General features: G+C 47.2%; 4 protein-coding genes and 1 long non-coding RNA gene across 16 annotated transcripts; 1 reads left to right on the top strand and 4 right to left on the bottom strand.

Annotated features, from left to right (window-relative positions):
- Positions 1-3,719: 3,719 nt before the first annotated feature.
- RBM3 (RNA binding motif protein 3) lies at positions 3,720-7,298 on the bottom strand. Of its 8 annotated transcripts, none has more exons than XM_047844842.1 (7): positions 7,168-7,298; positions 6,458-6,577; positions 6,096-6,202; positions 5,347-5,452; positions 5,145-5,250; positions 4,633-4,711; positions 3,720-3,859 (listed from the first exon to the last, which is right to left on the bottom strand). In XM_047844842.1, exons 2-6 carry the CDS (start codon positions 6,558-6,560, stop codon positions 4,654-4,656), a joined length of 480 nt encoding a protein of 159 aa, XP_047700798.1. In that variant the 5' UTR covers positions 6,561-6,577; positions 7,168-7,298; the 3' UTR covers positions 3,720-3,859; positions 4,633-4,653. The 8 variants fall into 8 exon arrangements, with proteins under 8 accessions (XP_047700798.1, XP_047700796.1, XP_047700797.1 ...); XM_047844840.1 differs by having other exon boundaries at positions 3,720-4,297; XM_047844841.1 differs by having other exon boundaries at positions 4,629-4,711.
- A 5,657-nt stretch (positions 7,299-12,955) lies between these two features.
- On the bottom strand, positions 12,956-27,763 carry TBC1D25 (TBC1 domain family member 25). Of its 2 annotated transcripts, XM_047844664.1 has the most exons (6): positions 27,540-27,763; positions 25,648-25,757; positions 24,303-24,457; positions 15,128-15,255; positions 14,829-15,017; positions 12,956-14,553 (listed from the first exon to the last, which is right to left on the bottom strand). In XM_047844664.1, exons 1-6 carry the CDS (start codon positions 27,657-27,659, stop codon positions 13,192-13,194), a joined length of 2,064 nt encoding a protein of 687 aa, XP_047700620.1. In that variant the 5' UTR covers positions 27,660-27,763; the 3' UTR covers positions 12,956-13,191. The 2 variants fall into 2 exon arrangements, with proteins under 2 accessions (XP_047700620.1, XP_047700621.1); XM_047844665.1 differs by lacking the exons at positions 24,303-24,457; positions 25,648-25,757; positions 27,540-27,763 and adding an exon at positions 17,176-17,356.
- A 1,489-nt stretch (positions 27,764-29,252) lies between these two features.
- EBP (EBP cholestenol delta-isomerase) lies at positions 29,253-34,861 on the bottom strand. 2 transcript variants are annotated; one of them, XM_047844583.1, is made up of 5 exons: positions 34,727-34,861; positions 33,528-33,846; positions 31,901-31,937; positions 31,642-31,772; positions 29,253-31,024 (listed from the first exon to the last, which is right to left on the bottom strand). In XM_047844583.1, exons 2-5 carry the CDS (start codon positions 33,826-33,828, stop codon positions 30,801-30,803), a joined length of 693 nt encoding a protein of 230 aa, XP_047700539.1. In that variant the 5' UTR covers positions 33,829-33,846; positions 34,727-34,861; the 3' UTR covers positions 29,253-30,800. The 2 variants fall into 2 exon arrangements, with proteins under 2 accessions (XP_047700539.1, XP_047700540.1); XM_047844584.1 differs by lacking the exon at positions 34,727-34,861 and adding an exon at positions 34,431-34,537.
- Positions 34,862-34,900: 39 nt separating this feature from the next.
- On the top strand, positions 34,901-35,730 carry LOC125157654 (uncharacterized). The gene is made up of 2 exons (XR_007149033.1): positions 34,901-35,030; positions 35,156-35,730. It is a non-coding gene; the product is annotated as an uncharacterized LOC125157654 (long non-coding RNA).
- Positions 35,731-35,787: 57 nt separating this feature from the next.
- Positions 35,788-47,603, bottom strand: PORCN (porcupine O-acyltransferase). 3 transcript variants are annotated; one of them, XM_047844580.1, is made up of 14 exons: positions 47,475-47,603; positions 46,633-46,805; positions 44,247-44,439; positions 43,905-43,948; positions 43,326-43,507; positions 43,115-43,245; positions 42,982-42,999; positions 41,465-41,590; positions 41,204-41,304; positions 39,982-40,058; positions 39,826-39,889; positions 39,634-39,719; positions 38,532-38,642; positions 35,789-36,300 (listed from the first exon to the last, which is right to left on the bottom strand). In XM_047844580.1, the coding sequence occupies exons 2-14, from the start codon at positions 46,766-46,768 to the stop codon at positions 36,199-36,201; spliced, it is 1,371 nt and encodes a 456-aa protein (XP_047700536.1). In that variant the 5' UTR covers positions 46,769-46,805; positions 47,475-47,603; the 3' UTR covers positions 35,789-36,198. The 3 variants fall into 3 exon arrangements, with proteins under 3 accessions (XP_047700538.1, XP_047700536.1, XP_047700537.1); XM_047844582.1 differs by lacking the exon at positions 46,633-46,805 and having other exon boundaries at positions 35,788-36,300; XM_047844581.1 differs by lacking the exon at positions 42,982-42,999 and having other exon boundaries at positions 35,790-36,300.
- Positions 47,604-69,134: the final 21,531 nt, after the last annotated feature.

Consider the following 69,134-nt stretch of genomic DNA (forward strand, 5'->3'; position numbering starts at 1 on the left):
ACTCTGTGCTGACAGCTCAGAGCCTGGAGCCTGTTTCGGATCCTGTGTTTCCCTTTCTGTCCTTCCCCTGCTTGCACTGTCTCTCCCAAAAAAATGAATGTTAAATTTTTTTTTTTTTAAAAGTCAGAGTTTGGTTAGTGTTGCTGAGCTGTTGGGGGAAAGGAGGAGGGATGGGAAATAAGTTTAAGCTAGAACCTGAATGAAAAGGAGCCAGATACACACAGCTCTGGAGGCTGAATGTGCAGATAAGGCCGGTGAAGCTGGTGAATGACTGACTCAGAGAGGAGGCAGAAATCACTTCACAGGACTAGAAATGGGGTCCCTATGCTCTTAAGATCTCAATTCCATTTACTTGGTGAAGGATTTGTGGCCAGATCATGGGCTTGGGAGAGACTGGACCCTGGGTTTAGGTACCTCAGTCCTCGGCAATATAGGTAAATAGTCCCTGGCCTTGCTTCTTCTTGTTTGTTCTGTTAATACACTGAACTACATCTCATTGCTTTTCAAAATGTCAAGGCACCCCAGCCAGGTTTTGGGGACAGCCTGAACTTACCAGGCTCTGACTACATCCATCTTCTGTAACTGTCACAACCACCCCAATGAGAAAGGTGTGACATTTAGCGCCACTTTGAAGATGAGGGAAGTGCACCCTGGAGGGGTTTACCGTCTGTGGTTACAGAAGTTGAAGACATGAAAACTAGCATTTGGACTCAGGGAAGAAGTCGAACTGGATTAATTTTCTTATCCTGGATACTGGAGACCACCAACCCCTGGTAACCAGTCGGCAGTGTTGACGGAGTGCTCCATTCTTCTCCTTTCTCTGTACATCCCCAACAGCAAGTCTCAAGTCCATTTCCACTCCTGTCTCTTTGACCTCCTGCGCTGGTAGGTCCACACTGAAACCCACAATGGCTACTAGCTGCTTTCAGACTTCCTCTGCAACTTTGCCTCTTGTTGTTCTTCCTCTATCAGGTTAGGTTCCAGCCATTGTCTCTCTTGCACATCCTTCAATAACTGCTCAAACTGTAAAATTGCTACGTCCCTTCTATTACCTGTCACACTTAACAAATGCTAACATTTATTGACCACATCTAACTACCACTGTTCTAGGTGCTTCCTGTATCTTTACTCATTTAATGGGCTACCTTTATTATCTCCATTTTATAGGCCAGTTTTTTTTAAGTTGATTCATTTATTATTTCTGAGAGAGAGAAAGCAATCACAAGCAGGGGATGGGCAGACAGAGACAAAGAATCCAAAGCAGGCTCCAGGCTCTGAGCTGCCGGCACAGAGCCCGATGTGGGACTCGAACTCACAAACTGCGAGATCATGCCTTGAGCTGAAGTCGGACGCTTAACCGACTGAGCCCCCCAGGCGCCACGAGGCGAGGAGAGAGGTTTTAAGAGTTCATCGGTATGGGGCGCCTGGGTGGCTCAGTTGGTTAAGCAACTGACTTCAGCTCAGGTCATGATCTCATGGTTGGTGGGTTCGAGCCTCACATCGGGCTCTGTGCTGACAGCTCAGAGCTTGGAGCCTTCTTCAGATTCTGTGTCTCCCTCCCTCTCTGTCCCTCCCCTGCTCTCAAAATAAAAAATTTCCTACACCCCCAAATCCAGAGTGCATGGGGCATGGGTGTGGGTGTACTATCAGTAATTTGCCATGTTCTAAAAGTCCATGAAGTGGGCATTATCATTTCCCATTTTACACCTGTTGAACCTGAGGCAGAGAAATTTAAACTGTGAAGCAAGATCTGAAAACAGTTTTTAGCTCACATGGAGTGGGAAGAGCAGGGCCTTGGATTTATTCTTGGAAGGGGTAAGGAGGCAGGGTGTCTAAAGTAGAGGTTTGTATCAAAATTTGGGGTATAGGCAAGATCCAAGGCTTGAAATATTTGCAAGCCAAGGACTTACTTGGCCTTCACGGGCCTTAGGACAGAGGTTTCCAAGGCACCTCTGCATCGGAGTTTCTGGTCTCCATGGGTTCTTGAGGAACTTGCACACTAGAGAACACTAGGTAACTTCTGGTCAAACTGAAAGCAGAGGACTGACTGATAGGTCTGCATCCCATTACCTGGGAATTTGGATTGGCAATTACAAAGAAAACCAACAGGAGTCCTCTTAAGCCTTTTTCTTTAGAGCAAATAAACAGCAAGAGACTGGGCCTCCCTGGGCTTGATTACAAGGCACCTTCTGTTTTAAGTAAGCTCTACGCCCAATGTGGGGCTTGAACTCACAACCCCAAGATTGAGTCACATGCTGTACAGACTGGAGACAGCCAAGACACCCCTGTTAAGGTACCTTCTAACATCAGAACAGATCAGGTCAACCAAGTTTTTTAGGTGTAGGAAGCTATGGTCTTCATGGGCTTCACTTAGATCACTTTGTTGCAGTAACTTTGTGGTAGGTTATGGGATCCTGTCTTGGGACACGTCAAGGGTGAGGACGTTTTACTTCCTGACAGGCAGGGAGCAGAGGTGCCCCCTGCTGTAGCCTATCTACAAGGCAGTAGTGGTATTCTTCCTGCCAGCCTCCACTGCCTTAGCCCTCCAAAGACCCAGCACAGAATATCTCCTCAAATACCCAATATCCAAGTGGTGGTGGTAGCCATGCCTTTACCTGGTCCTGGCTCAGTGGGCCAGACAGCTCTGAGAAGTTCTCCACCTGCTAAAGAAGATTCACAACTGCTTGGGTGAAATGGTCCTTGAGGCCTGTCCCAACTAGCTGGGACCAGGAGGCTTCCACTACTGGGACTCTCACAATACAGGAACCCATAGTCTGTCAGGGTGCTGTAACAATACCAGACTGGGTGGTTTATAAACTCAGTTCTGGAGGCTGAAGTCTGAGTTCAGGGTACCAGCTCGGTTTAGCTATGGTGAAAGCCCTCTTCTTGTATCCTCACATGGCTGAGAACAGAAGAGGGAAGGCACCACCCTTTATGACCGCACCTAATCTTAACCACCCAAGGGCCTCAACTCGAAATACCATCATATTGGGGAGGGGAGAATTTTAACATAGGACTTTTGAGGGAACACACAGAGTTCATTAACACTCTGCATAAATGAGGGAATAAGGCCGTTCATGATGTTCTGGAACCTACAATCTGGTGGTACTTGGCTTTCTATCAGCCAGGTGGAAGCCACAGACTCACTGGAATCAGGACTGAGGAATGAAGACGAGCTAAGGTACAAAAGCAGACCAGACTGGGGTACCTGGGTGGCTCAGTGGGTTAGGCATCAACTCTGGATTTTGGCTCAGGTTATGATCTCCAGATTCATGAGTTTGAGCCCCGTGTCCGCCTCTTCGCTGACAGCAGAGCCTGCTTGGGATTCTCGCCCTCTCTGCCCACCCCTGTGCTCTCAAAATAAACTTTCAACATTTCAAAGAAACCGGAAATGCTGTTTATGCCAATGTGTAAATCCCATCTGATGCTTTAATTCTCAGAACAATCCTGTGATGGCACCCACCTGATGCTCAGAGAAACTAGGGAGATGCAAACCCAAGCAGTCTGATTCCCAAGCTGACAGTATTCAAAACAATGGGAAGAGGTCATCTCAGGGACCCACCCCCACACTTCATGTATATATATCCCAACCAAACTCAGAGACTCTTTTGGCAACCACTGCTTACCCCCCAACTAAATTCCTTCCTGAAAGCCTCCCCTCTTGATCTCCTATTTTAAGTTTGAAAACTAGGTTGAACAAAGAAAAAGCACTATCAGTATTCACATTTCAACTTTTTAATCAGCTCCGTGAAAGACATCCTAAATGCTAAGTGAAACACAACAGAGTATTTTTTCTTCCAGTATTAAAGAAAAGGACATTCACAAGTTCTAAGAAACTTCTGTGTATCAGGGTGGTGACCTTGAATAAAAACAAAAAAACCCCAAATCACCTCTAATCATGTTCTTGCAGCTGCATTTAGAAATTGCTTCCTAATCACGATAAACATTTATACAGGTTTTTTAAATGTTCCTAAATGCACATCATTTGAAAAAAAAAAAAGTGACCAAACATTTTTTGCCATAGCCCGTAATCCTGAGAGCCCAAACTAAAAAACTGGTAAAAAGAAAAATACTCAGACTCTACAAATGTCCCAGGACTTGTCTTTAAATGGGAGGAAAAACTTTAAAAGACATATGGAACTTTCTAAAAGGTCTTTGTAACAAGCTACCTTGGGAGCTCAATTCAAAAATAGAAGTTGATGTACTAAACAGATTTTTCAGTGCAGCTCCAAAAATCTTTATAAATACAGCCATTTGGAAGGATGATCCTGGATCAGAAGTTTTATTCCTTGTGTATCTGAGAACAGCAAGAAGGGGGAGAATTGTAATGTTGGGAAGGCACAGGCAAACATGCTCACCTCCCAGGGTTGACAAGGAGTGCTGAAGGCTGGACAACAGCAATACCGCTTCATCTCCTCCATGCCCAGCAAGTGTAGATTATAGGGGAGACAAGTTTTTAGACACGCCCCACCCCCAGCAGACTAGCCCTGACAAGGCACCTGAGAACAAAGAGGCCTAGGAATGGTGTCAGGTGGGACCGGTGAAGAATGTGCAGGCAGAAGGGGAGTGAATGAACAAGACAGGGCTGGTGGACAGAGGTCTGCTCAGTGGCAACATATAAGCCTCACCTACATTAGGTGCACATGCCTCATCTCAGTTGTCATAATTGTCTCTGTAATTTCCTCCTGAGTAGCGGTCATAACCGCCCTGGCTTCTGGGAAAAAACACACGTCAGCATTAACAAGAATGTATTATATACACCTTGATATTAACAATCATACTTATTTACATATCCTGTCATTTTTGACGTATTATAACATACGCTTCAGTGTGTAAAATGGGATATATTCAAGCACATGAATACTGTACAGAAATCACATAATTACGCGTAGGATACTTACAGCATAAATGCAATATACACAACTAACAAATGATACGTGTTATGTACATTATGTCTACGCCATCTTACAATTAATGCGCTATACGGAACCCAGAACGTGTTAAATTTCATATTTATACTTTCATTGCATTTTGTAGAAACAAATGCTAGTAACATTAAAATGGGCACGTATGAACTCCCAGGCAGCTGAGCTCTTAAGAAGGAAGCAGCGCCACCATAGTACCCCAGTCCCTTGGCTACCCACCTGCCACCATAGTCTCTGGACCTTCCATATCCATATCCATATCCATACCCATATCCTCCAGGTCGACTGTCGTATCTGCCACTCCCATAGCCCTGGTCCCCACCACCTACAGCAGATCAAGAAAAAGTTAAAAGGCAGTTGTCCAGACAAAGGTCACTAACAAGTGGCTCCCTCCCATACCCAAACTTACCACTGCACCTACCTCTAGAGTAGCCGCGACCACGCCCATGGGCCCCAAAGGCACCCCCTCTAGCTCCCCTGGCCGACTTGCCCGCGTGATCCACACGGATCTGGCGACCATCCAGAGACTAGGTGTGGGGAGACACAAGGAGGATGGATTGGTGGTCAGACAGGACAGTGGTAAGGGAAGAATGGGTAGGGCAGGTGGGCAAAAGAGCCCAGAAACTCCTGCTGGGCACCAGGTTCTGGGTGCCATGTTCCAGAACAAGCTCCTTTGACCACAATGGCTTTATCAGGAGCTATAGAACCCCACAAAATGACCTGAATCCACCGTGTTCCCCCTGCTACTACTTACATCTTGACTGAACTCAGGCCGAGTTCTCCTCCCCACTCCTATAAGCTGCCCCACTATTAGGGCTAGACAGACACCTCTCTTGGTTTGAGACTTCAGAGTCCATCCCAGAAGACTCACGAGGTCCTCTCCGGGCCAGGCCCGCAGGTCTGCAGACTCTACTACCTAAGCCCAGGGCAGGTCAACCATCCACAGGTGGCTTCTCGGCCTCATGCAGGACCAGTCGTCGCCTCCCAGGCAGCCCGGCTCTGTCTGCCGCTGCCCTCCACCCCCTAGAACAGAAGGCAGTCATGCTCCTGTGAGTGGGCACTGCGGGGTTTGGTGGCCGCGCTGCCCCTAGCAGACACAGAAGGAAAAACAGAAAGAATGCTGGAAGTGGCAGATGGGGGCAGGGCCCCTATGCAGGCAGGAGGCCTCACCTCTCCATTCATGGCTCTCATGGCATCTGAGGCATGCTCTGGGTTGGTGAAGGTGATGAAACCAAAACCCCGGGATCGCTGAGTCTCCCGGTCTTTAACAACGACCACTGGGGGAAAGGAGAGAGAATGTGGGTAAAAAGAAATGAAAGCGACAAAAGACCATCGGGTAGACAATGAACATCTCCCACCAATCCTCAATTGAAAACTATGGAATTCCTGTAAAACTACACCTTAGGCCTAGCAACAGGAAAAGCAAAAATGTAAAAGCCTAGGGTCCTGATTTTTCTTATATTTCTTGAAATGCAAGGCTCCCAAGACTTTCACAAATACCCCACTCATCACGCATCTGGCTCATGTCTCACCTTCAGAAATAGGACCGAAGCTGCTGAAGTGGTCTTCCAGAGCCTGCTCATCGGTGTTGAAATTGAGCCCTCCCACGAAAAGCTTCCCTTCTTCAGAAGACATGGCAGTCAATTCGGGTACTACGGGGAATATGAAAAAAAGGTGGGAGAAACCGTGGACATGGGAAGAAAAAAGCTGAAAATAAAAAAGAACGGGGAAAAAAAAGGGGGCAATAAAAAGTAGACAGTAAACAAGAGGCAACTAAAGAGAGAACACGAGCAGAAAAGGCGGGAATCCGCGGTATTGGACCAGGCAAGCGGCCATTTGCGGCCCGCCTTCGCGCATGCCCAGACCACCCTCCACCACCACGCCCGTCATTTTGTCCCGTTGCGCAGGCCCACAACATCCCCGCGTTCCCTCAGTGCCCGGAGAACAAGATGGCGCCGGTCACGTGGGGGAAGAGGAGCCCACAAACTTGACTGTCGCGCGGCCACTGCCGCCACAGACGTCGCCAACCCCTCCCAGCATTCCTCGCACTCGGATATAGCACACCAGCCTCCCACCAACAGCAAAGTTTCACTCCTGAGCACGGGACCCGCCCACTCGGGAGAAGCCCAAGCCTACGTGTCAGAAGCCGCTGCTCTCCCCACTGGTGCACCTCGCTCCTAGCCGGCACAGCAAACATCAGTGAGGCGAGGAGCAGCTAGCCCGCAAGACATGCACTGCTTACCTGCAAGTTAAGCAAAACGACCACAAGAACAGCTACCGCCGCTGAGAAGAGAGACTGGGAAGTCTGCCGCGCGGGAAGACGCTTGATAAAGCCTACGTAGCGAGTACGTCACGGAACGTCCCCCGCGCGCACGAGCGTGCATGTTCATTGGCTGAAGCCAGCAAGGGCGGTGCGAAGGGTAAGGGGGCGTGGAAAGGGGTGGGAGGAAGGTACGGCAGAGCAAACGGACCAATATCCTCAGCACGCTTCCGGGCTTGGAGGCAAGCTTCCTGTAATTGATGCGCCCTGCGGTCCACATCCCTTCACTGGCCCAGCGGTCTCCATCCCTTTTGCGCTCGGACCTTTCGCTTATACCCCTTTCCGTCCGTGACATCACCCTCGCTATCCTTGACCTGATTTTCCCCCTTGGTTCCGACGTGTCCCTCGCCATCTCAATCGTCTTCCTGAAGGGCCCTGACGACATAATTACCATCTTCAGATAACTTCCTTCACCTCTCAGTCCTCTGATATACCTGAAGGGCCCGATGTTTCATCCCTCACTGTCCCTGCCGTTCTAACCCTTCACAGTCCTTAACGTCAGACCCTGCGATTTCTCAGTGTCTAATCCTGATCCCTATTTTTACTTCTTTGTACCCAACAGCTAGCTGCCTGTCGTGGGATCCTTTTTCCTGGCGTCATTACTTCTCATTTCTGACTTGAGCCCTCCTCCTTATCTGACAGATTCCTGAAGCCAGTCTCTTGATTTCCCTGCCAGTAGACTGCCTGCGATACCTTCTACAAAACAGGATGCTCCAATCTTAAGAGGGAATAAATCCCAATCCACAGAACCATTTTTGCTATCACTCAGTGTTCCCGAGCCCTTGATCCACAGAAAGGACTTTCACAGTACACAGTGGAATTATCTAAAGCAGAGGCTGAGCTCACTGCTCATGTTTTGGTCTTTTCCAGCCTTCAGGGTGTCTGAGCTCTGCATCAAGGAGGACCGGGTTAGTCTGCTCTCAGAAACTAAATTTCTTATCCATAGAATGAACCCCTTCTGAGGGTCAGCCCTCCCAACACAGACTAGATTTGTTAACTTTCAGATTACGGTATGGTACACATCCACAAAATGGACTTGTCTGGCTTTTGCCATATCCAGACCTCCTATGCCCGGGATGGATATGAATAGATTTCACATTGTCCACATATATAATGGCCTTAGATAGCCCTCAGAGAATCTGAGCCCCCATGAAAAAAGAAGTACTTGTTTGCCTTTCAAAGTGTCTGATCTCTGATCATATTCTTACAGTTCATGACACATCCTCCTTGTTGTTCCATGCAAACCCCTCATTTTATTTATTCTTTTAATCCTGCACCCAACTGTTGTTCTCTTCCTCCCACAAGTAATCATTTTATTGGACTTAAAGTGTATATTTTTCAACTTCTCTTTCCTGATAAAAGTATTGAAAGCTATAGGTTTCTCTTATTAACTGATTTTGCTGTGTGCTACAATTTTTTTTTCGGGTAGTGTTATATTATTTAGCTGTAAATATTTCTTTTTTAACATTTTATTTATTTATATTTTTAAGTAAGCTTTATGCCCAACGTGGGGCTTGAACTCTCAATGCCAAGATCAAGAGTTTCATGCTCTACTGACTGAGCCAGCCAGGTGCCCCTAGTTGTATTTTTTTTTTTTTTGAGAGAAAGAGGTGTGGGCACGAGGGGGGGGTGGGGAGGGGCAGAGGGAGAGAGAGAATCTTAAGCAATCTCCATGCCCAGTTCAGAGCCCAACAAGGGTTCCATCTCACAACTGTGAGATCATGACATGATGAGCTGAAATCCAGACTCAGATGCTTAACTGACTAAGCCACTCCGGAGCCCCTGTAAACATTTCTAAGGTTTCTTTATGATTTCTTCTTTCATCCAAGGGTTATTTAATAATGTTTGTTTCCAAAACTGGGGGCTTTTTTTTTTTTTTTAGCTTTTTGATGTTTCTAACTTTATTGTATTATGGTCAGAGATAATGCTTAATATTGATACTTTTGAACTCATTGAACTTTTCTTTGTGCCCTATCGTGGTCTATTTTTGTAATTGTTAAGTATAAGCATAAAAGGAGTCTTCTCCATTTGTTAAGTGGTGGGTTATACAGGAATGTGTTTTTATAGGGGCACCTGGGTGGCTCAGTCGGTTGAGCATCCGACTTCAGCTCAGGTCATGATCTCAAGCCCCATATCGGGCTCACAGCCTGCTTCAGATCCTCTGTCCCCTTCTCTCTGCCCCTTCCCTGCTTGGGCTCTCCCAAAAATAAATGAATATTTTAAAAAAATAAAGAAAAGGAATATGTTTTATATATATGTAATGATTATATATCGAGCTTAAAAATGTATTGTTCAGCACTCCTTAGGAGTATATGTGTTTATGGTAGACGTATCTTCCTTGTCAACCAGTCTATGTCCTTCTCTTTTGTGATCTTAAATTGTATTGTTAGCTATTGGGATGGTTATCCCAGCTTTCTTTGGGTTATTAGTCTGCCGTATCCTTTCTTCATCCTTTCATTTTCAACATTTCTTAATCTTTGTGTATGTTGTTGGACCTTTTTTTTTTTTTAATCCAATGAGTGTCTGTGTTCTAAATATTTGTGTTATTGCTATTATATTAAAACTTCTGACATCCCATTTCATATTCTCCATTTACAGTATTTTTCTGTTCCTTTTTTCCTATCATACTCATACCTAATATTTTCTTTGGGTCCTTTTTATTTATTTTTTTTTTTAAATTTTTTTTTTTCAACGTTTATTTATTTTTGGGACAGAGAGAGACAGAGCATGAACGGGGGAGGGGCAGAGAGAGAGGGAGACACAGAATCGGAAACAGGCTCCAGGCTCTGAGCCATCAGCCCAGAGCCTGACGCGGGGCTCGAACTCACGGACCGCGAGATCGTGACCTGGCTGAAGTCGGACGCTTAACCGACTGCGCCACCCAGGCGCCCCTGGGTCCTTTTTATATCACTTGTTCTGGTTTTATTTTTTCTTTTAAAAAATTTAAAAAATTTGAGAGAGAGAGAGAGAGAGCGAGCGCATGAGCAGAGGAGGGGCAGAGAGAGATGGAAACACAGAATCCGAAGCAGGTTCCAGGCTCTGAGCTGTCAGCACAGAGCTGGACATGGGGCTTGAACCCATGAACCCAGAGATCATGACCTGAGCCTAAGGTCGAATGCTTAACCAACTGAGCCCCCCAGGCGCCCCACTTGTTCTGGTTTTATATTCTAATATTGTCTCTTATTTATTGTACTTAAAATTCTTCATGTCTGTCCCAGTACTTCTGCTTCAGATATTATATGTCATCCAGTATGGCAGCCAGCCTCTAATATAGCCCCCAGTGATCCCTGCCTGATGGTATTCACATCCTGTGTAGTTCCCTCCAATGTTGTACCAGGGTTGGTCTGAGTGACCAAGAAAATACAGCAGAAGTGATGGTATGTCATTTCTGAGGTTAGGTTATAATAGCCACTACAGTTCTGTCTTGGTCGTGGTCTCTTGCCTGCTTGTTGGGCCCACGTGTTGTGAGGAGCTGCATGGAGAAGCTCAGGTGGTGAAAGACCGAAGCCCCCAGCCAACAGCCTTGTGAGTGGGCTACATTGGAAGTGGGTCATTCAGCCATGTCACGCATTTGGCTGACTGCAGTTTGGGCTGACAATTTGACTGAAGCCTCAGATGAGACCCTGAGTCAAAACCACCCAGCTGAGTGGCTCCCAGATTCCGGACACTCAGAAAATGAGAAAATAAATGTTTGTTTTAAGCTGTGAAGTTTTGGGGGTAATTTGTTATATGTCAATGGCTAACAAATACATCCAGTTTATTGTTCTCTGGAGGCAGTTATGCTACCCTGGTGTCTAGTTGCTTTGGTGGTGAGCTCGCGTTCTCCTGATGTAAGTGGCTGTTCTGGCATATACAGCATATTGAGGGAAGGCTGACGGCCAGATTCAACTCTGCTCAGTCACCTGGAGTGAGTCAAGTGGTGTCCCTTCTAGCACACCACTTGACAATTCCTCTGAGAGGTTTCATCTTTAAACCCCAAGAGGAGCCCATCTCCCTAGGTGTCACCACCAGCCCTGGTGTCTGAAGGGGGGCGGGTGGAGGGGTGATTGCCTCTGGCTGCTCATTTCTTCCCCTCAACAGGGTTCTTGCTGCCCTGATGGTAGCTCCCCAGTCAACTGTAAGTGGTTTGGATGATGTCTGCAACGAGGGGCATATAAGAGCCTTCCCAACACAATATGGGGGAGAGGTAAGAGCCAGAATTTAAACCTATCCCATATTTGCTGCCTGCAGCCATCGCCACTCAAAACATAGTCCATTTAGAGACAGCCTTCCATTTTCCCATAGGTCTTCATAGCTGTGCTGTGGTTTCTGGAACTCATGTTTCCCTCTAGTTACTCCAGGGTTGCTTTCAGGCAAGGGAGTCAGTGGCTTGTGCTGTTTGCCACCTTGGCAGGGACGAGAAACCCCAAGTGTCCTCAGGGACTAATAGAGGTTTCTGCCCTTCAGGGTATCCGAGCTTCCTATTCACAGAAAGGACCCCTCTGACCCTCAGAGGTCCCAAGCTGCTATACACAAAATTGACTTGTCTGACCCCTCAAATATCTGAGCTCATTACTCACAGAATGCACCCAAAGGGTATCAGCTGGTGACTGACAAAGGGGACATTTCAGGTCCTCAGAGGGCCAGATGCTCAATCTTGGATAGCCCTTGGATGGCATATGTCTGAGCACCTTATCTGCACTTGGGAGTACCCTAGACACAGAATGGTCTTGTCCTGTTTTACTGGTGCCTGAGCCCTCATCAGAGTAATGGTCAGCTTCCCCTCCAAATACTGGGTCATGATGGGAACCTTTTAAGGGTGATCTCCAGCTTTATATGGCATTCTTGAGGGAGACAGATGAGAGAATGGCTGCCCCAATGCCTCTCATCTCAGCCTAGTGCAGCAACTTCTGGCCAGGACCTGAAGGAACCCAGTTGCCTAACCCATCATTTGCCATGTCCTTTGGGGAGGACAGCAACTGGCCTACAGAACAATCCACCTTCTGAGAAAGTAAGTGGGGAAAAGGGCCTTCTTTTGATCATTATCTTCTCAAATAAGTGGGTGACTTCTTTTAGGGCCTGAGTTTTATCAGTGCTTGATTTGTGTGCCAACAGAAGTGGGAGAGAGAAAGCTGAGGAGTGGTTTCTATTGCTAACTTGTTAAGACAGGCCCTCGTGAGCTGGAAACCCAATTTAGGGCTTAGAGCCCGAGGCATGGCAAGGCCACAGTCCCTCAGGCTGGTCCCAAAGCAAGTGACAAGAATAGCCTCAGCCCCCTGCCCAGGACTGCCAGCAGTAAGACTCACAGGGGAGGGTCTGGATCCTAGAGATGGTGACATGTGGAATGGCAGAAGTGGCTGGCCCAACATTTCTAAGTAGCCTATACCATCCAGTCTGTGTGATGAGTCTTGCCCTTTTGGAGTCAGGAACTAACTCTCTCATCCCTCATTTGGGGCCTGTCCTGAAAACATACATTCACAGCCATAATCCAGTCGCTCCCAGGCAGACAGATGTACCACAAAACAGCCTCAGGCCATCTCCAGGCAGTCCTTGACCTGGGCTCTCCTTTGAGAACCAAGCCTCAGCACCCACTCTCCTGCCACTGGGGGAGCAGGAACCACCCTCCACCAAGTGAAGTTATTTTAGCTCCATCAGGTTAAGAGCCCCTGGGGACTCCATCTATAACAAAAACCAGGGAGAGGGCGGAGAAATACACAAGACCACAGCAATGTTCATGTGTGCAAAGTATAGTTGTTAAAAATGAAACAACATAAATTGAGAAAAGAGGCCGTGGCCTCCACGGGGCAGTGCCAAAGCATAGTCCCATACTCTCAGACCTGGGGAGAGAGGACCCTGCACTCCAACAGGTCAAGGGCTGACAGGCAGGGAGGTGGCGTCTTATGTGTAGGCCCTCATGGCAAAGAACAGAGACCAGGTGGGGCTGATGGTAGGCTGCAAGCAACCTGATCAAGATGGGGCTGTGGCCTCGGCCCCCTCCTCTGAGTCCCACACCTCTGACTGCAGGTAATCAGCGAAGAGAGACTTGGCCCGGCGAAGGACACGCCCCAGGTGGTGTTTTCGCACGAGGCGGTCAAAGTGCATGGCCAGCTCATTGTAATCTAGCCCATTGCGCATGATGTGGTCGCGGTGCTCCAGCAGGATGGCGAGGCAGAGGAAGAGCATGAATGGGTTCCCCCGACCAAACTCCTGGGGTGGGGGCAGGCCCAGTGGGGGTGGGGGTGGCAGGGACTTCCCAGGTTCTTGTGGGGAGCCCAACTCTGGCATCAAGGGGGATCCTGCAGCCACATCACCAGCAGGAGAGGCCTCTTGGGTGGATGGTGGAGATGAGGAGGATGGGGAATCAGGGTGGGAAGAGGAGGAGAGCAGTGGGTCTGAGGAGTTCAATAAGGGCTCAGAGAGGGACTTAGAGCTGATAAGGGAAGCTGGGTGGGGCAGCTGGACCCGAGGGTCCCTCCTGGAGCCCGTGTTATCCCTGAGTTGCTGAAGGTCATCCAGACTGGCTTGTCTCAGGAGACGCCCCCCACCACCAGGCCCCTGGCTGGTCGTGACCAAGTGGTCAACAGCATCTTCAAAAGCACTGCTTCCTCCACCAGCAGGCCTCAGCATGTGCCTCTGTCGCATGGGCCTTCCCCTGTGGCCACTGAAGCCAGTGTCTGCCACTTGACTGGGGGGTCCGACGAGCTCTACTTCATGTTCAGGAGGATCGGGTGGCAGCGAACTCCAGGTGACCTCAAGCATGCGGAGGGCATCATCAAAGGCGAACTCACGCTTCAGTTCAAGCAACAACCAGCGGTAACAGAAGAACAGGTCATCAGCACCAGCTTCTTGTAGGTACTGATAAAAGTCAGGGTCAGCGTGTCGCAGCAGCAGCTTAAGGTGGGCGAACTTGGTGGCCATGGCTCGGCCATCAGGATGGAAGTTCGCGGCCAGGCGCTTCATGATGCCACAAAAGCAGACGAAGGCATGGCCTTCATGGTCCATGACGGCGAGGATGGGCGAGGCAAGGTCGCTCATGCCCTGGCAGTAGGACACCTGTGGGTGGGTAACGGCATAGGTGGTGAGCAAGTCGTGCAGTGCCCGCAGGTGCGGGCCATCCTCAGGCCCCGCATAGTAGGGGTGGGCCCGGTCCGTACGCAGCACATCCTTGAGGACTGTGCTGCGGATGAATTCCAAGTCCTCAGGGCTTGCTCGCTGTGCCCACTCGCTCTTGAGCTGTTCATACTCGCGACTCTTGCGTTTCATGTAGTCCATCCGCTCGCGGCCTGTCAGCCCATCTGGGTACACATTCAACAGGTACCGCCACACCACCTGGCCAGGGACAAAAGGGATAAGGCTGAGGTTCTACAAACAAGCCACCACATCCCAGTGTATATCCGATACCATCCACCCTGTGGCCTTGGGGCCTTTGTCTTCCATCAGAAAAGTCTGCCTTCCCACCTCTGCCTCTAGCCCTCCTGAAGGAGAGCTTGCTGCTCTGGAACATGTCCATGCCATCCCATGATGGCGTGGTCCGCTGCATGTGTCTCATGTGCTGTTCACGACTGCACGAGTGATGGATCTGATGAGTGACCGAGGCGGCTCACCTTTCGCAGGGAGGGTTCAACACCACCGTGATAGATCCGCAGGCGTAACTCCTCGGGGCGGGAGAGCTGGCCCTCGTGGTTCAGGTATGTGTGAAACTCAGCATCACTCAGGGGTGGCTTGAAGGGCTTGACATCTTCCCCATATGACCAGCTCAGCACCTGTTGGACCTTAGACAAGGTGCGGCCCACCTGTGAAGGAAGGAGGAGGAAAGGCCACCTGTCAGCTGGGCAGGTGCCAAACAGCATGCTCAGAGTCTGGGGCGCCAGCTACAGCTGGCCACAGGGGTCCCTGAAACCACCTGAGAGAGGATAGACTGCGTGAAGGGCAGGGCAGCTGTCGTCAGCGATGACCGTTTCTCAGCCAGCAGCACATCAGAACCAATGACATCCTTGGGGCTGATTATGTCCCAGTCTTCCAGCAGTGGGCCTAGGCACACAGAATGACACAATATGAGAATGGGGGTCAGAGTCCCAGACTGCAGGGCTGGGTTCCTCTCCTACTACAGCCAGGCTACCCACAGGGCAATGAATGACTCCCACCTTCTCTTCCCATGTCATCCAAATCAGGCGAAAATTAAACCATGAATAATTCTTTTGTGGTAACGGTCTCACAAAATGGCTGGGTAGACTCTAAACAATATTTTAATGTATGAAGTCATAGTTATTGAGCACTTACTGTGTGCCAGGCACTGTGACAAGGGCTTAAGTTTAATAGAAATAATAAGAACACTAGATAACATTACCAGTTCCATGGTGCTAAGTGCCAGGAAGTATTCTGAGCCCTTTGCAAATATTGACTCATTTAACATTCACATCCATAGTCTCTAAGTTAGGCACCATTATTATCATGATTCTTTCTATGAGGGAACAGGCACAATCAATAGAAGATAGTTACCCAAGGCCTCACAGCTAGTGAGTGAAAGAACTGAAATTTGAAGCCCAGGCCCAAAGCTCAAGAGCCCAAACTCTTTTTTTTTTAAATGCTTATTTATTTATTTTGAGAGAGAGCACGTGAGCAAGGGAGGGGGGTGGAGAGAGGGAGAGAGAGAGAGACAGAGAGACAGAGAATCCCAAGCAGGCTCTGCTCTGCCAGTGCAGAGCCTGTCATGGGGCTCGAACCCACAAACGTGAGATCATGACCTGAGCCAAAATCAAGAGTCAGACCCCTAACTAACTGAGCCACTCAGGTACCCCAAGAGCCCAAACTCTTTTTAAAACATGTTTAGTTATTTTTGAGAGGGAGAGTGAGTGAGCGAGCATGGGAGGAGGAGAGAGAGAGAGACAGGAAGACACAGAATCTGAAGCAGGCTCCAGGCTCTGAGCTCTCAGCACAGAGCTGGATGCAGGGCTCAAACTCACAAACTGCAAGATCATGACCTGGGCCCAAGGCAGACGTTTAACCAACTGAGCCACCGGGGTGCCCCCAAACTCTTAATCTTCTATTCACAGTAGCCTTCACCCCACAATCGGTAGAGATTACCATGATCATTCTCATTTTGTAGATGGTGACAAAAAAGGTTGGAATGGTAATTGGCCAAGACTTGACAGCCAGGAAACGGTACGGCTGGATCTGAATCTTGTTTACCGGACTCCAGAGCCCAGACAGATTTTAGAGAAAGTATTTGTGTCTTAGAGGAAATAGCGCTATACTGGCTCTCTCCAGTTTTGACCCTTGGAATATCAATAGAAATTTGTCTCTTTCCTCTCTTCTTTACTTCCCCTCACATCCTGTCTTCCTACCACAAATGTGATGTGGTGGCTGAAGTGGCAGTGGCCACATGAAGGGAAGTTTGAGAAACTTAAGAGATGTCAGCCCTGGAACCACAGAGCTGCTAAACTCACAACAGCAATGTCAAACTCTATAAACTCTACAATATGAAATCTTACAATACTTGATACAATATCAAACTCTACAATATGAAGCAAATCAACTTTGGTTTGTTTAAGCCATTGTAATTTGCAGGCAAATGCTGTCCCTAAGCAGCATGTCCATGGAGTCCACTGTGCCTTCTGCCACACAGCTGAGGGAGGAGCAAACTCGAGGCCCTATTTGGATGTCACTGCCTCTCCCTGGATGTCTCATAGAGCACTGAAAACCTAAGGGATCCAAAAAGAGAACCCAAGATCCACTTGCGACACGACCTCCTCCTCTGCTCCTCATGTGAATAGACAGTGTATCTGTTCATCTGCTTGAGCCAGAAACCTGAGAGACATCCCTGCAGCCTCCCACTCTCAACTCCCAGGGCCAAACTGTCACTAAGTCCTGTGGCTTCTGCCCGCAGAACATACTTAAATTCCACCTCTTCTCTCATCTTGGCTTTGTAGCCTGAACCACCACATCTCTCACCTGAAACTCCCTCTTTGTTCCTCTCCACTCTCTCCCAACAGCTGCCAGAGTGGTCTTTCCAAGGCATGAAAACACTTAACAGGTAAAATGATGAAGGTCAAATCAATGATCTGAAAGACCAAATATTAAAAAAAAAAAAGAAAGAAAAAGAAAAACAAGGGGCACCTGGGTGGCTCAGTCAGTTAAGCATCCGACTCTTGGTTTCAGTTTAGGTCATGATCTCATGGTTCGTGGGTTCGAGCCCCAGCATCGGGCTATGCGCTGGCAGCACAGAGCCTGCTTGGGATTCTCTCTCTGCCCCCCTCACTACCCCTTCTCTGTTCGTTCACTCTCTCTCTCAAAATAAATAAACATTTTTTTTTAATGTAAGACAAAACAGAAGAACCCCTTCAAGGTGCAGAGCTCGAGCTTGACGATTTGAGTAAAAAAAGTAGAGATACCTGGAGGACTAAGATGCAAATAGTTCTGTTCCTCAACTCTGGAAGCAAGAAGACAGTGGCCTGTGGCACCCATGGAGCGCTGAGAAGAAACGCTTGAGATGCATGGGCCCCCCACCCAGGCAAGACAGCACATATCAATCAAGGCCAAAGAAAGACATTTTTGGTCAGAGGAGTACATGTAACCTGTGCACCTTATTGGAGAATACGAAGTTCTCTAAGCAAATGACTACTGAATAACTTCAGGGGATCAAAGTGGGGGAAGGCAAAAGGGAGAGTAAATAGTGACAGGCCACAAGTTTTTAATATGTATAGTGAAACGTGAAATGACAAAGATACCACTGATGAGGGAAACAAAGGCAATAGAAAATGTAGCTTCAATTAAATCTCCTTACAGCTTGCAGCCCACTGATAGATATCTGAAACATGCAGGGTGACCCTGTCCAAGGAACTCATGGATGCCTTACTTCCTTCATGTTTTTGTCTAATTAAAGACTAAAAGTAACCTTATGTTAACAGCAGCTAGCCCCTCAAGGTCCTAAAAGCTTTACTTTCAAATTCCTTAGAGACTTACACTATCCCTAACTCCCATTAACTTAAAAGTGTATAGTCAGTCACTTCTCACAACCCCAGTGCAGCTCTTTCTGCCCATGGGTCCTGTCCCTGTGCTTTAGCAAAATCCCCTTTTTGCACTAAAGACGTCTCACGAATTTTTAGCCGTTCGCTCAAGAACCCCATCGCAATGATTGGGAGTTTGTAATATTAAGTGTTACATTAGGATTCCTGGACACAAGTGACCTACTATAAAGAAAATATAATGATAGCCTAGAATTTAAAAAGAAATTACTGGGGTGCCTAGGTGGCTCAGTTGGTTGAGTGTCTGACTTCAGCTCAGGTCATGATCTCATTCATGGTTCATGGGTTCGAGTCCGTGTCGGGCTCTGTGCTGACAGCTCAGAGCCTGGAGCCTGCTTCAAATTTTGTCTCCATCTCTCTGCCACTCCCCTGCTCGCACTCTGTCTCTCTCTCAAATATAAAATAAAACATAAAAAAAAATTATAAAAAGAAATTACTAACTAACTGAAACCCAGAGGTTAAAAGTTAGGGAAAAGAGGAAAAATAAGAATTAAAAGTGTCCCAAAGCTTCCATTTCAAGGGCCTGTGAGGGTGGGAGAGACTGGAGGGGAAAAGATTTCACTGTCAATTGTGTAAAAAAAAGCATAAATCCTGCTATGGGGTTTCTATGAGAGACATACCTAAAACTAAATGATAGAGGAAGGCTGAAAATTGAAGAAATCTAAAGGTATATGTGGTAAACACTAACAAACAGAAAGGAAGTGCAGCCATGTGAATGTCAGAAAAAGCACTGTTCAAGACCAAACATATTACAGGAAAAGAGAGAGATATCCTATATTGACCAAAAAAAGAAAGAAAGAACCCATTAATAGAATGAGCAAAGGATTTCTATGAGCACAAACTTATCCCGTGGTAAAGCCTGATCTGAACTGCCATGAGACTATATATAGTCTTTATGTAATCTACTAAGTGGGAATGCGCACACATTTCCCTGAAGAAGCATCCAAGTGTTTCATTATGAGGTGCTGTTCCAGGCTCTGCTTGTGGTATTACATAATATATGGTATGCGTACTACATTTTCTTATAAACTTGTCAAACTTCCCAAACCCTGAATTAATATACAAATTCTGTGCAATGCCAATCAGAAGCCTAACAGGGTTTTTCCTGGAATTGGATACAATTATTTTAAGGATCATATGAAAGAATTCACATTTTTTAAGAATAGTTAAGAAAAAGAAGAGCCAAGAAAAAGCACAGTGGGAGGATGGCAATGCTTGCCTTATCAAAATTAACCACAAAACCAATGTGATAAAAATATGGTGTTAGCACAGCAATATAAAAATGGAGCCAATTAGTAGAATGTGATAGAAAGCCCAGAAATAAATCCAAGTACACATGAGAATTCAGTGTATGATAAAAGTGTCATTTCAAATCAGTATAAAAAAGGTATATCTTTAATAAATGATACTGGCATAATTAACTGTTTATCTGGCATTTTTTAAGAGCTAAGTGTACTTACCGCAGAGTTCACAGAGTAGAGATTTATATGCAAAAAATGAAAATAATGAGCAGGGGCACCTGGGTGGCTCAGTTGGTTGCATGACTTCAGCTCAGATCATGATCTCACGATTCATAGGTTCAAGCCCTGCGTTGGGCTCTGTGCTAACAGCTCAGAGCCTAGAGCCTGCTTCATATTCTGTGTCTCCCTCTCTCTCTGCCCCTCCCCTGCTCGTGCTGTGTTTCTCTCTCTCTCAAAAATGAATAAACATTAAAAAAAATTTTAAAGAAAATAATAAGCATATAAGAATAAAATGTAGGAGAATATTTGTATAAGCTTGTGGATGGGGAAGATGTTCCAAAGAGGAGATACTCAGAAATCATACAGGTGTGTGTGTGCATATATATATCTCCACTGTTATTCAACATAGTGTTGGAAATCCTAGCCTCAGCAATCAGAAAACACAAAGAAATAAAAGGCATCCAAATCAGCAAGGAGGAAGTCAAACTTTCACTCTTCGCAGACAACGTGATACTCTATGTGGAAAACCCAAATGACTCCACCAAAAAACTGCTAGAGCTGATTCATGAATTCAGCAAAGTCGCAGGACATAAAATCAATGTACAGAAATTGGTTGCATTTCTATACACCAATAATGAAGCAGCAGAAAGAGAAATCAAGGAATCAATCCCATTTACAACTGCACCAAAAACCATGAAATACCCAAGAAGAACCTTAAACAAAGAGGTGAAAAATCTATACACTGAGAACTATAGAAAGCTTATGAAAGAAATTGAAGAAGACACAAAAAAATAGAAAAACATTCCATGTTCATGGATTGGAAAAACAAATATTGTTAAAATGTCAATACTACTCAAAGCAATATACATACTCAATGCAAACCCTATCAAAATAACACCAGCATTCTTCACAGAGCTAGAATAAACAATCCTAAAATTTCTAAGGAATCAGAAAAGACCCCCAAAAAACCAAAGCAATCCTGAAAAAGAAAACCAAAGCTGGAGGCATCACAATTCAAGACTCCAAATTATATTACCAAGCTGTAATCATCAAGACAGTACGGTACTGGCACAAAAACAGACACATAGATCACTGGAACCTAGAAATGGACCCACAAACGTATGGCCAACTAATCTTTGATAAAGCAGGAAAGAATATCCAGGAAAAAAGATAGTCTCTTGGGGGCACCTGCTGGCTCAGTTGGTTAAGCATCCCAGTTTGGCTCAGGTCACGATCTCACAGTTGGTGAGTCGGAGCCCCGCATCAGGTTCTGTGCTGATAGCTCAGAGCCTGGAACCTGCTTCGGATTCTGTGTCTCCCTTTCTCTCTGCTCCCTCTCAAAAATAAATAAAACATAAAAAAAAGAAAAGAGAAAAAGACAGTCTCTTCAGCAAATGGTGTTAGGAAAACTGGACAGCAGCAACATGCAGAAGAATGAACCTGGACCACTTTCTTACACCATACACAAAAATAAACTCAAAATGGATGAAAGACCTAAATGTAAGACAGGAAGCCATCAAAATCCTATAGAAAACAGGCAACAGCCCCTTTGACCTTGGCCGCAGCAACTTCTTACTTGACATGTGTCCAGAGTCAAGGGAAACAAAAGCAAAAATGAACTATTGGGATCTCATCAAGATAAAAAGCTTCTGCACAGCAAAGGGAACAATCAGCAAAACTAAAAGGCAACTGATGGAATGGGAGAAGATATTTGCAAACGACATCAGATAAAGGGTTAGTATCCAAAATCTATAAAGAATTTATCAAACTCAACACCCAAAAAACAAATAATCCAGTGAAGAAATGGGCAAAAGACATGAATAGACACTTTTCCAAAGAAGACATCCAGATGGGGGCGCTTGGGTGGCTCAGCTGGTTAAGCGTCAGACTTTGGCTTAGGTCATGATCTCATGGTTCACGGATTGAAGCCCCTGTCAGGCTCTGTGCTGACAGCTCGGAGCCTGGAACCTGCTTTGGATTCTGTGTCTCCCTCTCTCTCTGCCCCTCCCCTGCTGGTGCTGTGTCTCTCTCAGTCTCTCAAAGACAAAAAAACGTTAAAAAAAAAAAAGGATATCCAGATGGCTAACAGACACATGAAAAGATGCTCAACATCACTCATCATCAGGGAAATACAAATCAAAACCACAACGAGATACCACCTCACACCTGTCATAATGGCTAATATTAACAACTCAGTCAACAACAGATGTTGGCGAGGATGTGGAGAAAGGCTAACCCTTTTGCACTGCTGGTGGGAATGCAAACTGGTGCAACCACTCTGGAAAACAGTATGGAGGTTCCTCAAAAAATTAAAAATAGAACTACCCTATGACCCAGCAATGGCCCTACTAGGTATTTATCCAAAGGATATAGGAGTGCTGATTTGAAGGGGCACATGCACCCCAATGTTTATAGCAGTACTATTGACAAAGCCAAAGTATGGAAAGAGCCCAAATGTCCACTGACTGATAAATGGATAAAGAAGATGTGGTATGTGTGTATATATATGTATATATATACACATGTATATACATATACATACATATATGTATACACACACACACACACACAACGCACCTCAGTGATCAAAACGAATGAAATCTTGCCATTTGCAACAATGTGGATGGAACTAGAGTGTATTATGCTAAGCAAAATCAGTCAGAGAAAGATATCATATGAATTCACTCATATGTGGAATTTAAGAAACAAAACAGATGAACATAAGGGAAGGGAAGCAAAAATAAGATAAAAACAGAGAGGGACACAAACCTTAAGAGACTCTTAAATACAGAGAATAAACTGAGGGTTGCTGGATGGAAGGTGAATGGGGGGATGGACTAAAATGGGTGATGGGTATTCAGGAAGGCGCTTGTTGGGATGGGCACTGGGTGTTATATGTAAGTGATGAATCACCAAATTCTATTCCTGAAATCATTGTTACACTATATGTTAACTAACTTGTATTTAAATTAAAGATAAAAATAAATAAAAATAAAAGAAGTTCTTGTCTCTGGCTACCTTTTTCCATTTGTCTCTCTGCCCATCTCTGTCATTATCTTTCTCTCTGACTCTAGTTTTTTTCTCTCTCTCTCTCTGCCTCTCTTCTTTTCAAGGCTGCCAATCTTAACAAGCCCATAATTTCACAGAATCAAATGGTTAAGAACAAGGACTCTGGAGCTAGTTTAGCCACCACCTGGGTTCAAATCCTGCTCCTCCACTTACTGTCTGTGTGACATGTACAAGTCCTATCCCTTCTCTGAGCCTCATCTATAACATAGGGATAACCATCATGCCTACCCTGTAGGATTGTTTTGACAATCTAATGAATATTATGGGTGTAGAATGGTCCTAAGTGTTCGACACATGTTAGCTATTTGTGTTAGTATGACGTTAGTAATACCTTGGTCATCCCAAATGGGCATGTGAATTTTCTGAGGCTTCCACTCCACAACTTTTTATTAAAAAAATTTCAATCTACAATAAAGTTAGAAAGATGAATACATTGAACACCTATATGCCCTTCATCTAGCTCCCCTGTTCACATTTTTGCCACATTTGCTTCATCTCGCTCTCTCCATATAGATACCTGTTTTTTTTTGCTGAATTATTGACAGACATCATGACACTTTATCTCTTAATAGTTAACGGTGTTTTTACCAAGGACATTTTCCTTTGGCAGCCACGATACCATTACCATACCCAGGACATTTAATATTGATACAATATTAGCATCCAATATATGGTTTGTAATTAAGTTTTTGGGTCCCTGTCTTAATTTATCTGTGTGCTCCCAGGAACCAACACAGGCAAGAGTCAGGGAACAAATATAAGAAGAGATGAGGGGCGCCTGGGTGGCGCAGTCGGTTAAGCGTCCGACTTCAGCCAGGTCACGATCTCGCGGTCTGTGAGTTCGAGCCCCGCGTCGGGCTCTGGGCTGATGGCTCAGAGCCTGGAGCCTGTTTCCGATTCTGTGTCTCCCTCTCTCTCTGCCCCTCCCCCGTTCATGCTCTGTCTCTCTCTGTCCCAAAAATAAAATAAACGTTGAAAAAAAAAATTTAAAAAAAAAAAAAAAAAAAAAAAAAGAAGAGATGAAGTGGCTGAGAGATCAAGGCAATGATGAATGAGTGAGCAAGTGTGCAAACAAATGAGTATGAGTCAGGATGAATGAATAAATACAACCATCATTATTATAATCAGTATTGTTATATTTATGTGTTATTATAACGGAAACATACAATACTACACCTCTATTGTTATACTGCATTATATAATTATAACCTATATCACTAGGTTATATGTTATAACAGTAAATATAATATAATTATGGTTGTTAGAGGTAATATTTTTTGAGCTTTCACTACGCAACCATGCAGTGTTCCATGATTTTCCCTGTTTAATCCTCACGATGGCCCTAAGATACCATTTTTTCTACTTTACAGATAAAGAAATTGAGGCCTAGTGGCCAAATCAGCATTTGGACCTAATATACCTTGTTTCCAAGCCCACTGTGAGGGACTGTACTGTAAGGGGTGGAGTCATCCTTTAGGGAAAGGGTGGGTCCCAGAGCAGTGCCCCCAGGGTGCCAGATACTCACTGTCCTCAGTGGGCCGAATGTCTACACGCAGCTGCAGGTAAGGTTTGGAGGCTGTGGCGAAGGCTGTGCTGAGGTCCCAGTCAGACAGGAGTGAGAGGTAAGTTTCCTGCCCGAGCCGATCCCGGCCTAGGTAGCTGATGCCAAAGTTCTTCTTCCTGGATAGAGGAAGTATGGCAGCTCTCAAGTGCCCCAGTGCCCCAGAGGCCTCAGGGGCAGTTTCCACAAGATGCCAGGGAAGACCGAGACAATGCTGAACAACTATCAAGTGTTGGGTACTGTGCCAAAGACTGTGGGCAGCTTGAGATCAGATTGATTATCTCTACTTTGTTACACAAACCCAGAAGCAGATACACACCTGCTTGAATCTAGAGGGCACACTGAAAAAGAATATTGGTCCCCTCTAGGGAGGGTAACAGGGTAGTTCAGGGAAAGAGGTGGGAAGAAAGCAGCCTTTCTACTGCATAAAAAATAAAGCAATCTGTATGTTTATTTTTCACAACAAAAAATGTTTATGCAAAAAAGTCAAACAACAACTATGAACTTGTTCTTCACTTACACTTGTGCAACCATGCAATGAAGTATGTTGTGTGATAACTAAGGTAACCATGGACACAGCCTAAGTATTCAACACTTTTGTACTCTTTGAATTTGCTACCATGTGCACGTATTCCTCCAAAATAACAACCACAACAAAATAACCATCACATTACACCTGTCCCCAAGAGACACCACTTTTCATGTATCAGGTTGGCAAATTTTCCAATGTTTTCTAGTAACCAATGTTTTTGAGGAAAACAGGCATTTTATATGCTGCTGGTGAGATTGTAAATCAGTAAAAAAAAAAAACCTGTCTGGAGAGCATTTTGGAAACATCCATTGAATTTTTTTTAAATTTTTTTTTTCAACGTTTATTTATTTTTGGGACAGAGAGAGACAGAGCATGAACAGGGGAGAGGCAGAGAGAGAGGGAGACATAGAATCAGAAACAGGCTCCAGGCTCTGAGCCATCAGCCCAGAGCCGGACGCGAGGCTCGAACTCATGGACCGCGAGATCGTGACCTGGCTGAAGTCGGACGCTTAACCGACTGCGCCACCCAGGCACCCCCATCCATTGAATTTTTAAAAAGCATACACCCTTTAACCCAGAAATACTACTGCTAGGAATTTATCCTGAGTACATTTCCCCAAATATTCCCAGATAGGCAAAAGTGGCAGTTCACTGGGGGAGTGTTTGTAATAATAAAACAAACAAACAAAATCCCTACCAAACAACAACTTAAAAGCCAAACAACCACTGTTGAGGTGGGTGGCCTAATGGTTGGTCCCCCAGCATCCCATAACTCACCCGTTTAAGTCAAAGGCTCGGATGAGGATGTGCTGTAATACATCGAGCGAGGTGATCTGGGGGTCGACAGCGAAAGAGCGGAACTCGGGTGGTAAGAAGTTCTCACACTTCTGGGGAGAGAAGACACAGGGTAGGCCACCACAGTCTACATCATCACCACGATGAAGTGGAGTGAGGGATAGGAGGCAAGGTCATACAAGTTGGGGGAGGGGCAGATGGAGGCAGATGTTCTGCGCCATGGTGAGGGCTTTGGTTTTTGACTTGGAGGGTCCTGTGCAGAGGAAGGATGTGATCTGACTTAGGATTTAACAGGATCCTCTGGATGCTCTTGGAGGAACAGACTGTTGGAGGCAAGGGAGAAAGCAGCAGTCTAGTGAGGACGAGGCTACTGCAATAGTCCAGACACCCAATCCTTCTTTTTTAAAAAATGTTTATTTATTTTTGAGAGAGAGGGGTGGGCAGAAAGAGACGGGTGCAGAGGATCCGAAGCGGGCTCTGTGCTGACGGCAGACAGCCCAATGAGGGGCTCGAACTCGCGAACCACGAGATCATGACCTGAGCCGAAGTTGGATGCTTAACCGACTGAGCCACCCAGGCGCCCCCACCCAATCCTTCTTCTGTGTCCCCCCAATGGTTGTCAGGATCACCATGTCCAGTCTGGCCTCCATTAAATCAATACTCCATGCTGCACCAATTTGGCACATCTATCGACAATACTCCCCTGCTTAAATCTCTTCAAAGGCAATCTGAGGGTCCCCAGAAGGCGGGTCTATAGGACCTTAGCCAGCCTCTCTTCAGACAGTTTTTTTGAACTTTACACTCTGGTACTACCAAATGGCTGGAAGTTACTTTGAATACATCCTGGCTCCAGGACTTTGCTTGTGCTGATTCCCCTATCTGGAAAGTCCTTCCTGCTTTCTTCAACTGGCTCACTCACAGCTCAGGTATCAACTCTTCTGAATTCCCAAACCTCTACCTTAGAGCTTCCTGTGTTACCCTGAGGTGATCTGTTTACTTCTTTCCAGAATCTACCTTCTTCTCATCAACACCAATGCCACCACCCTAGTCCCAGCCACTATCACCACTTGCTGGAACTATCGCAACAGCTTTCTTAGAATACATGCCAGAGGCCCTTCATAATCTGCCCCTCTTTTAATTCTTTGCTTTACCCGCCTACCCACTCTTGACCTTGCCCTCTCGCTCCAGAAATATGGGAACCTAAGGGAACATACCAAGCTCATCCCCACCTCCCAGCCTTTGCCCTTGCTGTTCTCTCTGCTTCCATTCTTCCTCCGGTATGCACATAGCTGATTCCTTTTTTATTTGGGTCTCTGCTTCTTCAATATCTCTGTAGGGACTTCCCGGTACAACCTCGGCTAAAGTAACTCCCTAGTTCGGAGGCTTTTTCGTTATTTCCTCATGGCGTTCACCAGTGTCCAAAGCATCTCATTTATTTAGCTGTTTGTCTTACCGACAAGCGTGTCAGCTCATCCAGGGTGGGGACACGCAAGAAAAGTGTAGTCTTAACACATGTTAACTGACTTCAGCACCTCCTTTTCAGACACCAGCAGCTCCCCCTCATTCCTCAGGGCCTCACTTCTTAACTATTAGGGCCCCTCCCCCAGCCCTAGAGCCCCTCCCCTCTACCCATAATCTCCACCCATCCATTTCTGAGGCCCCTACCCCTCCATTTTCTCAGGCCCTGCCCAGCACTCCCAGGTCCTGCCTCCCCCCCGCCCCACCCCCGTCCCCACCACTGTCATTCCGCCCTCAAGCCTCGCCCCTCAGGTAACACCCCAGATCTCGGGTCCCGCCCTCCAACCTAGGGCAGTCACCGCCTTCCCCTCCTGTGGACACCCCAGTCGGGCTGGCCGACCAGCTGTCAGCCTCACCTTGACTCGGACCCGTACCACCTCTCGCTCCTCCTCCTCAGCCGCCGCCGCCTGGGCTCCCCCACCAGGTGGGGGCGCTCCAGAGCCGACCAAGTCCGAGGATCCTGAGGCCGACGCCATCCCGCCGCCACCCGTCTCAGGGCGACGGTTGACCGTTGCCCCCTACTTTCGTGAACACTCTAGAGTGCAAGCGCCCGCGGCCCCACCTTGTGCCTGAGCGCAGGCGCAGAGGGCGCCGTGCGACCCTGCCCCCCTCACTGCCCCTCCCACCTGGCACACGGTGGAGACGGCCTCTACGCATGCGCATAGGATGCCGTTGCCAGGTATCCCGCCCCCAAAGCCGAGTGTAGTGCCTCACTTCAGCCAGTGCGCAGGCGCTTACTGAGGTCCCACCTCCCCTCGTCTGCGGTTTGGTTGTTTGGGCACTTTACTTCCGGATTCAACTACTTGTGTTACAGTAACCACCCATTCAGGCGAGAGGCATGGGCGGGGAAAGGAAGCTGCTGCGCTTGGCGTCAAGACCCCCGCGTCCCGCCCCTAGTCGCCTCCCCCTTCTGCATAGCAGATGATGTCATCTATTTCAAATGCCTGTGGCCCTCGCTTCAAAAGAGTCTGCTGAACGGAAAAACAATCCTTTTTCCAGAATCTTTTAAGAATAGTTTACTTTGTGAAAATTCGTGGAGCGTGACTTTTACAGTTTCTGCCTGCATAATGTATTTCAATAAATAACTTACCAAAAAAAAAAGCGATTTTTATGCTCTCTGGAGGTCCTGGTTTTTTGTTTGCCTTCGTTTTACTTAATCCTCACAACACGTTGAGGTCAGTCCTGTTATTAAATAACATTGTATGTCCACTAAATATCAGCTGAATGATTGAACATATTTTAGATTCTTCGAATCACAATATGCATGAAGGCATGCTTCTCACTTCATTGCACATCATATGGTTTGACAAAATACAGACAAAATACATTTACGAATGTAATTTCTAACAAAGGAGTCCTGCAAGATGCCTGGACCTCAGTTATGGTTGCAGTGTTACATGAATGCTACTCTTTAACATTAATTTTTTAGGGAAGTCTGCAATTTTATTTTGGTATCTTTTTGTTTCCTTGGTATTAATATTAGATAATCAATTTTCTAGAAGGTATAAAATAATGGGGAATTTTTGAGAGCCAGCTCAGAGCCTGGAGCCTGCTTCAGATTCTGTCTCCCTCTCTCTGCCCCTCCCCTGCTCGTTCTCTTTCTCTCTCAAAAATAAAAAAAAAAATTAAAAAACTTTCAGTATGCTTCTCATTAAAATTATCATAGGGTGGGATGAACAAAATATTAGCCTGGATTTTGGAGTTTAATCCTGAGGGCACTGATGCACAGGTTTTAAATGGGGTATAATGTGGTCAGATGTCTGTCTTGGTTGTGGAGGGGGCCTTGGATGGAAAGATACTGCTGGAAACAAGGAGATAAAAAAATTCCTTGTCAGGGGCGCCTGGGTGGCTCAGTCGGTTAAGTGGCCAACTTCGGCTCAGGTCATGATCTCACGGTCTGTGAGTTCGAGCCCCGCATTGGGCTCTGTGCTGACAGCTCAGAGCCTGGAGCCTGTTTCAGATTCTGTGTCTCCCTCTCTCTGACCCTCCCCCGTTCATGCTCTGTCTCTCTCTGTCTCAAAAATAAATAAACGTTAAAAAAAATTAAAAAAAATTCCTTGTCATAGTCCTGGGGAGAACTTTCTGTTTCATCTGTTTATTTATCCTTCCATTCAACAAATACAAAGTGTATTCCCGATAGTCTACATGTAGTAATTGATTTAATCTGCATAAAAACCTTATGAGGGAGGTACTATTATTAGAATTTTACAGATGAGAGCACTGAAGGTCAGGGAGAATCATGCTCAAGGTCAAAGGGATAGTAAGTGGCACAGAGGGTAAGTGCAATGGACAAAAGGTGGGCTGTGTCTGGCTTTAGCGTTGAGGCATTTGTCAAAAGCTACACTGTAGGCTTGAGTAGAACCAGGAATTGATCTGAAGTCCTGCTCTGCACAGGTCACCAGGAGCCAGTCTACAGATATCTGTAATTTTTTCATCCTTTGTCATCTCCCCCAAATTCCTCAAGTACCTGTTTGTTTTATGACTCAAGGTCTATGAGGTTAATGAGAGAAATTGTGGGAGAAGTGATGGGGGCAGGTCTGTAGGGAGAGGGGTATCTGTGGGTATGTCATAGGTGGTTTGTAGGATGACAGGATGTGGGGTGAGTGATGGAAGATCTGTGGGGTAATTGGGGATCTGTGGGGTATGAGGTGATAAATTCTGCAAGGTGAGTTACGGGGCTTTGTAGGGTAAGTAATGACACCCTATAGGGTAAATTATAGGGAATTTGTGGGAAGGGTGAGAGGGTCTGTGGGGTCAGTCATGGGGTTGTAGGGTGCACGACTGGAGGTCTGTTGGGGTAAGTTATGTGAAGTGAGTGATGGGTCTTGTGTGAGTTTTGTGGAGTCTCTGGGGTGAGTGATGGAGATCTTTAGGGTAGAAATAGGTGAGTCTGTGGGGTGAATGATGGTGGGGTCTTTGGAGTGAGTAATGGGGATTGTTTGAGGTGAGTGAGGAAAGATCTGTGGAGTTATTGATGGGGTGTCTGTAGGGTACCTGATCAGGAGACAAGAGGTTGAATAAATTGAAGAACTTAGAGATTTGGAAAGTTCTCAGCCTGTCCATATTGTAAAGGATGAGAAAGTGTGTTCTGGAGAGAATACCAAGGGTGTAAGTGGACGATTACTTCTTCAAAGAGATAATGGGTGTCTCGTGGATCTAATTAGCCATCAAGGGACGCTGTGGGGTCAGTGATAGGGGGTTTGTGAGGTTATAAATTAGAGGTCTCTGTGATGATGATGGGGGTCTATGGCTGAGAGAACGGTTATCTGTGAAATGAATGAGTGATGGAAGGGTTTGTGGGGTCAGTCACAGGGCATCTCTGGGGTTAATAATTAAAGATCTCTCAGTGTTAGGGTCCATATCTTTTATTTCCTGATTCTAAAAACTGCCATCATCATGGACTGCCTAGGTTCCTCTGTACCTTTGTCCCAGTGCTTCCTGGCAGTAGCTCCACACACCTCCTTTCTTGCCTCTGCCTCTGGCCCTTCTGGTGCTTACCCATCAGCAGGCATTTGCCAGATCAATTCATTTTGTGCCTCCAACCTGTGGGAGTAAGGACTGGACTCTTCTGACTGGTGGAGGGTTCCTCATCAGCCAGTGTTTGAGCTTGGCTTATATTAGTTCTGCTTGCTCTTGCCTTTTGTGGCTTTGGCATCCAGCATGCTCTGGGCATGAGCGAGCTGCTTTACAGAATCAAGCACGAGGATTCCAGGTAGCACCAGCCACAGAGCATTCATGAAGACAAAGTAAAACCAGAAGTAGAGTGGATGGCCCAGCTCCCCATGCTGGAATCCGTCCCGGTGCTCTGTCAGGAAATAGAGCACATCCCCGTAGATCTGACCTGTGGGGGGCAGAAGAGGAAAGGGAAACCAAAGTGAAGAGGAAAAGCTATTCTGAGGCATTTTATAAGTCATCATTCAAGGTCTCAGAGCTCAGGATTCCCAAATCTAGAGAGCTAAGAATTCTGAAATCATATGGCTGAAAAATTTGAGGAATTACAAAAGTGAGAATTCTAGAAATCAGAAGCTGAGCATTTCTGAACTCAGGAGAGTACATTATCACCAGAATTTAAGGAAGCTCAAAGTGCTTTCATTCAAGACAGATCAGGATTCCAGAACTAAAGAAATCTAGCCATGTAAGAACCCAAGAGGACTGAATGTCAGATGAAGGGAGCTCAGAATCCTGATCCTGGAGGATCCAGGGGCTTCCTACCATGGTGGGCCACCTCATGTATCCTTCACAAGAGACTTTGTGATGAAGGAGGAGGAGAAATGAACCCTCCCTACTTGAGAATACAGACTGAGGGCATCATGGCTGTTTGAGAACCTCAGGACTATGTCAGTCAGTCTGACTCAGCCCTAGATGGGCACGGTTGAGAGACCCTCTCTGCAGGAATGCCTCTGTGTCTGGAGATCCCCCATCAACCCCTCCAGCACTCAGTGTGGGCCCTCTCCTCACCTACAGAGACCACGAGCTGTAAGACAAAGCGGAGGGGCTGCTGGCGGAGAAAGGCGATCACAACCCACAGGCTGAGTGGTCCCCATAGGCAAGCTGTGATGGTTTCCATGCATATCGTGAAGTTGTCACTCCTGTGGGAGAAAGGATTGGAGAACGCTGGCATCACTGTGCTCTACCCACAGGGCACCCCATTAGTGCTCCTTGACTCATCACCACCCCAAACCAATGCAGGTTTCCCTTGATGGAGGCAAACACTTACAGGATATATCGGCTGTCTCCCTTGGCATACTCTTTCCCTGAAGAAAATAAGAGGCATACATGAAGAATAAAGGCAAGAAAAGGAACTCAGACTTGTGAGAGATGAGGGCCCATGTAAGCTGGGCTTTATAACCTCTCTATGCCTCAGTTTCCTCATTTGTGAAATGGGGTAGCTGTCTGGATTCTAGAGTTAACATACATATAATGATAATTTATGCACACCTGACATAGAACAGTAAGTAATGCTGTGATTGTCTAGTATTCAATAAATGTGGAATGAAAGGAGTTAAGTGTAGGTGATGGAGTGAGTAAAGTAGCTAATGAGTGAGTAAGAGTGAGTGAGTGAGTGAGTGAGTGAGAGAGAGCACACAAGCAAGCGAGCATGCAAGCATAGAGGTGAACAGATTAGTGAATAAAAGAGTGGGAGGAGAATTAGTAAGAAAAAGACAGACCACCCAGTATAAAAATAGGCAAGAGACAATAATAGTTTCTTCACAAAAGCGGATTCCCAAATGGTCAATAAATATATGAAAGGTGCCCAAACTTTCATTAGTCATTAAGGAAAAGTAATGAGATACCACTCGCATCCACTAGGACTAAAATTGAAGAAACGCCTGACCATACCAAGTGTTGGCGAGGATGTGGAGGAACTAGAACTCCCATATACTGCTGGTGGGAAAATAAAATGGTGCAGCCATTTTTAAAAACAGTTTGGCAGTTTTTCATAAAGTTAAACACACATCTACCATTCTTCTCCACCATATTTACAAGAGAAATGAAAACAGATCTCCACACAATCTTGTGTATGCTAGATCAAAGTGTTATGGAAGAATAGTAGTTTTATTCATGAGGCCAAAAAGGAGTATTATCTATAACAGCAAAAGACTTGGACAAGTCAAATAATTCTGTAACATCTATGCTTTGAAAGTTCTTTATGAACCAATGAGGAGTAACCCCATTAAAAAAAAAGCAAAGTTCAGGGGCGCCTGGGTGGCTCAGTCGGGTAAGCATCTAACTTTGGCTCAGGTCATGATCTCATGGTTTGTGAGTTCAAGCCCTGTTTTAGGCTCTGTGCTGACAGCTCAGAGCCTGGAGCCTGCTTTGGTGTCTGTGTCTCCCTCTATCTCTGCACCTCCCCCTTCTCTCTCTCTCTCTCAAAAATAAATATTTTTAAAAATGTTAAAAAAAGCAAAGGTCAGAGGTGTCTATAGTATATTACCATTTGTTTACACAAAAGGAAAAAAACGATGATGATGATGATAGTTATGGCATCTACTGTCTGCCAACACTGTTCTAAGCAACTTACATATATTTGGATATTACTGTTATCCCTCTTTTGCAAATGGTAAACTGAGGCTTATGTGTGTAATTTTTGTGTAAATAAACCCTGGAAAAAACATATTCAATTATAAATATTAGTTAATAATTGGGGACACTTGGTGGACAGAAGGTAGATTTTCATTGCATACCTCTTTAAATGTTTTTTTTTGACCCATATGAGTATATCCCCAACAAAAAGGTAAACAAATTTTTAAAATAATGTTAGACTTGGTGGTTGGATAAATATCTAAGCCAATCCCTGCCCAGAAAATTCCCTCCCACAGCACATCAAAGAACTCAGGACTCACAGAGTTGGGACAAGAAAGCTTGGTCTTCAAGAAGATCTTCGTGGTAGAGGCTGAACCAGCCCTCAATCACCAGGTGAATGAACCCACATACTGCAAACCAGCACAGGGACAGTCGCCGCCAAGTCCCCAGGGGGACAACTGCAGCACGACCTGACAACAGCCACGTGGTCACAACCAAGACTCCAGAGACAGAGAAGAGGCCAGCCAGGAGATGCCAAGTGGGGCAGTCATTGGGCACAAAGTTGTCCAGCCTCAGGTGCCGAGGCCAGTATGGGTGCAAAGGGCTGGCATTGGTGGTCATGTCTTTGTAGGTTGATGTCTGTAAGCATAAAGGAGAAAAAAAGACAAAAACTTGAATAGAAAGCACAGCATGAGACCATAAAATCAAATTCAAATATTTATTATCACCAGAAATGTAAATGGATTAGAATTATCAGTTAATATACTGTAAGACTGGATTAAAAATAATCTATATGCCCTCCTGGAGCCATAAGATGTGGGAGGTACAGTAACCAGGTCAGATCCTGGACCTCGGGGGTCACAGTCAGCTAGAGAAGATATAGAAACAAGGCTTAGCCCCTGCCCTCATTGGTCACAGTCTGGTGGGCAGACACAAGAACCAGATTAGGTTCCAGCTCTCATTGGTCTTGCTCTGATAAGGGAGATACAGGGGCCAGGCGTGGTCCTCGCCCTCAGGAGTCACAGTCGGCTGGGGAGACCCAGCGATCAGGTTGAGTCCCATTGCAGGGGTCAGGGTCTAGCATCGTTCAACAGAAAACTATTCCCTCCCCGTAGTCCTGGAAACTGCAGGACAGAAGAGAGAAAACTAATCAGCACTACAATCCTCAGGTTCAGTGTATGGAAAGGCAGACTCTTCCTGAAATCGCGCAGAAGGGTACCAACCTGCAAGAAAGAGGAAAGCGGAAGGGGGTCTTGGGCGCGGTGCTAAACATCAAAAAAAGGATCAAATACAGAGACCACCAATTAGAACTTGAAGCCTGTAGGCCAGCTGCCCAATGAGAAAGCAGATCTTCTGTTGTCCCAACAACCGCGCTGTAGCAGAGGGTCGCGCGCAGGCGCGTTTGGTGGGCGGTGGGAGTGTGTGTAAAGGGGAGGGTCTCTCGCAGGCGCTGAGGGCCAGCGGTTTAGCAGTTGGGAGCTAGGGGATGGAGTGGCCGACTGGGGGGGAGGGCACTCACCCAGCGGCGCGGTCGCAGTCGCAGTCGCAGCGGTCTCCCTCAGGCTCCAGGCTAGCTCGCTGGCGGAGTAAAGTCCCTGGTTCAGACCCATCCTCTCACAGGTCCTCGCCTTACGGAGCTAACCAATGGAGGGGCTGGGAAGGCGACCAGTGCCGCTCCTAACCAATAGGAGCTCTCTGTGTGCCGCCGGCCCTGCCCCCATGCGTGGTGCCATTTTCGCTGTTGGTTGAGACCGAGTCAGGAGTTGGGTGAAAAGGTGGGACTCGAAGGTTGGTGGGCGTTTTCGGGCTGAAGCCTGTCTGCGGTGAGTCTTGGCTCCGATTTCCCTACCCCATTATCAATCATATCAGAAACCTGGTGTTTATCTTCCTCATCTGCTGTTGAGTTAGCATTGCTTTGTGTTCTCTTACCTTTGCCCTCGTTTTTTAGGCAGAGGAACCGGTTCCCGGAGCAATCTTCAATCCTCACGCCCGAACCGGCAAGGACGCTTAATACGACAGGCAGATCACATTTGTACACTGCGCCTCTGCCCTCTACCTCAGCGCTCAGAACTCCTCAGCGGTCATTCTTACCTCTCCCGACTTCAAGTCAGAAGAAGCAGTGAAAGCCCAAGCTCCTCAGCCTTGCTGACCAATTGCAATGGAGACCCTCAATCTCCCTGTGCCAACTCTGAAGAGCCAATCCGAATTTCCTAACTCTAAGCCAGCAGGCACCCCAGACCGCGCAATCAATCAGAACCCAGATCTTCCTTTCCAATTGGAACCCACAAGCTTCGGTTCTAAGGACCAATAAGCAGGAACTCTTCATCTGTCTTGCTTTCCCCCTCTCTGTCCTTGTCAGAGCAACCAATCAGAATAGGGATCCCTCAGTTTTCCAGCCAGTTAAGTATCAGGACTCGCCCACATCCAACTATCCAATCTGTCCTGGCCCCACTCAAATCAAGCTATGCGGTCCTCAGGCTCATCATCCAATCGTGAACAATAATAAATTAACCACGAACCAGTCACAATGTACTCCCTCTTCATGATTTCCAGCTTCCAAACCTTTATCCATGCTGTGCCCATTTCTCACCTCTATTCCCCACTGGTCAGTGAAGAAAGAGCCTTTTGTATCTTTCCTACTTTTATTTGACAATAACAAACTGTATATAAAAAGGGAGAAGGAAGGCGGGGAGGCCCTGGATCTCCCCCTCTCTGATTCCCCAAGCATCCTCCACCCCTAGGCCCCAGCAGGGACCACCCCCTTCCCGCCTTGTGGTGGGGTGGGGATAGACAGGCATGGAAATTGTGTGTGTGTGTATGTGTGTGCACACATGAGCGTGTGTGTGTGTGTGTGTGTGTGTCTGCGTGTGTGTGTAGGAGTGTTGGGGGGGTTAAGGATGGAGAGGGATCAAGAATTAGAGATAGGGCCTTCCCTCATCCCCCATCCTGAGGAGGGGTCTTGAGGGAGCTTTGAGGATCCACAGATGTGCCTCAGCCTATGAGACGGTAGAAGATCCAACATCCAAAAGTGACCCAGTGACTGGCCCAGCTGAGCTCTGACCACTTGTGGACAGTGTATGCCATGCCGTAGCCCTGTGGGAGAGAAAGAGGTGACAATCCCACTCGGCAAGAATAAAAAAGATCTCCAAAAAACTCATCCTTTGCTCAAGGACATTTCTGTGACTCCATGGTAACCCTAGGTGAGGCCCCAGAGAAGAGACTGGGTACATATGAAAGAGGGTTTTTTTTTTCTTTCGTGTTTTCTTCTTCTTTAAAAATTATTTTAAGAACAAGACAAGGCAGTCCCACTCTCTGACCTGTACTCTCCTTAATATACAAGGAGCTCCTAGAAATCAATCTTTTTCAAAAAGAAAAAAAAAACTGGCAAAGGAGTATGTCATTCTCACTAAGGAAAAAAACCAATGGCTCTTAAACAAATGAAAAGATACTCCGCTTCACTCATAATCTTCCTCCTCTTAAACTGGCAAACATATCCAGGAAGTGTGAGAGGCACCCTGTTGGCAGGGCGACAGATATGGTCACACAATGCTGGTGGGAGGGCAAAAAGGTAACTTCTCCATTGTAACTATGAAGGCTAGATCCTATAGTTCTGTCTATACCTGTGAATCCACATGGGTACGAGGGTATTACTGCAGCACCACTTGCAATAGGAAAAGGGCTGGAAATCACCTGGGTGTTCACTGATAAGGGGCAAATTACACTGGGTCCTATCCTCACAGTGGAAAACAAATGAATGAGGACATTCCATGTACTTTTGTGGAAGATTTTCAAGAATTATGTGAAAACAGCAACACGCAGAACGGTATCATTCACGAGTTACTTTAGGGCAAAACTTGGGGTGGGAAAGGGAATTAAAATATATTTTTATATTTGTGCTTACATTTTAGAAGGATATTTTAATAAAACCACTAAAAGTAGTTACTTGTAAGAGGGCAGGGGGTAGACAGTAGGAGCAAGACTTTTTCTTGACTATCTTGAATACTGTTTGGTTTTTGAACCTTGTGATATATGTATGAACTATTTTTAAATGTTTTAATAAAAATAAAACAAGAGGGGCACCTAGCTGGCCCAGTTGGAAGAGCACGCGATTCTTGATATTGGGGTTGGGAGTTGGAGGCCCACATTGGGTGTAGAGATTACTTAAATAATTTAAAAACTTTAAAAAATAAAACAAGAAAAAATAAAAATAGAACAAAACCTAGATTTTGCACCCAACGTTAATAAAAATTAAAAATTGTTTTTAGGGGCAACTGGGTGGCTCAGTTGGTTGAGCATCTGACTTCGGCTCAGGTCATGATCTTGAGGTTCATGAGTTTGAGCCCCATATCAGGTTTGCTGCTGTCAGCCTGTCAGCGCAGAGCCCACTTTGGATCCTCTGTCACCCTCTCTCTGTGCCTCTCCTGCTTGTGCTCTCTCAAAAATAAACATTAAAAAAGTTTTTTTTTTAATGTTTATTTATTTTTGAGAGAGACAGAGGCAGAATGCGAGTGGGTTGGGGCAGAGAGAGAGGGAGACACAGAATCAGAAGCAGGCTCCAGGCTCTGAGCTGTCAGCACAGAGCCTGACGTGGAGCTCGAACTCACAAGCCATGAGATCATGAGCTGAGCTGAAGTCAGACGCTCAACCGACTGAGCCACCCAGGCGCCCCCAAAATAAATAAATATTAAAAAAATAAAAAAATAAAATTTGCTTTTAATGACAGAAAGCATAAAATAAAGTAATAAAATAAAGTATAAAATAAAGTTTTATTTTCAATTAAAAATAAAAAATTTAAAAGAGAAGCAACACCTGAATCCTGCAAGAGCCATAGGAAGAAACAGTCTTTTTAAAATTGCTTTTCATTTAAAAAGGAGTAAAATCTGGAATATGCATACTCCACATGAATAAAAATAGTATATACATTTTAATGTACATTCTTAAAGCAGAATCCAGACTTTGCACACTCAACCTGAGTAAAAATACTTTTTTAATTAAATAAGAAGGAAATCATGTGAATTCTACCTAAACAAAAATATGATGAAATAATTAATTCTTTGACAAGTTAAACTTGGATTTTGCACTCTATCTCTGTGAAATCAATTCTATAAGGAAAATAGTTTGCACACTTCGCCCTAATGAGAGCCCCAACAATACGAATCAACCAGAAGGACAATGGAAAAGAGCGACTGAGGAGCGCAAGCTTCACAGGCTAGAGATGCACGACACAAGGTCCTCATGCCTCGGCCTCTTCACCTTTGTCCTCGTGGTTCCCATGAGCAGGTAGCACAACCCTAAGTAACCTCCAGCCCAGGGCCCCACCTCACCTGCTCCTCTGTGGTGTCATCCACATCGACATCAAACAGGGAGCCCAGGTAGGCCAGATGGAAGATGGCCAGGGCCCCAAAGAGCAGGTTTAAGGCTCGCACCCCCAGGCCCTGTGGGGGACAGATGGATATGTTTGGCAGCTGGATCTACTCGCTGTCTCCCAGCCCCACCTGGGCAGGGGAACCCAGGGAGATGCAAGGCACAGTGGGTCCCGGGAATAAGGATGTCTAGTGCACAGGGCATGCCCTGGGGTAGGAAAAAGATGGTTCAGATCTTCCCATGGGAGCTCATCCAAGGATGAGGGTACTTTAGCCTGAGGGCATCCAGGGGGAGATATTCAGGCAGAAGAGGAAGAATGGAGAGACTTGAGTTGGGGGGCTTAGGGTGATAAACGTCAGTTGCTGGGTGGGACACAAATCTGAGGTTGTCCATATTTCTCATTGCAAGCAAATGTAAAACAAAAACAAATCCTCACCATGACCTACAAGATCCACCACTCTCCCCACCTCACTCGCTGTGCTCAAGCCACACTAGCCTCCTTGTTGTTCCTCAAATATTCCAGGCTCTCTCCCATCTCAGAACCTTTACACGGGTTGTTTTCTTTGCCTGGAATGCTTTTCTTCCTCATCTCCTTCAGTTAAAGAGCTCGAAAGTCACCTCCCTATCTAAAATTAAAACCACTCATGCTCCTCGATACTTCCCCTCCCGTTTCCCTTATGTATTTTCTCCTTGGCATGAATCACAATCTAAGAAACTATTATTCTCTACTGACTTTTAAAAAATTTACTGTCTCATCTGTTAAAATATTTGTCCCATAGGGCTGGCACTTCAGTCTGTTTTGTTCACCATTGTGTCTCCAGTGCCTAGAATAGTGCCTGATACCAGTAGGTACTCAATAAATGTTCAGTGAGGGGACAAATGCCAGGTGTGTATAGAGCAGGTGCTTGATAAATGTTTCTTATAGAAATGGATGCTAGTGAATAAAAGCAAGGTTCTGGGGATGGCTCAGGTGCCAGAAGAGGAAGCTGGGCATCCTGAGACAGAAAGAAGATGGAGACAGATGTAACGATTTTGAGGGGGAGTGTTGGGCTGAACCCTCACCAAGCGATGCTGGTGCGAACAGTTTGGTGGACACCGTTTCGACAAGACGCAGGCACTGAGGATCCGAGCCAAGCGCTTCCGGAGGACTGGGGTGGATGTCAGGAGATAAGGGGGTCAGGTTAGCCTCAGGGGACAGTGGTCCAGCCCTGTCCCACCTTCCATCCCATCTGCTGGGCTGGGCTCTGTGCTTACCATGTTCCACGTAAGTGATAAATGCCAGGGACAGCAGCACCGCAGCCAAATGGAAGCTGAAACCCTAAGGGGCCCCGGGGGTGATGAAGTGAGTGAGGAGGTGCTGCCACCCTTGCCCAGCTCCCCCCACTCAATATCCCGCTCTGCCCTGCTCACGTGCAGGAGGGCACTGGCTGCATACGTGACCAGCACGGCAGAAAAGGTCCCCAGACGAAGAGCATTCTTGAAAACATCTGGAAGGGGGAGATGCGGGTCAAGAGGCTCCTGGGATACCCTCTGCCCTTCCTGGGGGGCCGTAGGGCAAGGTGAGGAACCCATGACCTGCTGGAGCTCCCGGGATAAAATCTTTATAATGGCCTCAAACTTAGCGCCTGATCTTCCTTCCCAACCTGCTCCTCCCACGGTATCCCCAAGTTCAGCTGATGTCAACTCTACTCTTTTAGTTCCTCAGGGTAAAAGCCTAGGATCACCCTTGCTCTGCTCTCCCCCTATTCCCACAATTAAACTCTCAGCAAATCCTGTCAGACTTACCCTCAGAATTTTTCCAGAATCTGACCTCTCCTCTCCATGGCCACTGCCACTACCGCCATTGCTCATTTGTGCTGCTGCCATGGCCTCTTTACTGCTTCCACCCTTGCCCCCTTCCCACCTGCTCTCATAGCAGCCAGAGGGTCCTGTTATGACCCAAGTCAGCCCTCAGCCATCCTCTTCTCAGACCCCTGCTTTGGCTCCACTTCCCAGAGAAAAAGCCAAAATCCTTCCTGTGGTCAGTGAAGCCCTAGGGGACCAGGCCCCTATCACCTCTCTAACCTCACCTCCTTCCACTGGTTCCCTCACTCACTCTGCTCCTGCTGCACTGGTTTCCTCCCTGTTCCTCCAAGTGCCAAGTATGCTCCTACCTCAGGGCCTTTGCACTGGCTGCGCTTTCCATCTGTTACACTCCTCCCTCACACATTTGCATCGCTTGTTCTCTCACCTTGCTCAGGTGTTTGCTCAAATGTCACCTCCTCAGGGGGGCTTGCTCTTGCTAATTTATTTAAAATTGCAAAACCCCCTCCAACACACACACACACACACACACACACACACACACACACTCGTGCCAACACTCCCAGATTATCTTTACTTGCTTCATTTTTTTTTTACCATAGTACTTGTCACCACTTGAAATATGTATTTTTTTCTCTTGCTGTCTGCTCTCCCCACAAAACTGCCACCACCACAGGGGCAGAGATTTTGGTTTTTCTCCCCCCTGGTCCCTGCAGTATCTTCAGTGCCTAGCACACAATAGGTTCTCAGTAAATGTTTGTTATATGAATGTGGGGAAGGGCCTGGGTTGGGGACTCTCAACTCTTGGAGTGGTGACTTGGTGACTCACAGTTATTTAGCCAATAAGACATTGGCAAGTTCCAGCTTGTAACAACTTCCACCATGGACCGGGGCAGCTCCACGTTCAGTGGCTTGGACACCGTCAAGTCCCTGTGGGCAAAAGAGACATGCAAATTCATGTGGTGTCTCATGCCAGCTGACCTCCACATCTCTGTCTTGGCTGTTCCCTCCCCTGGGAGCACCCTCCCCCTCCCTGCGGCTCCTCTAGGCAGCACCCTGTGGGAGAGGGGGCCCCCCCAGCCCTCCCCACCATTCCAGGTGATCCTTCTCCTCGGTGAAGCCAGCCCCTGCCAACGTGGCCGTGGCCTCGGACAGAAAGCCCACAAAATAGTTGCTGAAGTGGAAGGAGACAGCACTCTCGTAGGCTCGCAGCCACCTGGGGAGAAAGGGGCAGGGGAGAGAGGGATCATTCCTAGGCACCAGCATGATACCCCGCCATGTGTCAGCATCCCCAGCCCCACTCTGTAGACTCACCTTACCATGGTGCCCCTAGGGCCCCCAGGGGTCAGGAAGGCAGCAGAGAAGAAAGGAAAGAGAGTCAGAGAGGCCCTGGAGGCTGGCCTGAGTTGTTTGCAGACAAGACAAGATGAGACAGAAACATGGTGGCAGAAGAGGGGCACTGTGACAGTCACACGCATCTGCACACCGTCAGTTCGTTTCACGTGCCTCAAACAGATGTGTGAGCTGCCCTATAATAGGACACAGCCCTACAGTCTCACAAGGCCAGACATCTAGACCCAGCCACTGTCGGAGACTTGACCTCACCATGCTACACACTGACACAGCCATGTGGCCAGACACAAATACCATCAGACTCCCAGCCTCACAGCTCCCTAGACTGACTCAGTCACCATAAGATACACAGAAGTCCTTTATTTAGGCACAGACACCACCAAGGACCCTGCTATGCACATGTACATGATACTACACTCAAGACAGTCATCCCATCCGTTGTACAGTCAGACACGGTGAGAAACAGACAGCATCCTGGAAAAAGCGTAGGGTCTGGAATCATTCCTGCGAATGATGCCTGGCGGCTTAGCTAGGTGACACTGGGTGAGGCACTCCACCTTTGGGAGCCTCATCCAGCATCAGACACCATCAGCAGCAAGTGAGTGGGAGACAGGGTCATACAATCAAACAGTTGGATTAAATCCTATAGTCACACCACAGGTGGATGGACGGTCCTGCAGCCAGGCACAGGCGCACGGTCAGTCACAATCCCTCAGCTAGACGACACCAGGCAGCCAGAGAAGGCTGACTCACCAGTGGAATCCATCACAGACAGGAAAACAGCATGCTACAGTCAGACCCATCCCCAGCCAGAGTTCCAGTCAACCCAGCTTTATCTTCTCCAAAGACAGGCACACAGCTCATCATTGACAATGGCACAGCTAGACAGCCAGAACACCAGTCTCACACAGTGAGTGAGCGGCTGATAGGCAAACAACCCATATACGCCCCTAGCTAGAGTCACAGACAGGTCAGCATCACCCACCAACACATACTTGTTGCTCCCCATTGTGGTTGCATAACTTGTTCCTAACAGTGGAACAGATGGATAGCCAGACCCAGTTATGTGGTACGATGTCAGTCATACAAAGTCACAGAGCCAATCTTGGTCACACAAGAGCTACAGGCATTCAGTCTATGTCTAGTCATGGGATAGATGGTCAGATAGCCTCAGATTAAAGAACAAAGTGGTCACAGACTGTGCCCCCACCCCCCGGTCAGCCCCGCTCGCCCTCAGCACCTGCCCTCATTTACCTGGCTTTGCGTTTCTTGCTGTAGTAACAGAAGACAGATAGAAGCATTAAGAGACAGGCTCAGAGCTGGGGAGACCCCAGGCCCCTACCCAACCCCCTCACTGTGGGGCAGAGGCCTCAAAGGCTGTGCTCACTTGCGAAGGAGGCGGTCACCATCAAGGGGGATGAAGTATGGGAAGAGGTAGGGGCCCACACAGGTGGACAGCACAAGGCACAGCAGGGCCAGCGCCAGGCTCCGGGCCACCTTCTGCAGCCATCGGCGGCTCTGTAGGGATCAAGGCTCCATGAACACTGCCCCGTGGTGGCTCCCACAGTCCCTGCCCACCTGTCTACCCAGGACCTCACCAGTGGGCGGCCTTGGACAGCCTGTAGGTAGCTGTGGAAGGATATCCAGGGCCCAAAGACGATGGTGCCCACGAAGTAGAGGTAGCCCATGAACTCCACGGGCGAGGGCACTGCACCCACCTCGCCCCGGTCCAGGTCGAAGCCCAGAGACACCGCCTTCATGGCCACGATCATCTGGGCCCCTATGTGTGGCGCCCGTGGTCAAGTGGGCAGGCAGAGAGCAGGTCCGCATGGGGAGATGGGGCGGGGGGCACCAGGTGAGAGGTGGTAGGAAAAGAGGAGGACAAGTGTGGACAGGTGGGCACAGTGTCAAAGAGGCAGGTGAGCAGGTGGGCCCAGGACCAGCAGACACCCTTCCTCACGTGTCAGGCATGGACATGAGATAGGACAGACAGACGGGAGGGGGAAGTCATGGTGGAGAGAGAGAGACACAGATGTGAGGGGCATCAGAGGCCTGCGTGTCCACTGGGGTGGGTGGATGAGGGAGAAAAGTGGGGAAGGAAAGACAGGGTTGGGGAATTAGGAGATGTGGAGTGGAGCAGGAGGGCTGGGGCAGGTGAGAGGGCCAGGGCTGCCTACCTCGCATCTTGTGCCATGTCACGGTGTCCACCATGTGCATCTCACTGAGGAAAGAAGGTGGTCTTGGCCCATGACTCCCATGGTCTTGGAGACCACAAAGGAGAGGGTTTTATCTTCCCCGAGCCCGCAGAATCTCCTGGAGGAATAATCCTCCAGTGGGGAGAGCCCAAGCCCAGCCTGTCCCGCACAGCCTTTAGAAAGAACACATCTCCCAGATTCCCCCTCCCCCATCCGGGAATACCCCCATGCCCTCCCCGTCCTGATCAACCTCACGAGGAGTGACCTGGGGGGCCCCACTGGCCCTTTTGCCAATGGTGTGGGGATGAGGACTCGCACCCGTACCCCATGAGTAGGTAGATGAGGATGGTGACGGAGAGGAAGACGCCACGATGGGAGGAATGTCGGCAGAGGAACAGCACGAGGTAGCACAGGAGGCTGAGCAGCACGACCCAAACCATGTGCAGCTGGAAGAAGTGGTAGAGGCTGAAGAAGCCACCTGCCACGGTGCTTGCATGCTTCAGGTAGGATGGCAACCCTTCAGGTGTGAGAGAGAGAGAAAGAGAACAAGAAAGGGAAGTTGGGGGCTGCCTGGGTGGCTCAGTTGGTTAAGTGTCCGACTCTTGGTTTCGGCTCAGGTCATGATCTTACGCTTCATCAGTTCGAGCCCCACATTGGGCTCTGCACTGACAGTGCAGAGCTGACTTGGGATTCTCTCTCTCACTGTCTTCCCCTGCCCCTGCCCTGCTCACGCTGTCTGTCTGTCTCTCTTAAAATACATAAATAAAGTTAAAAAAAAAAAGGGAAATTAAATGGCCTGGTAGGGAAGGGAGGGCAACCCAGGCAGAGGGCACAGCATGGGCAAAGGCCTAGAGGTTGGAATGGGGTGAGATTGCAGGAGGCCCAGAGCTGGTGTTGGGTGTTGGGGAGCTGGATAGGTGGTAGGGCCTGGGTTTAAAGAAAAGGAACAGGGGTGCCTGGGTGGCTCAATTGGTTAAGCGTCTGATTCTTGATTTCAGCTCAGGTCATGATCTTGCAACTCGTGAGATAAAGCCCCACATCAGGCTCCACACTAGGTGTGGAGCCTGCTTAAGATTCTCTCTCTCCCTCTCCCTCTGCCCTTCCCCAGCTCATGCGCATGCTCTCTCTCTGTTAAAAAAGTTTAGGGTGGCTCAGTCGGTTAAGTGCTGACTTCGGCTCAGGTCATGATCTTGCAGTTCATGAGTTTGAGCCCTGTGTCAGGCTCTGTGCTGACAGCTCAGAGCCTGGAGCCTGTTTAGGATTCTGTGTCTCCCCCCCCCCCCGCCGCCTCTCTGTCCCTCCCCTGCTCTCAAAAATAAAATAAACATTAATTTTTTTAATGTTTAAAAAACTAAAGAAAAGAAACATCTATAAAGGACATTTTGGGAACTCTGAAAAATTTGAATATCAATTTATGTCGGATACTATTACTGCATCCAGATTAAATTTCTTGAGAGATGATGGGTGAGGGTGCAGTTGTTGGGGGAAGATGTTCTTGGGGGACACACATTGAAGGATTTGGGTGTAGTGTCAGCACGTTCTTCATATGATTCAGGAAGATCATAGGTAGATAGATAGATAGGCAGATAGAGCTAATGTGTCAAGATGTTGACGTTTGGAGAATCTGGAAATGCATATTATGGTTGCCCATGACATTCTTTCACCTTAACTTTTCGGTAACTTTGAAATATTTCAAAATGATGAACCTGGGAAAAAACAAAACATACATTTAAAATAAAAGAAAAAAGAAGGAGTGCCTGGGTGGCTCAGTCGGTTAAGCATCCAGCTTCAGCTCAGGTCACAATCTCACGGCTTGTGAGTTTGAGCCCACATCGGGCTCTGTGCTGATGGCTCAGAGCCTGGAGCCTGCTTCAAGTTCTGTGTCTCCCTCTCTCTCTGCCCCTCATCCACTTGCACTCTGTCTCTCAAAGATAAATAAACATTAAAAATTTTTTTTAATACAAGAAAGAAAGCAGAGTAGGAGTGCCTGGCTGGCTTGGCCAATAAAGCATGCAACTCTTGATCTCGGGGTCATGAGTTTGAGCCCTATGTTGGGTGTAGAGATTACTAAAAAAATAAATAAATAAACTTAAAATAAAGAAAAGAAATTATAGAATCTCTGAATCTCAGATTTCTAAAATTCTCAGCATCCAAGAGGAACCTTAGGAACTTGGAACCTCATCATTTGGATATAGGCTTGCCATCATTGTGGAAACAATTCCAGAATCCTACAATCCAGAAATCTCATCATGCCCTGATTTTAGAAATCCAGAATGCCAGCATTTTGGATGCCTTGAAATGTGAGAATTTCAGTTTGTCAGAATGCCCAAGCCCTGCAACATGATACTTTGGGACTCAATAACTCTGTGACATCAGCATTCCAGAATCTAATAACCTTGGGATGTAGACATTTCAGGATCCCAAGACTCAAGAACCTTAGCTTTCCAGAATCCCAGAACCCAGGCGTACTGAAAAACCTGGCTTGCCATGGCAGGATGTGGCTTGGCATGGTGTGGCATGGGGTGGCTGAGCATTAAGGACGTGGTGTGGCAGAATGGTACTTGGGCTGGTGGGATGCAAGGGGCTAGACATGTTGGAGTATGGCTTGGTGTGGCAAAGATGTAGCAGGGTAAGATGTGGCTTGGTATGGATGAATGGGATATGTGTGATATGGCCTGGCATGGTGGCACATGGTGTGGCAAGCACTTACCAAGCCTCCAGAGGAGGCGGCAGGCGAGGCAGATGGCAAGGAGCAGCCAGATCTGGTCAAGGCCCTGCTGGGCAGTGGGCAGGAGACAGCCCTGCAGCAGCTGCTGGAAAAATTCCTGGCGGCTGAAGGTGGCCATTGTTGACCCCCACGGATGGATGGACAGATGGATAGACCTGTCAAAGTGGGGACATAGAAGGAGCCAGGATGTATCATGTTCAAGATGGACTTGAACATTCAGATTTCAGTCTGGGGCCCTTCACGGAGAGACATGGTACCCGGGGACTGGGAGAGGGTGTGAATGTCGGGTACATCAGACTGTGCCACCAACTGTGTGTGTGTGTGTGTGTGTGTGTGTGTGTGCGCGCGCGCGCGTGCCCTGGGTGTACACACACAACCCATGACCTGTGGTGAATGTGTTTCTCCATTGCTGTGAACAGTCCAGGTCCGATGGTAATTAAATGGTGTACATTCTAGGCCCACATAGCAAATGGGGGCAGGGGGCTCCCTGGTTTCTAAGGTAGAGTCATTCTGTGTGGAGGGCAGAGAGGGAGATCCTGTGACACTTGGGAGCCGTGTGCATCTCTTCTTGTACGGATGTGGGGGGTGTCCTGTATCCCCCGCGTGCCCCATCTCACCCCCACCTGGCCTCTTGCAGCCACCAACAAAGCTCTGCCAAGGCCCGGGGGACTGCAGGGAGGTGGAGTTGGTAGTAGGGGATGTAGCAATTGGAGGAGTGGGAAAGGTGATGGAGAGGGGCCCCAGGACGTGCGCTGCAGACCCGCGCGGGGAGGCCGGCTCAGGATGGGAGCCCGGCAGCCGCACGCGCCCTGCTGGCGACTTACCTGGCAGGAAGGAAGCCGCGGTCCTGGGGGCCAGGGACGCACCGCCGCCGCCACCGTCGCCGCCTCCTCCGGGCAGCCTCCCCCGCAGGCCGCAAGGCCGGGACCAGCTGCGGTTCCCAGGGCGGCGCGGAGAGCGGGCCCTTTAAATCCCGGGGAGGCCTGGCCGGCCAGCTCGGCCAATGAGAGGGCAGGAGAGGGGCGGGGACGGAGGAGGAGGGGAGCCGGAGGATGGAAGGAAGGAGGAGCGGGAGGTTGAGAGGAGCCGGGAGCGGGAGGACGTCGGCGCGCGGAACGTTGGCGCCAGCACCTTTCCGGCCTCTTGGTGCTGATGCAGCCCCTTGAAGGTTCGCTTCGGGAGGTCTTCTGACGATCCGAGAACCAACTTTCAAATCGTCAAATTCCTAACCCTTGGAAGCTGAGATGGGAAAGATGGGGGAGGGAGAAGGAAAGCCTGCTCCCGCAAGCCGGCCAAACTGCCCACCAGCGCAAGTCCGGCTACTTTTGTCCCCCCATTTCACAGATAGGAAAATAAATCGAGATCTCTCCTTCCCCTTCCGGTGAGGGAACTAAAGGAATCTTCAACCCTACCCACCCCCAGAGATGGGCCAGAAGCGTTTATAATTACTGTGTCACCTAGGGGCACGAATTAGGCGCCTGTGCTTCCCCTGGGGATTCCTTGTCAGCACTTAGCTTGTCTTTGAGAACTGATTTGCCTGCTTAATTCCCTACTGGGCTCACATCTGCCTTGAGGGAGAACCCAGCAACTAGTTAGTGTTCCCTGTGAACTGGGAGGCTAGAACAGAGCATCCATTGGGAGCATGTTTAAAAAGCACTTACAGGGGCGCCTGGGTGGCTCAGTCGGTTAAGCGTCCGACTTCAGCTCAGGTCGTGATTTCATGGTTTGTGGGTTCGAGCCCCGCGTCTGGCTCTGTGCTGACAGCTCAGAGCCTGGAGCCTGCATAGGATTCTGTGTCTCCCTCTCTCTCTGACCCTCCCCCGTTCATGCTCTATCTCTCTCTGTCTCAAAAATAAATAAACGTTAAAAAAAAAGCACTTACAGTGCCCCCAACAATGATTGGTATTGGGTTCTATCTGTCCCAACACTGAGGATTTATGCAGCACCTGCTGTCTACAGCCCTTACCCTACAGCCTCGAGACACTCCCCTCTGTCCTTATCCTTAGGCTGACGAAGGGCTTTACAAAGGGGCATTTATTGGGTACATACTGCATATTTAGCATGAGTTGGAAGGAAGAAGAAAGCCCAGGTCAAGCTGCACCCCAAGCTGCACCCCACCATGACCCGAGGAGCTAAGGAATACAGGATCTAATCAGATTAATACCTGCTAATATGAGCTGGGCAAGTCATGCCCACTCACTGGGCTTCAATGTCCCTTTCTGTTGAACAAAAGAGTGGGATTACCACTTCTTTGCTTGGAAATACCAATGGCAGTTGAAGAGAAATGTATGCCTCGTCTCTTTAAAAAGTGTTAACATATGGGTGCCAGGGTGGCTCAGTCGGTTAGGTTAAGCGTCCAACTTCAGCTCAGGTCATGATCTCAGGGTTTGTGAGTTCGATCCTCCCAGCGGGCTCTGTGCTGACAGCTCAGAGCCTGGAGCCTGCGTCAGATTCTGTGTCTCCTTTCTCTCTCTGCCTGTTCTCTGCTCTCTCTCTCTGTCTCTCTCCCTCAAAAAATAAACATTAAAAAATGTTAGCATAAAGTTAGAGTTTTAACTCATAAGATTGATACTCATGTATTACAAGTGAAAATATTTAACAGTTAATTATTCATTAAATATATAATAATAATAATAATTATTATTATATAATAGTCCAGATGCACAAACATTATTTTCTTTCCTTAACAGCAGAATACAGACTACATTCTATGAATTACCATTTTAATTTTTCCCTCAGTTTTCAAACATACACAAGTAGAGTCAACAATGACCCACAGCATATGCCAGAAATGTTTCCCTTAGTTGCAAGACCTGGCATTTAAACTGGAAGATCCTCACTATGGGTGACCCTGAGCTTCACAGACTTGATTGTTTCCATGTAGTCTTTTGATGTGTATGACAAAGAACTAGCATCTAGACTCTAGGACATATAAAAGATGTCTACAACTCAGTAAGAAAAATACAAACAATACACTAGAAAAGGGACAGTGGACATTCAGGTAATTTACAGCAGAAGACCCCTGAAATGACCAATATATATAATATATGAAAAGATAACCCAATCTGTTTAGTTGTCATTGAAACGCAAAATTAAAACAATAATTAGATACCATTTCACATCTACTAGATGTGGTATTTTGTTTTTATCACTGGAGCTTAGTAGAGGGTGGGTGTATTTGTCAAATCTTTTAGTTAGCCTTTGTGGTCATTATGGATTATGATTTCTGAGGCATTTTAAATAGTCTCTCCATAATTAAAGAGATGCAAATTAAGGCAATGAGATCCCATTTTTCATTATTAGTTTGGCAAGTCAATCTAATGTCAATGCCAAGTCTCATAATAACAACATATTTTCCCTGTTTCTTTCTGTCTCTGTCTCTAATCTCTATCATCTGTATCTATCTATAGTTCTTTTAAACTATTTGATAGTAGTTGAAGAGGTGATACCTTTTCAACTCAATACTTCAATATGAATTTTCTAAGAACGAGGACATTTTCTTCCATTCCTACCAGCAGAGTATGAATGTCCCAATTTATCCACATCTTCACCAGCACTCATTGTTATTTGACTTTTTAAAAAAATTTTCTTAATGTTTATTTTTGAGAGAGAGAGAGAGAGAGAGAGAGAGAGAGAGAGAGAGAATGAATGGAGGAGGGACAGAGAGGGGACACAGAATCCGAATCTGAGCTGTCAGCACAAAGCCCGATGCGGGGCTCGAAGTTTAAAGTGGTGAGATCATGACCTGAGCCAAAGTCAGACGCTTATCTGACTGAGCCACCCATGCGCCCCCCATCTTTATTTATGAAAGTAGCTTAATTGAGATATAATTTACATACCATAAAACTCACCTGTCTTAGTTGTATAATGCAATGGTAGTTAGTATATTTTATAGACTTGTGTAAAAATCACCACAGTCTATTTTTAGGACATTTCAATCACCCCCAAAAGAAGCCTTGTGCTTGTTAGCAGTCACTCCCCATCTGCCCCTGACAGTCCTAGACAATGTCATTGATCTCTTCATGTCTCTGTAGATTAGCTTATTCTGGACATTTTGTATAAATGAAATCATACAATATGTCATCTTTTGTGTCTTGTTTCTTTCACTGAGCATAAGTTTTAAAATTGTGATAAAAAACATGTAACAAAGTTTACCATCTTTAAAAAAATTTTGTTTTAAGTTTTAAGTAATCTCTACACCCAGAGTGGGGCTTGAACTCACAACCCCAAGATCAACAGTCTCACTGAGCCAGCCAGGTGCCCCAATAAAGTTTACCATCTTAACCATTAAAAAAATTTTTAACGTTTATTTATTTTTGAAAGAGAGAGAGACAGAACACTAGAGGGGAAGGGCAGAGAGAGGGGGAGACACAGAATCAGAAGGAGGCTTCAGGCTCTGAGCTGTCAGCACAGAACCTGATGTGAGGCTCAAACTCGCGAGCCATGAGATCACGACCCGAGCTGAAGTCAGATGCTCAACTCACTGAACCACCCAGATGCCCCAGCCATCTTAACCATTTTTAAGTGTACAGTTTAGTAACATTAAATATATTCATAGTGTTGTGCAATCAACACCACCATCCATCTCCAGAACATTTTTATCTTCCCAAACTTAAACTCTGTACCCTGTATTTGTAACTCTGTATTCTATTAAACACCAGCTCCCCATTTCCCCCTCCTCCAGCCCCTGGCAACCACCATTCTACTTTCTGTTCCTATATATTTGACTACTCTAAGTACTTCATATAAATGAAATCATACAGATTTGCCTTTCTGTGACTGGCTTATTTCACTTAGCATAATGTTCTCAAGGTTCATGCATGGTTAGAGCATGTATCAGAATTTCCTTCTTTTTAAAGACTGAATAATATTCCTTTGTATGTATATGTCACATTTTGTTTACCCATTCATCCATCAACAAACCCTTGAGTTGCTTCCACTTTTGGGCTATTGGGAATAATGCTGCTATGAACATGGGTCTATAAATATCTCTTTGAGTCCCTACTTTCAATTCTTTTGGGTACATATCCAAAATGGAATTCCTGGATCCTATGGTAATTCTATTTTTTGCTTTCTGAGGAACCACCATATTGTTTTCCACAGGGGCTGTATCATTTTACACTCCTACATTCGATTCATAGGGGTTCCAACAGGGGTATCTTTGCCAACACTTCTTATCTTTTGTTATTAATTTTTTTTTATAGTAGCCATTCTAATGGGTGTGAGGTGGTATCTCACTGTGGTTTTGACTGATATTTCCCTAATGGTTAGTGATGTTTAGCATCTTTTCATGTGGTTATTGTCCCTATTTATATATATATTATTTGGAGAGATGTCTATTCAAGTCCTTTGCTTATTTTATTTTGTTTTTTATTATTATTTTTAAATGTTTATTTATTTTTGAGAGAGAGAGAGAGTGAGAATGACCAGAGGAGGGGCAGAGAGAGAGGGAGACACAGAATCTGAAGCAGACTCCAGGCTCTGAGCTGTCAGCACAGAGCCTGACGCAAGGCCCAAACCCACAGACTGCAAGATCACGATCTGAGCTGAAATTGGACACTTAACTGACTGGGCTACCCAGGTGCCCCTGTTTTTTTTTAAGTTTATTTATTTAATTGGGGGGAGGGAGAGAGAGAGAGAGAGAGAGAGAGAGAGAAGAATCTTAAGCAGGTTCCACACTGTCAACACAGAGCCCTATGCGGGGCTGGAACCCATGAACCGTGAGATCGTGACCTGAGCTGAAATCAAGAGTCAGATGCTTAACTAAGCCACCCATGCACCTTCCATTGCTCATTTTAAAATGGGGTTGTTTGTTTTTTGTTGTTGAGTTGTAGAAGTTCTTTATATAATCTGGACATTAGCCTCTTATCAGATATATAATTTGTAAGTATTCTTACCCTATTCTGTGGGTTGCCTTTTCACTCATTTGATAGTGTCCTTTGATGAGCAGAAGTTTTTAATTTTGGCGTAGCCAACTTATTTTTACTTTTGTTGCCTGTGCTTTTGGTATCTTATCCAAGAAACCATTACCAAACCCAAAATGTCATGAAGCTTTCCCCTATGTTTTCTTCTAAGAGTTTTATAGTTTCAGGCCTTACATTTAGATGTTTGATCTATTTTGAGTTAATTTTTGTATATGGTGTGAGGTAAGATTCCAACTTCATTCTTTTGCATGCAGATACCCAGTTTGCCCAGCACCATTTGTTGAAAAGAATTCTCATTGTTTATTTTAATGTTCTAATTATTCTAGATTTGGCCAGTGGGAATCTTCTCCAACTGGTTCCTGTGTCCTTATGACATGTCTCCATCATTTTCTGAGCACATCTTTCCTTTATATCACATCAGGATGTTTCAGGTCCAGCTCGTACATTCCCTGTCGTGACTCTGGGGTCAGCCATTTCCTCCAAGAAGACTTGTTTCCTTTTAGTGGAAAATGGCATTTAGGAAACCAAGAACTGGGCACTAGAAGTGCTCATTGCTTCTATAGTGTTGCTGATTCAAGGCCTTCTCAGAGGACAGAGTTAGGACATAAATATAGATGCATGTATGTAGTGAATCCATATATACATATGTATGTAAGTCCACCCACACATCCATATTTCTACTTATATATTAAATTATATGAGTTCCTACTGACATCTACAATACCAATCCAACACCAGAGTGTTCATCCTAGCCTTTCGTTCTCTGTATTTGTAACTCCCTTATCCAGTACTGAGAAACCGGATTCTCTTTATCCACGAGAATTTACTTATCTCAATCCTAAGATACACATTCAGTACTTTCAGATGCACTAACTGATACTACTGTGGAAGGCACGTCTACCAACTAGAGGTCAATATTTGTCACAGTCTTTTTGTCTTCAGTCTGATGGATACCATATTCAAAAGTTACTTGGGTTAGTTCTTTTTCCTGCTCTCCTTCAGTGTGGCTGTGTTTGAAATACAGTTCAGGTTAATTTGTTTCTGTTTGTATTCCATATTAGGATTTTCCTGATCCTTGCTAATTTTCTTTATTTTTTAAGTATGTAAAACATTAACATGGTTTCAAAAGTCAGAACTATACCAACAAGTATGCTCAGAGAAGTATCACTTTTCCATTCTATTCTTTCTAGCCTGCTCCCACCCAGCCCCTCCAAGCAACCAACTTTAATAGTTGCTGATTTCCAGGAGCCTGGGTGGCTCAGTTGGTCAAGGGTCTGACTTCAGCTCAGGTCATGATCTCATGGTTTGTGAGTTCAAGCCCAGCGTCGGGCTCTGTGCTGACAGCTCAGAGCCTGGAGCCTGCTTCACATTCTGTGTCTCTCTCTCTCTTTCTCTCTTCCCCTCCCCCACTCACTCTCTGCCTTCTCTCTCTCTCTCTCTCTCTCTCAAAAATAAATAAACAGTAAAAAAAAATTTAAAAAATGGCTGCTGGTTTGTCCCTAATATGCTTCTCTTTGTAAAGATATGCAAATATACATGTTTTACTTAAACCCTCTTATTTCTTACATGAAGGGTTGCATACTGTAGATACTTTTCTCTCAAAAAAATTTTTTTTAATTTATGGGGTGCCTGGGTGGGTCATTCAGTTGAGCACCCAACTCCTTTTTTTTTTTTTGGACATTTTAAATTTATTTTTGAGTGACAGAGTGTGAGTGACATAATCCTATATATCCATATAATCTGTGTATGTCTGTTTATTTTTTTTTTTTAGATTCCGCATATAGGTGAAATCCTATGGTATTTGTCTTTTCCTGTGGGACTTATTTCACTTAGCATAATACCCTCTAGGTCCAGATACTTTTGTGCGCTTTCCTTTTTTCACTTAACATATGTCCTTGGAATCACTTCTCATCAGTTCATAGCATTGATCTTTCTACAGCTGTGTAAGACTCCATTGGGTGAACGTACCACAGTTTATTCAACCATTGCCTATGTGCAGGAACTGATATTGTTGCCAATATTTTGCAATTATCAACCATGCTTCAGTGAATGACTTTGTACCTATGTATTTTCACTCTGTGGGAGGTGTATCTTCAAGGCAAGCTGCTGGAAGAGGGATTGCCAGGGCAAAAGAGAAACACGTATGCATTTTTGTTAGATGCCAAATTCCCCTCCGTTGGGGTTGTGAAAAGGACATTTTAAAAAGCACAGAGAAGAGGTCACCTGGGTGGCTCAATCAGTTAAGCATCCGACTTCGGCTCAGGTCATGATCTCACGGTTCATGATTTCGAGTCCCACATTGGGGTCTGTGCTGACAGCGTGGAGCTTGGAGCCTGCTTCGGATTCTATGTCTCCCTCCCTTTCTGCCCCTCCTCTGCTTGCACTCTGTCTCTCTCAAAAATAAATAAACATTTAACAAAATTTAGGGACCCCTGGGTGGCTCAGTCGGTTGAGCGTCCGACTTTGGCTCAGGTCATGATCTCACGATTGGTGGATTCGAGCCCCGCGTCGGACTCCGTGCTGACAGCTCAGAGCCTGGAACCTGCTTCGGATTCTGTGTCTTCCCCTCTCTCTGTGCTCCTCCCCCACTCGTGCTCTGTCTGTCTCTCAAAAATAAACATTCAAAAAATTGTTTTAATTTAAGAAAAATAATAAAAAGCACAGAGAAGAAAAGCCCAACAGTCTTTTTTGCTGCCGTTCAATGGTCCATGTTGTTTTTAAGATTGAAGGATTGGGGCGCCTGGGTGGCGCAGTCGGTTAAGCGTCCGACTTCAGCCAGGTCACGATCTCGCGGTCCGGGAGTTCGAGCCCCGCGTCAGGCTCTGGGCTGATGGCTTGGAGCCTGGAGCCTGTTTCCGATTCTGTGTCTCCCTCTCTCTCTGCCCCTCCCCCGTTCATGCTCTGTCTCTCTCTGTCCCAAAAATAAATAAAAAACGTTGGAAAAAAAAAAAAAAGATTGAAGGATTTAATTTCACAAAGTCACTTTTCCAGAGTGATTTAATTTCACCAGCACTGTTGAAGCCTCTGTGGGTGGCTAAGCTCTTCCCCACACAACCTGGGGCTGTCCTAGGAGCCGCCCATTTCATGGAGGCAGCCACTGAGGCCACGTGTGATGACCCACGTGAAGGACCATCTATGGATAGGTATCTGTTATTCAAAGCCTATCTGAGCTGTGGTGATTTTAGAGATTAAGCATTTGTTTCTTTGTGAGATCCCAGAAAATCCGATCAAAATCTGATCAAAGCTCTCTCCTTAGGAACACCCTGAGAAGGAGAAAAGCAACCCCACATCCATGAGCTGGCCTCACACTCGCAGCCAGACCCTGGGGTCCTACTGTTGAACATGATCAGTTTCATAGAGCATCCACCTCAGACAAGGCCACTCTACAACTGCAATCGATCAAGACAAAAACAAGACCACTCCATAATCACGTGTGAACACCGACAGAACATGGACATTGTCCAAGCCACAAAAATGACCAAATAGTCCCCTAACCTGGCTAATATGCTGCTTCTTTACCAGTTTCAACTTTAACCTCACCCTAGTCTTCCTTATTTCTAGATAAAATGTATTAAGATACCCAATCTTAGAATCAGCTTTCTTCCAAGCCAGAGCACAGCCCTGCTTCCTTAAACCTGCCACCAAATTACCTAAAACCAGCCCAATCCTAGAAGAAGTCCTCTCTAACAGCTGAGGCTGAGACATGCCACGGTTTCCCACAGTGTTCTCTCTCTCTTGTTGCAACAAGCAATGGACCCAACTTGTTGAACCACAGGTGTATTCCTGGGGGGTCTTTAGCTGGAGGGCTTCGACAGCACTTAATGGAGTTTGCTGCAAGTTCGAGGTCTCTTTGGAACCTCTAGTCCACAGACTCCTAATTAAGTGGTCTTGAGCCTAGAGCATCAGTAATGCCATTAAACAGATGGAGAAACTGAGGTCTAGACAGATAGTGACTTCCTCAAAGTCCCACCATGAGCTGGTAGCTGGGTGAAAACTGGAAACCATGGCGGCTGACCCCAAGCTGAGGTATGACCAGCAGACACAGGACCTATCCCCAAGCCCGTTCTGGCCCAGCCAAGTTCCAACATGTGGTCCTCCCTGCATCGGTCACAGAACTTTCTTCAGGACACACACATGCTTTTCTCTGAAGGACGGCTTCTTTTCCTCTTTGCCTTGCTTTCTCTCTATAGAAAGGAGTCATAAGATTCCAGGTTGAGGTGAAGGTTAAGGGAAGCCCCACACCTGGGTTACCCTCAAGGAGGTTTAGGCAGTGAGGTCTCAGCCTGAAGAGGCTCCATCTTCCCCAGTGCAGCTGTTCCATATCCCAGAATCTGGTTCCTCACAGAACCTGTCATGGGGAGCACACCTCATTCCCATCTCTGTTTCTCTTTGCACACCTCCACACCTTTGCCCATGCCGTGCTCTCCGCCAGGGATGCCTCTGCTTCTCATCCTTGAGCTCTGGCAGTTTCCCTTCAAGATCCACCTTGCTATTGCCTCTGAGGTGGGGGAAAGGCCTTCCTACCCCCTGCCTCGGTGACTCCCACACCCTGACAGATCCAGTCTTCATAAGCCTTATTGCACAGGAGACAGGTACTAGGCAGGGCCTGCACCTCTGTCCTGTCTGGGATCCCAGTGCCTGCACTGGGCCAGGCTGGGCTTCCAGGCAATGTCCAGCAAGTGTTGACTACGGGACTCTATCAAGTAGCCAAATAACGTAAGTGAGGGAGGGGTGGGTGCTGCTGGCCTCTGCCTGCCTGGGGAGCACTTTGGATGGGGCCACCAAATCCATCTCTGGTTTTGGGGTGGGGAGCACTGGGGCTCTTCCTCACCCTGCAGCCTTATTGCCATCAGCTCCCTGCCTCACCCCACCTGCAAGCTGCTGCCCCCTCCCTTCCAAAGCCAGCTGAGGCCTCTCCACAGCTCCCAGCAACCAAGGGGCTCCTGGGACACTGTCCCCCGCCCCAGGTCCCTCTGGTGACCCAAGATCTGACTTCCCCAATCTCACGTCAAGCTTTTACAGCTGTAGGTCTCTTCTGACCGGGCCTGACACCTGGCGGGCTGCAGCATGGGGTTTTGTTCAGCCACTGAGCCCTGTTCCCTGCCAGGTATGTCATCCCTAGGGCACATGCTTGACGGTCCTCTTGGCTCTTACTTCCTGTGAAAGACAACACCATCAAACAGAGCCAATGGCACCCAGTGCTCCTGACAAGAGGCCTAGGATGGGTTTTTTAAATTTTATTTTTAATTTTTTTAAATTGTGTTTATTTACTTTTGAAAGAGAGAGAGCGTAGGAGAGGGGCTGAGAGAAAGGGAGACAGAGGACCTGAAGCAGACACTACACTGTCAGCAGTGAGCCTGATGTGGGGCTCAAACTTATGAACTGTGAGATCATGGCCACACGATGACTGACTGAGCCACCCAGGTACCTCTAGGATGGTTATTTAAAAAAATTTTTTTTAATGTTTATTTATTTTTGAGAGACACAGAGAGACAGAGTGGGAGAAGGGGAGGAGCAGAGAGAGGAGAAGACACAGAATCAGAAGCAGGTTCCAGGCTCCGAGCTGTCAGCATGGAGCCCGACACGGGGATCGAACCCACGGACTGTGAGATCATGACCTGAGCTGAAGTCAGATGCTCAACCGACTGAGCCACCCAGGCGCCCCTAGGATGGTTTTTTGTTTTTGTTTTTTGTTTTTAGATAAAAATTCACCTACAGGAAAAAACAGAAGCTGCTTCCCTCAAGGAAATTCCTAGAGCCCCAGCTAGAAGAACCTTCTGGTTAGAGATGATCAGCAGCATGGCTGCCCCGGCCACGACCTTCAGACTCTCTTCTCTTCTCTTCCCTCGGCAATGTGGCCATGCATCCTGCAAGCCCCTTCTCCCCCAGCCTTGCAGAGCCAGGTACATTGGGATGCACATGCCTAATGCCCCAGTCCCTGGCACATGAACCCAGAGCTTGAGACATGGGCCAGAGTCCTTGACTGCATCTGCATACCAACCAGCCATCTGTGCATCTATGCGTCCATCCATCTCAGAGACTGTTCCCATAAAGGCATCCTTCCTGAGGTTTGAAGTCTTTTGTTTCTTTGAATTGTGGGCCAGCAGGCATGTCTCCTTGAGGCTTGGAGCAAGAGCGGGCTGGCCACTTCCAGGTGTTTGGCCAAACTCTGTGTGCCACCCCTGGATTCCCAGGGCCAGGAATTAAAAGTCCCTGCTCAGCTTTCCAATGTCAACTTCTGCCTCAGCCCTCCATCCACCCTATGCTTCAACCACACTCATCTCTCTTACAACTCCCAGAATTCCCCCATGCTGTTCCCACCTCTGGGAATGCCCTTCCTCCTCCTCTCTCTTGGCAAACACCAACAGATCTGTCAACGTTCGGCTAAAGTGTCATTGTCACAGTGAAATGCTCCTTGGGGTTTCCACGGCATTGATCACAGAATCATGCAGTGGGATATGCCTGAGGATGTCTCTCCAGCTACACTGGGAGGCTTAAAAGGCAAGGGGTCGACACAACTCATCTTTGTGCTCCTGATGCACAGTGTAAGATGGATCCACAGCAGTCAGTAGTTATTATGTGGGTGGTTGGTTAGGTAGGTGTGTGGGTGGGTGGGTAGATGAATGGGTAGGTGGGTCACTGATGGGTGGATGAATGGGTGCAAGGCTAGGTGAGTGGTTGGGTGAAGGGTGAGTGGGTGGATGGATGGAAGAGTAGACAACGATTATTTGAATGTTCTTACCTGTCTCATCTGCTTCCTGAAACCTCTCCTCTGACCCTGCCATCCAGAACATACCTATAATCATCCAGAATGAACTTTCTCCCTCCTTAGAAAGATCCTTCCTCAGTGTTAGAAATTGATGCTTGATGAATACACACCTATCTAACAGCTTTGGAACTGAGCTGAAACGACAGGCTGGCCTACAGATCCCTCAGAGGAAGGGAACATAAGAGACTAGAAGTCTGACATGCCTGGGAGAGCCATCTGTCTTGCATGGAGACCTAAGATGGGAAGGAGGTTTCTCTTTTCTCCTGGGCCATCTCATGCTGCTTGGTCCACTGAGTCTTTGGAAGTCCTCCTGGAGATCTCCCCTGCCCTTTTGCCACACTGCCCTAAATCCCACCACTAGACTGAACCCTTTCCTGTGGTTTAGACAGCCTCTGCCACAAACATGTTTAACCTCCTCTGGAAGACGTTGACATTTTAGTATAAACTACCCTTTAATCTGTCACGGGAGGCAGAATTTCTGGTGGCTGAGAGAGATGAGGTGACTTTACTGCATAAAACTGAAGATCTCCTAATGGCAGGCAGAGAGGGACTAAGGCTGCCAGTGATTGCATTGAAGGTTTCGGTGGTGGCCTACCGCAGTAGGTAGATATTCTTCTTGTTAACTCAGCACCCCTTTGCTCTTCCATTAAACCCTCCACTTTCTTTCGACAACACACCTCACCCCACCCTAGTGCATGTGTTTTTTTTTTTAAGTTTATTTACTTATTTTCAGGAGAAAGAGAGAGGTAATGAATGAGCAGGGTAGGGGGAGAGAGAGAGAGAGACAGAGAGAAAATCCCAAGCAGGTTCTATGCTATCAGCATGGAGCCTGACATGAGACTCGATCTCAAGAACTGTGAGATCATGACCTGAGTCAAAATCAAGAGTTGGACGCTTAATTGAGCCAACCCAGGTGCCCCTCCAGTGCATGTGGTCTTTAATGGGACTAATTCCCCCTGGCACTGCCCTGCACAAAGCTCCAGGAATAGACTCATGACTAGCCTGGTCCATCAAAGCAATCTGTCATTCTGAGTGCAGGCTCAGGAAGGGGCAGGCAACCCAAGCCGGGCTACATGACCTAAAGCTGGGACTTCAAGGAACAAGGTCTCTCTGGTTCTCAGGGCTCCTAGCTGTTCAGGTGGAGGCAAGGTGGCCATACATGAGGAAAGCCCACTGAGGACGAAGCTATCAAAATAAAAACAGAGCCCACTCCCAGTGAGAGATGGGGTATGTGTCCCATGCCCACTCTGCCCAGGTCTCTTTGGTTACTTGAGTAAGTTCCTTTGGCTTCCTTCAGCTGATTTGGCTTTTTTTTTTTTAAAAGATGAATTGTGTCGACTCCCTGCATTTTAAGCCTCCCAGTGTAGCTGAAGAGACATCCTCAGGCATATCCCACTGCATGATTCTGTGATTAATGCCGTGGAAACCCCAAGGAGCATTTCACTGTGACAATGACACTTTAGCCGAACGTTGACAGATCTGTTGGTGTTTGCCAAGAGAGAGGAGGAGGAAGGGCATTCCCAGAGGTGGGAACAGCATGGGGGAATTCTGGGAGTTGTAAGAGAGATGAGTGTGGTTGAAGCATAGGGTGGATGGAGCCTAATTCAGGGCTCAAACTCATGAACTGTGAGATTATGACCTGAGCCAAGATCAAGAGTTGGATGCTTAAGTGACTGAGCCACCCAGGCGCCCCATGATTTAACTTGTGTTTCTGACACAACACAGAGATCCCTGAAGAATGCATTCACCTTGGACCAGCTCAGGCTACTAAGTCCATCCCCAGGCCTCTGTAAGTTCCCCAGGCAGGCCTCAGGAGTGACGTGAACCAAAATTTCCTCCTTACAAGCCAAGAAACGTGGGTACCTGGGCTCTCAGTCAACTCTTGAGCCAACTCAGCCTGCTGGGCAACTTCTTGTGGGGGGTGTGGGAGTGCCTCTCCCTTTGTTGTCTGCTGTGCTTTGTCACCAAAAGCAAGGCCTGGCCTGGGAGAGCCTCAGCTTCTAGCTGTTGTGCTCTTGGAGACCATCTGTTTCTCCCTGAACGGTGGCTGCAAAGGTCCTCAGCAATTTCCAGCTCCACATACCCATTGTATAGATGGAGAAACCAAGGCCCTAAGAGCTGACTTGCCTCAAGCACCCCACAGTTACCGGGCAGGGAGTCACCTTTCCTTGTACTTTTCCCCCTTTATCCTCTGGGGCCCAGGATCTCCTGGGTGGAGGCATGGGGTTGCCAGAGAGAGCAAGTCAGGCGTGTTCTTGCTGGCCAGGGCTCTGACTCACTGATCCACCACCCAGGGAGCACTTACTGGGTGTCTTGGCTAAGGATAGAGGAGCTAAGTCTTGCTAGGCACCAGAACCTGGAAGGCGAGCATCCTTTTAATTAAAAAAAAACAAAAAAACAAAAAAACAAAAAAACTTCAAAAAAATGTTTATTATTTATTTTTGAGAGAAAGAGACAGAGCTTGAGTGGGGGAGAGGCAGAGACAGTGGGAGACACAGAATCCGAAGCAGGATCCAGGCTCTGAGCTGTCAGCACAGAACCCAATGCAGGGCTCAAACCCATAAACCATGAGATCGTGACCTGAGCCGAAGTCGGACGCTTAACCAACTGAGCCACCCAGGTGCCCCCTTTTAATTTTTTTAAAAGTGTATTTATTTGAGAGAGAGAGAGAGAATGCAAGAAGGGGGGGAGGGGCAAAGAGAGAGGGAGACAGAGAATCCCAAGCAGGCTCTACACTGTCAGCACAGAGCCCAACTTGGAGCTTGATCCCATGAACTTTGAGATCATGATCTGAGCCAAATTCAAGAGTTGGATGCATAACAGACGAGCCACCCAAGTGCCCCACAGCATCCTTTACACAACGTCTACCACTGGAAATTCTGCAAAGCAAACAGACCTACTACCTGACAGCTGATATTTATTGAGCGCTTACTCTGCACTGGACTATTTTTTTTGTTTGTTTGTTTGTTTTGTTTTTTAATTTTTTTTAATGTTTATTTTTGACAGAGAGAGAGACAGAGCACGAGCAGGGGAGGGGCAGAGGGAGAGGGAGACACAGAATCCAAAGCAGGCTCCAGGCTCCGAGCTGTCAGCACAGAGCCCGATGCGGGGCTCAAACTCACAGACGGCAAGGTCATGACCTGAGCCAAAGTCGGCCGCTCAACCAAGTGAGCCACCCAGGCGCCCCTGCACCGGACTATTTGAAGAGCTTCACATCCACTATCTCGCTTAATCTTCTCTATGCCAGAAGGCAGGAGCCACAATTACCTGCATTTTATTGATAAGCCACTGGCCTGGAGGGCCCCGGGGGTAGGGGGCTGGTTGTGTCTTAGATCTGCATCAGGGCACAACACAGAGGGTGGGAACCAACAGGGGGCGTCCTCACCCCAGAGTGTCATTCTGCATATTCAGAGTAGGGGATGCATTACGATCCCCATTCCACACCCAGGGAACAGGGCAGAGCTCAGAATAGCCTGGATTCAGCTCCGTCTCCCAGCCCCATTCCCTGAGGGTCACTTCAGGCAAGTTCCTCCCCTCCCCCACTCTGTGACCTCATCTGCGCTATGAGCTGATCGTATTAAAGGATAAGTTCACAAATGATAATGTCATGACTCGTACAAATATAAAGTGAACCCATGCCAAAGATTTTCGTTAGGTCTTTTACGAAGGAGAGGACTGGTGAGGACTTAAAATCAACTCAAAGGACATTCTGCCCAGTAGACATAGATAGGCTCCTGGGGCTACTGAAATGAATTTGCCAATAGATGCACTAGAATCTATTATTCTATTTGGAATCATCTTTTTTTTCTTTTTCTTTTTTTTAACGTTTATTTACTTTTGAGACAGAGAGAGAGCATGAACGGGGGAGGGTCAGAGAGAGAGGGAGACACAGAATCTGAAGCAGGCTCCAGGCTCTGAGCTATCAGCACAGAGCCCCGATGCAGAGCTTGAACTCACAGACCATGAGATCATGACCTGAGCTGAAGTCGGAGGCTCAACCAACTGAGCCACCCAGGCGGCTCTCATCTTTTTTTCTTCAGGGCAGAAGTCAGTCCTAATTGGACAGGACAAAATCCATTTGTGTGCTTATGAGCAGAAATCATCTGCCCTGCACGTGTTAACTCCCATCTTTGTAGAGTTTCAAAAGGGCTCGGCCAGAGTCAAGGTTGATGCCTCCTATAGATCAGATAGGCCATGGAGGTCCGCTAGATGACACTAGTGTTCCACTGAAAGCGCACCTGGGGCTAGTTCTGTGCCCGTAAAAGCCTTTCACAGTTTTTCCTGACGCCGTGGGGGGCTGGACTAGACAATGGCTGAGGCTTTTTCCAGCTCAGAGGCCTATCCAGGGGCTAACTAAGGCGTTTCCAGCCCTGGGAGCTGTATCCACTTTCAGACTCTTGTCCTGACTTTGCCTTTAAAGACCTGGATGCTGAGGGGTGCCACTAGCTCGCATAAGTGCCTTTGTGAACTTCAGAAAAGAACGTTCCTTCCTCCTGATGGACACAGCCCCAAGCCCCATGCTGCATTTCTGTCCCCACTTTCCGCCTTGGCCGAGTGTCTTTTATCAACGCACAGTGGGTTGTTGCCTGACATTCCACAGTCAGGAGTGGTGGTCCCCCGGAGGGTCTAGAAGAAAGCCATTGGCTTTGGGTTTGAGATGGGGTCACAGGCAGGTCCTGACACCACACCCAAGGGGCTTTTTGCAGGGGAAGCTGGCAGGGCTGGGGGACTAAGACCGGGAGGGGAGACCCTCTACATCTGGGCTGGACTTGGAATTCAGGAGCAGCTGGTCACCCCTCGTCCAACCAGAGCTAGGAAGAGTGTTGGGGTCCCCGGGCATCCCCTGGTGTATTTGGGTGCGGTGGTGGGGAACAAGGGCTAGTGGTGTGGCAATGTCTTCCTAGCCCAGGGGTGCAGCATCACCAGGCCTGGCCTCCCTGCAGCTCCCCCAGCCCATTTCCAAGCCTTGCCCCTGGGGGCAGAGTGTGAGGACTCAGAGATGGCAGAGGAGAAAGAAGGTGGCCCAATCCTGGGGAGAACCTCCTTGCTCACTGCCCGTGGGCAACTCTTTTTTTTTTCTTTCACTTTTTAAAATGTGCATTTAGTGTTAAAATATTTTTAATGTTTTTATTTATTTTTGAGACAGAGAGAGACAGAGCATGAGCAGAGAGAGAGGGAGACACAGACTCCGAAGCAGGCTCCACACTCTGAGCTGTCAGCACAGAGCCTGATATGGGGCTCGAACCCATGAACCCAGAGATCATGACCTGAGCCGAAGTCAGACGCTCAACTGACTGAGCCACCCAGGCGCCCCTGCCATGGGCTGCTCTTTCATACAAAATTCTTCCCCGGGCCTGGGCTACAGGCAGGCAAGCTATTTGGCAGTGAAGAATACTGAGGCCCAGAAAGGGTATGTGGTTTATCCTAGGCTCCAGTGGCCTTCGAAGTGCAAGCTGCCTGTTCCCTGGACAGATACATGGCTCCCCCTGCCCACCAATCCTCATTGATCTCTGGGCCCCTCCCAGGCCTGGGCACTCGGTTTCCAAGTGACCGGAGAGCCAGAAGCAGCTTCCTGACCAAACCAATGCCATTCCACTCCCGGGCCTTTGTCTTCTGAATTTCCCTTACCTTGACTTCTCTCTCTCTACTCCCATCCCTGTGTGTCCAGGCCCCTCCCAATGCCATGGGGCCCATTCCCTGCGCCTTCCTCCCCCACCCTCTAGGGAATCTTACTTGGGTCTCCTCTGCCTTCTCTGAGTGGCTTCCTGGTGCTTCTGCTTCTTACATGCTGGCTTCCAAGCGTTGCCCATCTTTCCTGGAGTCTGGAGTCTGGCCACATCTTTTTTGGGTTGTCGCAGAACCCAGCACAGTGCTTAACTTGGGGAGCATGGGGCTGAATGAAAGAAGGTCATTTCCAAGCTCTAGCTTTGTCCCAAGTAACAAGGTTTAAGAAGAGCAAAAGGGTCCTGAATTTCACTTCCCTGGCTCTGCCAAACCCTAGATTCCTACAGAAAACACATTCCTCGGTTTCCCTTATAATCCCCCACCAGCTGTAGGTGGAAGTGAAGCTACATACCCATCCTCCCCACGTGGCCACGTACACACGCACAGATGCCACACTTGGGCCCCACGGAGATACGCACAGAGATACCATGATCCAAGCCATAGGCATATCTGAACACCTGAGCATACCCATGCGTGGGCCCCTAGGGGTACATATACACACATGCCCTGACCCAACCTTATGGCCACACCTGAAACCATGCACACACACACAGGCATGGACCCCCAGAGCTATACATGCACAGATATTGACACCTGGGTCCATGGGCACAACCTGCACCTATCCATACACACATGCACATTAAAAATTTTTTTTATGTTTATTTATTTTTGAGAGACAGACAGAGAAAGAGAGAGAGAGAGAGAGAGAGAAAATGCAAGCTGGGAAGGGTCAGAGAGAGAGAGAGGGAAAAAGAGGATCTGAAGCAGGCTCCACACTGTCAGCAAAGAGACCAATGTGGGACTCAAACTCACAAACTGTGACATCATGACCTGAGATGAAGTCAGATGCTCAACCGACTGAGCCTTCCAGTTGCCCCCACACGTGCACATTTATACAGGGTCCATGTGCACAAACCCCCAGACCCAGGCCCACAGAAAAATATGCACCCATGCACATACATGTTTATGGGCACATAGGGGTACATGTACATAGACGCCTGGGCCTGAGTTCACGGACACACCTGAACTTGGGCATGCACATATTCATGGGTGACCAGATATACATGTGCACAGACATCATGGTCCAGCCTCCTAGACCTTTGTGGTACTCTATTAAAAATTTTTTTTAAATGTTCCTTCACTTTTGAGAGAAAGAGAGAGAGAGAGAGAGAGAGAGAGAGAGAGAGAGAGAGAGGCAGAGCACAAGCAGGGAAGGGGCATACAGAAAGAGACAGAGACACAGAATCTGAAGCAGGCTCCAGGCTCTGAGCTGTCAGCACAGAGCCTGACGCAGGGCTTGAACTCATGAACCACGAGATCATGACCTGAGCCGAAATGGGACACTTAACGGACTGAGCCACCCAAGCGCCCAGACACTTGTGGTATCCTTGCACACACACTTGTACTTTGATGGACACCAAAGGATACATGAGCATAGACACCCAGACTTGGGACAACAAAAATACTTGCAACCAATGACATATCACATAAAGGGTTAGTCTCCAAAATCTATAAAGGACGTATCAAACTCAATACCCAAAAAAACCAATAATCCAGTGAAGAAATGGGCAAAAGACATGAATACACTTTTCCATAGAAGACATCCAGATGGCTAACAGACACATGAAAAGATGCTCAACATCACTCATCGTCAGGGGAATACAAATCAAAACCACAATGAGAGACCACCTCATACCTGTCAGAATGGCTAATATTAACAACTCAGGAAACAACAGATGTTGGTGAGGATGTGAAGAAAAGTGAACCCTTTTGCACTGCTAGTGGGAATGCAAAATGGTGCAGCCACTCTGGAAAACACTATGGAGGTTCCTCAAAAAATTGAAAATAGAACTACCTTATGACCCAGAAATTGCACTACTAGGTATTTATCCAAGGGATACAGGTGTGCTGGTTTTTTTTTTAATTTTTTAAATGTTTATTTATTTTTGAGAAAGAGAGAGACAGAGCGTGAATGGGAGAGGGTCAGAGAGAGGGAGACACAGAATCTGAAGCAGGCTCCAGGCTCTGAGTTGTCAGCACAGAGCCCGACGCGGGGCTTGAACTCACGGACCGTGATTTCACGACCTGAGCCGAAGTCGGACGCTTAACTGAATGAGCCACCCAGGTACTCCTGGGTGTGCTGTTTTGATGGGGCACATGCACCCCCATGTTTATAGCAGCACTATCAACAATAGCCAAAGTATGGAAAGAGCCCAAATGTCCATCGATGGATGAATGGATAAAGAAAATGTGGTATATATATACACACACACACACACACACACACACACACAATGGAGTATTATGCGGTGATCAAAAAGAATGAAATCTTGCCATTTGCAACAACATGGATGGAACTAGAGTGTATTATGCTAAGTGAAATAAGTCAGTTAGAGAAGGACAGACATCATATGATTTCACTCACAGGTGGGATTTAAGAGAACAAAACAGATGGACATAGGGGAGGGGAAGGAAACATAAAAACAGAGAGGGAGACAAACCATAAGAGACTCTTAAATACAAAGAACAAACTGAGGGCTGCTGGTGGGGTGTTGGGTGGGGGGATGGGCTGAATGGGTGATCGGCATTAAAGAGGGCGCTTGTTGGGATGAGCACTGGGTGTCCTATGTGAGGGATGAATCACTGGATTCTATTCCTGAAATCATTATTACGCTGTATGTTAACTAACTTGGATTTAAATTAAAAAACAAATTAGATTAAAATATATGAATGAATGAATGAATAAATAAATAAATAAACAACGACTTGCAACCATGCCACACCCGTGTCCTTACACAGGCTCCCAGGGCCACATGTGTACCCACATCCATTTCCACCCCACCGTATGCACCTGTTTACTCACATTTGCACACGCTTGGCTGCCCAGGGTATATGTGCCCAGACCCTAGACACATAAGCCTGGGCCACTGGGCTCCCCTGCACCTGTGTGCTCATACATAGCCATGCATGTGCACCCTCGGGTACACGTGTACACACCTAGACACAGACACTCAGGCGTGCATCCGTGGCCATAGGGGTTTGAACTGGAATCTCATGCACAAGCATGTCCTCATGTCTATGCACAATTGCTTTTCACAAACACCCTTGTCAGGATACAGGCCCGTTTGTATCTGCTGGGCTTTTCTGCACCCTAGCATCTCCTGTAGCCAAAGCAGCACAGCTTTAACGCACACACGTACCACATACGCATACACGTATGGAAGCATTATAAATATGCACACAGAGGCATAAGTGCACCATGCACATACGCGCATAACGTTACACATGCTGATACGCACACACACCCAGACACACATCCATGCAGGCACGCACACACCCAATTGCCCTTTGAGCCTCTCATTCACCAGCCCAGCCCAGCTGGTAATCGGTCCCAGATCCTGCATCTGGCAGAAGTTTCACATGAGATGTGACCCACGATTCACTCCAGCTTTCCCCAGCCCCTGTCACCTAGAGAGACTCCAACATTAGTCCCGTCCGTTGGGCTCCCACCAGGCCTGAGATCACACCATCACGGCTACTCTCCTGAAGCAAGGCATTGATGGCTCTAAAACTGCACATGTGTTCTGTGGGAGAACAGTCTGGCATGATCCAGTTTTGGGTGGGGCTTTAGAGGGAGACTTGGGGCAGTTCTGAGATCTCCCAAACCATTCTTACGCATACTGCAGCATGGCCCAGGATGTTGTGTGGACACAGCTCCTGGAAACTGATCCACGAGAGTGCTGCGGATTTCATCCCTGGGCTTCCCCCGGGGCTGTACATCCCCTCTGTGAGCTCCAGTGGCCCCTTCATACCTAGACAAGGAAGATATGTCACATTTTTCTTCTTTCACTTGAACACTGCTGCCCTCGCATGTGGCCAAGATGAGTCTTCTGAAGTCAGATCCGAAACTGAGAAGCAATGTATTGGTTTGCTTGGGCCGCCATAACAAAATACCACAGACTGGGTGGCTTAAACAACAGACATTTATTTCCTCATAGTTCTGGAGGCTGGAAAATCCAAGGTCAAGGTGCCATCGGGGTTGGGTCTGGTGAGGCTTCTCTTCCTGG

Source organism: Prionailurus viverrinus, chromosome X (assembly GCF_022837055.1).
Source record: "Prionailurus viverrinus isolate Anna chromosome X, UM_Priviv_1.0, whole genome shotgun sequence".
Lineage (NCBI taxonomy): Eukaryota > Metazoa > Chordata > Mammalia > Carnivora > Felidae > Prionailurus > Prionailurus viverrinus.

Excerpts from the sequence above, each read along its gene's own strand:
- RBM3 (XM_047844838.1), bottom strand. The coding sequence starts at position 6,560 with ATGTCTTCTGAAGAAGGGAAGCTTTTCGTGGGAGGGCTCAATTTCAAC. Across the intron at positions 5,251-5,346 it reads TGGTCGCGGCTACTCTAGAG|GTGGTGGGGACCAGGGCTAT; the intron begins GTAGGTGCAGTG and ends GATCTGCTGTAG. Across the intron at positions 4,715-5,144 it reads TCCAGAGACTATGGTGGCAG|AAGCCAGGGCGGTTATGACC; the intron begins GTGGGTAGCCAA and ends GTTTTTTCCCAG.
- TBC1D25 (XM_047844664.1), bottom strand. The coding sequence starts at position 27,659 with ATGGCGTCGGCCTCAGGATCCTCGGACTTGGTCGGCTCTGGAGCGCCC. Across the intron at positions 15,256-24,302 it reads CATTCGGCCCACTGAGGACA|GCCCACTGCTGGAAGACTGG; the intron begins GTGAGTATCTGG and ends CTGTGTGCCTAG. Across the intron at positions 14,554-14,828 it reads TTGAACCCTCCCTGCGAAAG|GTGGTGTGGCGGTACCTGTT; the intron begins GTGAGCCGCCTC and ends GTCCCTGGCCAG.
- EBP (XM_047844583.1), bottom strand. The coding sequence starts at position 33,828 with ATGACCACCAATGCCAGCCCTTTGCACCCATACTGGCCTCGGCACCTG. Across the intron at positions 31,938-33,527 it reads AGCTTTCTTGTCCCAACTCT|GGAAAGAGTATGCCAAGGGA; the intron begins GTGAGTCCTGAG and ends TATTTTCTTCAG. Across the intron at positions 31,025-31,641 it reads ACAGCTCGTGGTCTCTGTAG|GTCAGATCTACGGGGATGTG; the intron begins GTGAGGAGAGGG and ends TGCCCCCCACAG.
- PORCN (XM_047844580.1), bottom strand. The coding sequence starts at position 46,768 with ATGGCCACCTTCAGCCGCCAGGAATTTTTCCAGCAGCTGCTGCAGGGC. Across the intron at positions 39,890-39,981 it reads CAGCCAGTGCCCTCCTGCAC|GGTTTCAGCTTCCATTTGGC; the intron begins GTGAGCAGGGCA and ends GGGGCCCCTTAG. Across the intron at positions 36,301-38,531 it reads ATGACACCACAGAGGAGCAG|GGCTACGGCATGGCATACAC; the intron begins GTGAGGTGGGGC and ends TCTCTCCCACAG.